This window comes from Acinonyx jubatus, chromosome C2 (genome assembly GCF_027475565.1).
Source record: "Acinonyx jubatus isolate Ajub_Pintada_27869175 chromosome C2, VMU_Ajub_asm_v1.0, whole genome shotgun sequence".
NCBI classification, from domain to species: domain Eukaryota; kingdom Metazoa; phylum Chordata; class Mammalia; order Carnivora; family Felidae; genus Acinonyx; species Acinonyx jubatus.
Window position 1 is genome coordinate 42,997,093 of NC_069384.1, and position 72,089 is coordinate 43,069,181.

At 34.3% G+C, this 72,089-nt stretch overlaps 2 pseudogenes; one reads left to right on the top strand and one right to left on the bottom strand.

The window, feature by feature from the left end:
* Nucleotides 1–16,392: 16,392 nt before the first annotated feature.
* Nucleotides 16,393–16,755, bottom strand: LOC113604747 (60S ribosomal protein L34-like; annotated as a pseudogene).
* Nucleotides 16,756–29,336: 12,581 nt separating this feature from the next.
* Nucleotides 29,337–47,699, top strand: LOC106982815 (eukaryotic initiation factor 4A-I-like; annotated as a pseudogene).
* The last annotated feature ends 24,390 nt before the right edge of the window (nt 47,700–72,089 follow it).

Genomic DNA, 72,089 nt, shown 5'->3' on the forward strand with positions numbered 1-72,089 from the left:
TTACATGTAAGGTTAGGTTGTTTATTTGAGATTCTTCTTGTTTCTTGAGTAGACCTGTATTGTTATAAACTTTTACAACTCTTTTGCTGTATCCCAAAGGTTTTGGACCATTGTGTTTTCATTTTCATTTGTTTTCATGTACTTTTATTTCTTCTTTTATTTTGTAGTTGGTCCATTCATTGTTTAGTAGCATGTTATTTAACCTCCATGTATTTGTGGTCTTTCTAGAATTCTTCTTATCATAGACTTCTAATTTCATAGTGTTATAGTCAGAAAAGATGTCTGATATGACTTCACTCCTTTTAAATTTGTTGAGATTTGTCTTATGGGTTAATATGTGATCTTTTCTGGAGAATATTCCATGTGCTTAAAAAGAATATGTATTCTGTTTTAGGATGGAATGTTCTGAATATATCTATTAAATCTTTTATTCCAGTGTGTCATTCCAAGTTATTGTTCTTTGTTGATTTTCTGTTTGGATGATCTGTCTATTGATGTAAATGGAATTTTAAAGTCCCCTACTATTATTGTATCATTACTGATTATTTCCTATATGTTTGTTATAAATTGTTTTATGTATTTGAGTGTTTCTACATTGGGTGCATAAATATTTACAATTGTCATATCTTTTTATTGGATTGTTCCCTTTAGCATATAATCCTTCTTTGTCTCTTGTTACAGTCTTTATCTTAATGTTTATTTTGTTATAAATATTGCTATTCCAGTTTTCTTTTGACATCCATTTACATGATAAATGTTTCTCCATCTCCTCACTTCCACTTTGTAGGTATCTTTAGATCTAAAATGAGTCCCTTGTGGACAGCATATATATGGGTCTAGGAGAGGCTACTGTCTCTTTAGGGGTGGTGACCTAGTTATCACTTGCCACCTGGATTTTCCAGTCCTAAGTCAGCTGAATATTCAAGCTCTATGCTCCAAGTCCTACTGATTTTAAAAACTCACAGAATTCAGCCCCTCTAGTTTTTAAAGCCAAATATTAATCGAGATTAGTCTTCCCTGTATGAACTCCCTGGTGTAAGGGCCCATTTCTCTGCCCTCTCCTGTGGACAGCCTCTTTCCATCCTTCTGACTTTTCTAACCTTTGAGATGCAGCTTCTTCTCTATATTTAGTTGTGGAGTTTGTTCTGCCAATCTTGAAATCATTCTCCAATTCATCGATTTATATGTGGATGGTACCTATCTGTAAAAGTGGGCTGGAGAGAGATCAAAGTCCTCCTACTCCACCATCTTTCTCCAGACTCAGTATAAATTTTGGTGAGCCCTTGATGCTTATATTTAGGTCCAGTCGTATTATTCCCTCTCAGGTTACATCTGTTTTCTTTTATTGTAGTGTTCTTGCCTGGCTTTGGTATCAAAAAGATAATGCTGACTTCATAAAATAAATTTGGAAATATCCCCTCCTTTTTTTTATTGCCTTTAGTGTGCAAAAAACTTAGATTAGTTTTTCCTTAAATCTTTAGTAGCAAAGCCATCTGGTCCTCACTTTTTCTCTGGGTGTTCTTGTGCTTGTTAAAAACTGCTTCTTTGTTTGCTACAGTCCTGTGCAACTCATGAATACAAGCTCCATTGGTTATTAGATCCAGGTAATTTGGAGTCCTCAGGAAGAAGGCATAAGAGCTGGAGCACCAGACATGTATACAAGCTCTTCCAGGGAGTTATTGGTGTCTTAGCATGAGGTAGATGGAGAAGGTGGCAACATCTACCATTTTTCCCGGTCTCTTTGGAGGATTATAGCTAGTCCCTGAATGTGTTCTAAATTAGAAAACTGGCTCTCAAGCCATAGCTTTGAAAGTATGTAAATGGACTTCTTTCAGAGAAAAACTGAGGACTTTGTCTATTTCCTATATACTGAGCCCTGGGGGTATAGCTACAAGTGCTCACATGCTTGATTGCAACAGCTCTTTGTTTGCTATTGTCATGTGGGTCTCATGGATGCAAGCCTCACTGGCTTTCAGAGTTGTGTGTTTTGGGGGGCACATCCCCTTAAATGGGAGTGTTAAAGATGGGGGCACTACATGTGGGAGCTAGACTGTTTTCTGATCAGGGAGAAGCTAGAAGTTAGGGGTTCTCTCCCAATTGTATGTCAATGTGCCAGAGATGCTGTTTATGGTGGAAGTGTCTCAGCCTTTCCTACCCATTTTGATGTGAGTGTATTCTCACTTGTCCAGTGTGTAGGGGGTGCTCAACTGCTTTCTGGATTTTGTTCAGTGGTAATTTCTTCGTGTATAGCTATACATTTAATATACCTATGCTTGAAGGTGAGTTCAGGAGCCTCTTGTATTGCTATATTGGTCAACCCCTCTAACTGTAATTTTCATTTTTAATGTAAATACAAGTGTCAGAGACTTGTTTTAATCCTACTAAAATAACCAGTACTAGAGTTGATCCTTCTTCATAAGCTACTAGAAAATTGGGCAAAATATAAAACAAAACAAGTGCTTTCAGTCATTGGACCACGGGCAGCAAAAGACTCTGATTCTGAGAGAAGGAAAACCTATGATGAAAGTCCTATGATTTCCCTGACTGATTTCTGAAGTAATTTCCCAGGCGGCATTGTATTTAGGAAATCCATGAAAAGTAAAACAGTCTTGCTGAGTTGAAGTGTCAGAGATTAGAATTCAGGAAGTCTTCTGGACGAAAATTGTAAACAGGCATATGAGTACTATGGAAAAAGGAATTTTACAGAAAATGAGCTCCAGGTATCTGCATAAAAGTATTGTCTTTATTAGTTTGGGCTGCTATAATAAAAATACCATAGATTGAGTGGCTGAAACAATTCATTTCTTTCAGCATTGGAGGCTAGAGAGTTCAAGAGTAAGAGACCAGACTATTTAGTTCCTCATAAGGGTAATCTTCCTGATTTGCAGAAAGATGCCTTCTTGCTGTATGCCCATAAGTTGAAGAGTGAAATTGTCTCTCTCATGTTTCTTCTTATAAGGACACTAATCTCATTCACAAGGACTTTCTTATCATGACCTAATTACCTCCCAAAGGTCCACGTTCCAAATACCATCCCATTGGGAATAAGGCTTCAACATATGAATGGCACCAATACTGTCCATAGCATATATCTTTGAATCTATTGCTTAAATACTAATGCATTCATGCATTGGGTGAAATGTTACATGAGGCCAGACAGCAAATGTCAGGAATGCTATAAGATGAACATTTCCCAAAACACTTGGGAATTCAATAATGGAATTGAACACTTGGGAATTCAATAATGAGTTAGGGCATTTCTTAATAGTAACGCTAATATAGTTATAGAATAAAATCCTAGAATAATTTAGACACATCCTTACAAAGCTTATAGACAAGTCTTAACATGATAAAATTTATTAATAAATAACCAAAATGCCTGACAAAACAAACATCAGCCATCATTAAACAAAACAAAATTCTGTTCCATACAAAATGTAACATTCATACTATTGGTCTACAAAAAAAAATAATAGTAATAATAACACAAAATGAAGAAATTAGAAAATGTGGCTGTCATTTGAGAGAAAAATCAGTCATTGCAGACAGAAATAATAAATATGGTGGATTGAAAGCATGATTTTGAAACCTCTATTATAAGCTTATCAACTTGCTCAAATATTTAAAGACAAAACACAAACAGTATGTGGAAAGAAATAGAATATATAAAAAGGAAGCAAAGAATAATCTAAAGAATAAAAGTATATTATGGGATATCTAAAGGTTACTGAATAAGAATAACAACTGATAAGATCATTTGAAGAAAAATTAGAGAACTTGATGACATGGTGATCAAGCAATAACTATGTAGAAACCCAAAGAGAAAAAAAGCTGGCAAAAGAAATAAAACAAACAAACAATGAATAGTATTTCAGTGAATTGTGAGTCAATATAAACCAGTCAAATATTTATTCTATTTGTTTTGAAGTTGTATAAGCTAAAAAAAACATATTTAAGAAATTGTTTAAAAATTTCCCAGTTTGATAAAAGTTGTAAAAATCTTAAACTCTTAGAAAGAAAATCGCATATAAAATTGTATGCCACCTAATAATTTAGTTCTTGGAAATAGTAAAGAAATAAGTCTCAAAGGCAAATGCCTTTAACAGTAATACCAGGTAAAAAAGAATAATAATAAAATGGCTAACCTTAAACAATGGAAACTAAAATAGGAAATAAAAATTTTAACACCTTAATAAAAAATCAATTTAAAATTTGTTTTTATTTAAATGTTTATTTATTTATTTTTGAAAGGTGGGGCAGAGAGAGAGGGAGAAAGAATCCCAATCTCCACACTTTCAGCATAGAGCACCATTCAGGGCTCGATCTCACAAACCTTGAGATCATGACCTGAGCCAAAATCAAGAACCAGATGCTTAACCCACTGTGCCATCCAGGCACCCCTCAATTAAAATTCTTTATGTAGCATAAATATTTTAAAAATACATTAAACAATATAAAACTTGGGGAGGAATATGGAATATTCAATACCATTAAACATTGCTAAGGAGAGTATAAAATTGTCACTTATCAATAATTGTGAATTGCCTGAGATTTATCATAACTTGGCAGGTAATATTTTAATCCTTTGCTGTTTTCTGTATGCTATCAGAAAACACAAGATTTCTGCATGATACATAAATGACTTTTGGAGTGCCTGGGTGGCTCTGTCAGTTAAGCATCTGACTTTTGATTTTGGCTCAGGTCATGATCTCATGGTTAATGAGATTGAGCCCCACATCAGGCTCTGTACTGACAGCATGGAGACTGCTTGGGATATTCTCTCTCTCTCTCTCTCTCCCTCCCTCCCTCTCTCTTGCACCCTTCCTGCTTGCATGCATGCATGCATGCACACATGCTCTCTCCCTCTCTTTCAAAATAAATAAAATAAACTTAAATAAATAACTTTATTGCTCATGGCACAGTAAGCAGCATAGGCTTCATGTTTGTATGTTTCCCCTGACCACCAGGTCCCACAAAAATAATAGACAGTTTGCACATAGATGGGTCCAGTGGTCACATCCTAACTGAGGAATCACAAACTTCAGAAATTTAATTGTTTTATAATGTGCACTAAACCTGTCTGACCTCTGCCTTTAAGGAAAACATGTTTTCACATTGGATCCTTAATGAATCTGGAGAGAGAGCAAGATCTATCCTTTTAGTCTGTTTTCTCTCCCTTTATATATGTGTGTGCATGTGTATGTGTGTGTGTGTGTGTGTGTGTGTATGGACACAAAAAAATAGTCTGGAACAAAGGCTCTCAGTGTCTTTGCTGGAAAGAAATACAGAAATATGTGAAACTCATAAGGAATTATCTTGACTACCTCTTTAGAAACAAGTCATCAGTTTCTTATAAATCTAAATCTACATTTACCCTGTGACGCAGAAATTCCAATTCTAGGTATCTCTTCAGAAGAAATGAATATGTATATTCATCAAGACTTGAACAAGAATATTATATCAAAAATGTATAAATAACACTGATAACTCAGTAATAATTCAAATGACTCAAAAAATGAGTAAAAGAATTAAAAGCTTGTGAAAGGCCAATAAGCAGATAAAAAGATATTCTAACTTACTAGTCACTAGGGAATTAAAAATTAAAACCACTATGAGTTACTACCAAATATCCAGCAGACTAACTAAAACAAATTTTTGAAAATACTGAAAATGCCAAGTGTTTGTAAGAAGGTAAGCAACTATAATTTTTATGCATTGCTAGTGGGGATATGAAATGATACTATTTCTTTTAGAAATAGTTTGGCAGTTTCTAATAGCATTAACTATACACTTTCCATACCTATGCCCTTGTGTATGTTGTTGTACCACACTCAGGTTGAAGGCAGGAAAAAGAAAAAAAAAGATTAAGACAATCCACACTTGTCTCTTCTTTTTTTTAACTAGGAAAAAAAATCCTCAGAAAGATTATTACATTTTATTATTCAGAACTGTATCACACGGCCCACCCCCATCAATCAGAAGTTTGAAGAACCACTGTTTAACTACTATAGTGATGAGAAAATGAAGTTTGGGAATTGGTGGTGAAGCATCAGAATAGTGAGATTGTGGGGAAAATAGTTTTTTTTGCATCCAAAAGCATAGAGAACATCATTCAAAACTTGTTTCCAGAACATTAAATAGAATTATCACAATTCCTAAGGGAAATCCCTCTGGTTAGATGAAATTTCTATTTATGTACATGCTAGAAAATGTTTGCTACGCATTATTACTTTTTCATCTTTTTCCAGTATAAACGACAATCCAAGTTTCTACTCATGATTATTTTGACAATTTTAATACTGATTTTATTTAAAAGTGGCCATAAACATAACAGTTCTATATTATAGAAGTATAATATATTTCAACTTTAATCATGTTAAATGAACCATGTTAGGGTTTTGAACTATATAAGAGACAAATGAATTATATATAACAAACCCAAATAATGTTCTGAACACCTACCATTATGAACTTTTTATAGAGCATGCAATGTTAAAATCATTTAAAAATGTTTATAATAAGTTTATACAATAATTTATAAAAACATTTACATAGTTTGGATATAAAGCAAAAAAGCCTATTCCTATGAAATTAAAAAAAAATAATTTGACTATGTAGTTTCTAGTCATTCTTCTAATTATAGCATTTGTTTTCATATCCTTAACCCTATCTTAAGGGCTCACAATCTTAAGGAAATAGTATATTCTATTGCTTGTCTTATCCAGTTGGACTGTTTTTCCTACTCAACAGAGAAATAATTTTCTCTTTCAATTTATAGCATGAATATGGAATTACCTGCTTTTCCACCATATACCACATTTTTTCCCTTTTAAACATTCTTATCATATTGTCTCAATTTTATTTTCTTCCTTCTTTACCTATATCAATTCTAGTTAGCTGAATAAATTAATTTCAAAAATTTCTTCCTGTAGAGAACCTTTACCAAGCCAATAATCTGGAATTTGTGCCCCTTTCATGGACCCTGTAGCCCCTGCATTGATCCCCTTCTATTGTTTTATTATGTTACTTATTCTGAACTCTTTCAGCCATTAGACTGTGATGCTTTGTAGGCATACACTCTTTCCTTGTTTCCCCAGCATTTAATGTGGTGCCTAAACTATCATATGAACACAATATTTATTGAAGAAATCGCCATTTTGTTCTATGTCTACAGCTATGAATTTAGTAAGTTCAATCACAATTTCTGGTATTTCAGCTACCATTGTATGCATGTTATTGGTTAAACACCAGACCCAAGATTCTGATTAAAGCTTGGTAAAATCATGATGAAATCTGAGAAGGAATTTTACTATAAGACTAAATATGATTGAAACTACTGGTACTCTCATTACTCCAGAGATTAAAAAGTATGCTGTTCATTTAAATAAATTTGTTAACCACTCACAACTATGTGGATGGAACTAGAGGGTATTATGCTAAGTGAAATTAGTCAGAGAAAGACAAATATCATAGGACTTGACTTATATGAGGACTTTAAGATACAAAACAGATAAACATAAGGAAAGGGAAGCAAAAATAATATAACAACGGGGGGGAGTGACAAAAACATAAGAGACTCTTAAATATGGAGAACAAACAGAGGGTTACGGGAGGGGTTATAGGAGGGGGGATGGGATAAATGGGTAAGGGGCATTAAGGAATCTACTCCTGGAATCATTGTTGCACTATATGCTAACTAACTTGGATATAAATTAAAATAAAAATAAAAATTTTAAAAAAGGATTCTACAGTGAAGTAATATCAAAAAACACAAAAAATAAAAGTTAAATTTGTTAGACTGTTAAATTGGAAATATAAGGAAACAAACATGTATTCCAGCTGATTCTTTTGCAGGGTCTGAAGCACAATAGTAAAGAAAGAACTCTTGAGACTTTGTATAATGCAACTTAGTAAGTTTGTTTGAGTAGCAAGGGGACAGGACCCATAAGCAGAAAGAGCTGCACCTTTTGCTGTATGAAGCTGGTGGTTATAGACTTAGTGCTCTGGGGGGACGGACATGTACAGAGTATTAGATCATAAATGTTTTCTTCGAATTTCTATGTGTAAAATTTTACAAGAGTTCTCTGGTGCTTATCATTCAGTTCAATATTAACTGTCAGTGAGATGTACAGACAGTCATGAGACCCTTTAAGATTGGAGCAACCAGAATAGATATGATCCTTATCAGAACTATGCTGGCTATAGGTCGGCTTTCCAGACTAAAGGTGACCATTTTCCTGCTTCTATCTCTTATCAACTTCATAGGGTTGATAAAGCTGAGCATGTTACTTTACTCAGAAAAAAAAACATTTAGTGGTCTGATGGTTAATTTTCTGTGTTCAACTTGACTGAGCTAAGGAATGCCCAGATTCCTTGTAAAACATCACGTTCTCAGTGTGTCTGTGAGGGTGTTTCCAGAAGAGATTCACATTTGAATCATTAGACTATGTAAAGATCATCCTTAGCTTGTGATTAGCCATTATCTATCTGTTGAGGGCCCAAATATTACAAAAGGGCAGACAAAGGGTGAATTTGGCCTCTTTGCTTGAGCTGGGACATCCATCTTCCCCTGCTCTCAATTATTGGCACCCCTGCTTCTCAGGCTTTTGGTCTCAGCCTGTGATTATTGGCTTTCCTAGTTCTCAGACCTTTGGGATTTGACCAGACCAATACCATTGACTTTCCTGGGCCTTCAGCTTGCAGATGGCAGTTCGTGGGACTTAACCTTCATAATTGTGTGAGCCAACCCCTCATTATATATCTCTATCTGTCATCTCTCTGTCTTCTATAGGTCCTGTTTTTGTGGAGAATTCAAATACAAGTAGATTCCCTTAGTTTTTAGCATAACAATGCCCAAATGTTTCTTACCATCCTTGTCCTTGTTCTCTAGCTTTTCCTAGGTTTCAATTATTTTCCTGCATTAGGTCTTCACATATGCTTTTCCAACCTGCCTAATTGTTTCTAGTCCCAAAGTCAATTTGTAATGTTTTGTTTTAAAATTGTAAATATGTTATACTGCCCTGATTGTTGCTGAATTACATGTATATAATATATAACATTGATTAATACTGATATATAAATATATAATAATCTCAGAGGATATATATATTCTGATCCTTGTTGCATCATGCCATAAATATCACAATTACATCTATTTTTATGGTGAGGAAAATATAGAGGATTCTTTTCCCACCCCAAAAGAGAAGTGCTAAACACATGGTAGAAGACCAAGAAGCCTGGGGCGCCTGGGTGGCTCAGTCGCTGAGTGTCGGACTTCGTTCGGCTCAGGTCATGATCTCATGGTTCGTGAGTCCTGCGTTGGGCTCTCTGCTGACAGCTCAGAGCGTGGAGCCTGCTTCAGATTCTGTGTCGCCCTCTCTCTCTGCCCCTCCCCCCGCTCATGCGCGCACATGCTCTCTCGCGCTCTCTCTCTCTCTCAAAAATAAATAAACATTAAAAAAAATTTAGAACCAAGAAACCCATAACTTGAATGAACTGTCTTATATTCCTCATCCTACATCAGTCTCATTCTTCATGAAATCAAGATAGAAGATCATATTAGTGTAGGAGATGAATATAACATCTACATTTCTTTCAAAAAAAATGACCTTAATTTGAATTTTTTTCTTTTCATTTTCCCTCTTACATTTGCTTACTTTATTTTGTGCTCTTATACTATGTTAAAATATGTTAAATTATGCTCAGTAGAGGAGAAAATATACAAGCCTAATTTTTTTTCAAACCCACTCTTAGAATCAAGCAAAAAAAGATTACTGATAACTGGCTTCAAGTTGAGGTTAAAGAGAGGAAAAAAAGATCACATTTATATATTCTCTCTCTTTACACACACACACACACACACACACACACACTAGTTATGTAAACATATCAGACATACCTCAGAGTTATTGTGGGTTTGCTTCTGGATCACTGTAATTAGGTAAATATTATGATAAAGTGAGTCAAATAATTTATTTTTGGTTTCTCAGTGCTTATAAAAATTATCTTTATGCTATGCTATAGTCTAGTCAGTATATAATAGAATTATATTTACAAAGCAATGTACATACCTTAAGTAAAAATACTTTATGTTGAGGTACCTGGATGGGTCATTTGCTTATGCATCCGAGTCTTGATCTCAGGGTCTGGGGTGAAAAAAAAAAAACTTTATTGCTAAAGAATGCTAACCATCATCTGAGATTTCCACAAATCACATTTTTGCTGGTGGAAGATGTTGTCTTGATGTTGAAGCTTGCTGATTAACCGGAGTGGTAGTTGCTGAAGGTTGTGGTGGCTGTGGCAATTTATTAAATGAGATAATAAAGGGGCACCTGGGTGGCTCAGTTGGTTATATGTCCAACTCTTGATTTCAGCTCAGGTCGTGATTTCACAGTTTGTGAGATCAAACCCTGATTCAGGCTCTGCGCTGAGAGCGTGGAGCCTACTTGGGATTCTCTCTCTCCCTCTCTCTTTCTCTCTGTTCCTCTCCCACTGTTTCTCTCAAAATGAATAAACGTTAAAAAAAATAAAATGAGACAATAAAATTTGTCACATCAATTGACCCTTCCTTTCATGAATGATTACTCTGCAGCGTGTAATGCTGTTTGATAACATTTTGCCCATAGCAGAACTTCTTTGAAAATTGGTGTCAATGCTCTCAAACCCCACCACTGCTTTAACAACTTAAGCTTATGTAATATTGTAAATACTTTGTTGTCATTTCAACAATCTTTATATCATCTTCACCAAGGATAGATTCTCAAGAAACCATTTTCTTTGCTCATCCATAAAGTTCTATCATTAGATTGCAACAATTCAGCCACATCTTTAAAATCTAATTCTAGCTCTCTTGGCTATTTCCTCCATATCTGCAGTCAGAACACACATTTGTAAGTTTGCTGTCTTATATGGGTACTATTTGTGGTACCCCCCCCAAATAACTGCAATAATGATATCAAAGGTCACTGACAACAGATCACCATAAAAAGACAATGAAAAATTGAAATATTGTGATAATTACCAAAATGTGACAGAGACACAGTGAGCAAATGTTAGAAAAGTGGTGCTGATAGACTGGCTTGTCAAATGGTTGCCACATTCTTCAACATGAAAAAAAAAACACCATGGATGTGAAGCAAAACAAAGTGTAATAAAACAAGGTATAACTATACATACAAATATAAGCTTATAAATATACATATGTGCATATATATTCACATATATATATTAGATTATGAATCCACCAGCTATACACCGTTCATGTAGTATCTAGCTTTTATCATTCATTTATCTTACATACCTCTATCAATTTACACTTTGCAAATGGAAACTGGGAGAGAATAAAAAAGATATCACATGAGATTAAAATAGTTGGTTATTTCGGAAAGTAAGGACTAATCGATGGGAAGGAGAACTAAGAAGTTCAAACAATGTTTGGTATAGACATGTCTTTAAGGTCTAAACCGAGCAGAGTAGACATAAAAGAATGAGCCACATGATATGCTTTAAAGCCCATTAGGATGTAGGGTCAAAAAGAATAGTAATGAAGAAATTTGCCTATAACATATATTTTGGCTCTACAAGAGATGAAATTTTTATAGTGATACTTACATGTGCACAGTACTGCAATAACAGAATTACTTTACATTTTGGATACAATCGTTACAAGAGTAGACCAACTACAAGACTATCAACTTTAAAAAAAAAATGAAGACATAACTTAATTCTGAATAGGGAAAATATTTATTTGAGATCTTTATCTTCAAAATGAAATTGAATTGGAGATAGGAATTTAAAATGGAAATAAATGAACTTTTATTTTAGGTTAACAAGTGCAGGTTATAATTTCAATGATACACTGATTTTATATGCTATTTTGAAAATACTAAATTTTAAAAACCTATTTATAGCCTTATTTAATAAAGTTAAAGTCAATATTGTATTATAATTTGTGCACTTCAGAAGTGAATTGTACCTCTTGTTTTACTCTGTTCTATTTTATTTTCCAAATTTTCTTGGCAAATATTTGGGAGCACTAGAAGCCATTCTTCACTTCATATTTGATTTTTGTAGCATGATCATGGAACAGATTATTTTTGCTATAGGCATACTATGACATTATGTATGCATATTATGTCAATTTCCTAATTCCATCCTGCCAAACATCTGCCTTGAACACAGATGTCTCTGTGCTGAGGGACAGAGAATCTTCCTCTTCCCACTGGATATCAGATCCAGTGAGGATAGAATACTTGTTTTGTTCCAGTTTTACTCTCAGAAACTTGAATATCTGGGAAGTAATGGAAACTGGGTTAGTATTTTTTAACTAAACCAATTAGTTAATCAACAGATAATTAGCTACTGAATTCTACATGCCTGTTTATTTTTGTACAAACTGATCTCTTTGACAGATTCCCATTTACAAAGGACTTTGCAGATGTTCTCAAACTGGTCACTGCTTAGCATTTTCATGAAATTTCAAATATTTGCAGTCTCATTTTGAAATTGTTTCTATTATATTACATGAACAAATTCAAAACAAAGGAAGTGTTTAAGAGCTAGATGGAAAACCAACCTATTGTCATGTTGGAGATTGTGGGGATGCAAAGTTAAGTGCCAGAAATGTGCCATTGTGTAAAATAGCGATGCATGTTTGAGAGAGGACTGTTGAGTGGCTGTTTCTTTGGTGAATGTGTTGTGTGCTGTGAGAACTTTTACTTCCATATACAGACACATACTTGGATATTTTGATTCACAAATTCTCTGCTAATGTACAATCTGGTTTTTCTTGTGGCCCATGATTTATATATGTACTATATACAGTAAAACATTGGTTTGAGAGCATAATTCATTCCACAAATATGCTTGTAATCCAAAGCACTTGCATATCAAAGAAAATTTCCCCATAAGAAATGAAGGAAATTCAGATGATTGATTCCACAACCCAAAAATATTCATATAAAAATGATTACAGGACTGTAATATAATACAAAATAAAAAAGAAAATGCAAAATATAAGGAAAAACAAATGAACATGCACTTACTTTGAAAACTTTTGTGGCAGGGCGCCTGGGTGGCTCAGTTGGTTAAGCGTCCAACTTCAGCTCAGGTCACGATCAATCGGTCCATGAGTTCGAGCCCCGCGTCGGGCTCTGGGCTGATGGCTCAGAGCCTGGAGCCTGCTTTCGATTCTGTGTCTCCCTCTCTCTCTGCCCCTTCCCTGTTCATGCTCTGTCTCTGTCTCAAAAATAAATAAACGTTAAAAAAATTTTTTTAAGTTTAAAAAAAAAAAAGAAAACCTTTGTGGCAGGTGTGAGGGAGACGAGAGAGGAGGGTTATTGTGTTGGATGACTTTCACTATCACTAACAGAATCACTGATACTTATTGGTTCAATAGAATCTTTTTCTTTTCCTAAAACTTTAATAAGGAACCTATCCAATGACACTTGCTTCTGCCTCTGTTTGAGGATTTCATGGAAATGGGGCAATGTCTTTAAACAGATTCATCACTCACACTGCTAAAGCCTTATTTGGGTGGTACTTTTCTACAAAATGTTGCACTATTTCCCACATTTTACACATCTCCCTAATATCATTTGAAGTGCAGGATTCCTCCGCCTTTTTCAACTCCTCCTCTGTAGGCTTCTTATAAAATTTTGCAATTTTGGCTACTCGCATACCTCATTTGTACTTCTCCACAATTTCCATCTTAACTTCCACTGTAGTCATCACCTTCCTCTTACAGCCTTTCTTTTCAACCTTTTTCTGCGTGGTATCCATTGTGTAACATGGATGTTGACTACAGTACAGTATTAATAAACTCTTGTATTTAATGTAACTGGGTCTCTATGTCCAGGCAGCCTGAAATAGAATGAAGCAAGGCATTCCTAAGCTTACTCTTGTATGGGAAAACAAAGGACTGTACATAAGTGCTTTGAAGTGACAAAAAACACTAATGCCAGTTATGGGCACCTTCCAACATTCTGAAAAATCACTGATTTCTGCCAAACACCATGACCTGAGACTGAGCATCCAAGCCTAGGCGACAATTACCCACAATCTCACAGAGAGAGCGAGGAGTGAGGAGAGAGAGAGACAGAGACAGAGAGAGAGAGAACCATCGTGACCCATAACCATGTGACATTTGGTGTCACAGTACTACTTTCATTGCAAGACATTGCTTGTTTGTCAAGTTAAAACTCATCAGAAATGTTTGCTCATCTTGTGGAACACTCACAGAACAAGTTACTTGCAATCCAAGGTTTTATGGCATACGTGATATTTACATATATAGTTACACACACACATATTGTATGTCTAATATCTCTCTGTACAATAAATGTGTGTATGTACATGTATATACCTACATAATATACCACTTTGTTTCACAAAGAATTTGCCTCCATCCAGTGTATCCAGACGTATATCTTCTAAAACACAAAATATTAGAGTTCTGTTGGCCACATGTGTAATTGGATCATTGCACCAGTTCAGCAGCATTCCTTACAATGGGCCCAGAGCTACACAGTGGGAGGATTAAACACATAAGATCAGTGCTATTCTACCTAGTATTTGGAATTTAATGGAAGTATCATGGGAGCATTGAGTGATTTTTTGATTTTGTGTACTTATTTAATTTTAAAGAATACATTTTTGAAAAAAGACTACTTACCACAAAATTGAGATGTCTTTTACAAATGTTTGATTATTTTGTTTTTTTCTTTTCAAGATTCTCCAATGAGAAATCATTTCTTTTTAAATGATTTCTACAATTTTAGGTATGCAGCACACGTATATGTATGTGTGTGTGTGTGTGTGTGTGTGTGTATATATATATATTTAAGTTTATTTATTTTGAGAGAGAGACACAGAGAGAGAGCATGGACAGGGGAGAAGCAGAGAGAGGGAGGAAGAGAGAGAGAGTCCCAAGCAGGCTCCACACTGTCAGCACAGAGCCTGATGCAGGGCTTGAATTCAGGAACCACAAGATCATGACCTGGGCCAAACCAAGAGTCGGATGCTTAGCCAATGAAGCCACCCAGGTGCTCCGGTAGTCAGCATATTTTTAACACTGTCACCAACCATAATTCTGCTGAGCACCTTTCCTTGAGATGCTAACATCTTTAGTCACTCAAATATTGCAAAGCTCCATTAAGGAAAAATTATCTCCATAGGGTAGCATTCCCTTGGCATTTGATCTCTAAACAAGTGCCTTCCAATAGATTTTCTATAATGGAGGGATGTTCCATAATCTGAGCACCCAGTGTGGTAGTTACTAGCCACATGTGGCTTTTGTACACTTAAATTTTGGCTAGTGAGGCTAAAAAAACTAATGTTTTAAATTTCATTTCATTTTAATTAGTATAAATTTAAATATACGTAGCTACATGTAGGTACCATATTGGATAGCACAGTCTGTTCCAAATCTTAAATTATTATTATTTTGGAGGCGGGGGTGGGGGGGGGAGACAAGACAGATAACAGAAAGTATGGGTTGATTTAAATCAGGATTTGTTCATTCAATCTATCATTTAACATCAGTATTTATTGTGTGCTCACTATTTTCCAATTGGACTAATTTTCTAATTGGACTAATTACTAATTAGAAGGTTCATGATTGAATAATCATGAAAACATGTCTTATAAGAGAAAGGGTCTAGGGTAGGGACTACTGTTCATTTCCAAACATACACTCAGCATAAATAAAAATACTCATAGGAGAAAAGCAAACAACAAAACTTAGGGCTGTGTGTGTATGTGTGTAAGAAGTGGGTGTATCTGTATACATATGCATGTTTGTATGTTTTGAAGTCATTGATTCAACTTCCTGGAACAGAGACTCCAAGAAGGAGGTATGTATGTAAGAAACTTATCAGGGAATGTCTTGAAATTGGAGAGAGAGAAAAAACTAATTTGAATTGAAATGCAGTTGTGAAACATACCCCAGCTAACCATCCAGAAATCTCTGGAGCCCAGTTATTAGACCTTGGCTGGGATGGGGCAGCATCCACTATTGGATTGGAGCAGTTCCCTAAAGGGGATTCATCAGACAAGCCTCTTGCCAACAGCTGGGAAAAGGAGTATGTAGGCCTTTGGAACATGGAAAAGGGCAGAGGGAGGGGGAGGAGAGGAAGGAGGGGAAGGGGAAGGGATTGGTAGAAAAGCAGTGGGAGAAAGAGTCGCAAACTGAGTTTTGTTTTGCTTTTTTTTGTTTCCAACACCATTTTACTACCTTAACTTTGGGTTACAAAAGAATTTGAGGTAGAAGACAATCATTTCATATTATTTAGTTTTATGGCATTATAAGTTCTTTAGTTGAATGATCACTTTAATGGTTTTGAAATCATAGTCCTTTATTTATTTGTTTATTTCTCAAAAAGCTTCATTTTTTTTTTCTTTAGCTTTCTGACTCTGTGCCTTCAACACTTTTACAGTGATTTTCTCCTCAATAAGGCAAGCAAGCTTGATCCCATCAGTTCACTTAGCATACTACAGGCCCTACTGATGGGTTTTTTTGTTTGTTTGTTTGTTTGTTTGTTTGTTTTAGACAAAACAAAAAAACGTAAGAACTTTAGATCCCACAGCATGAACTCCTCAAAGTCGGTCTGGGCACACACAGCACGTGCGTTTTGGCGCTTTCCCAACCTTCTTAGTATAAAGGTAAACGACTCTATTAACCAGGGGTTGGGCCAGCCTAATTTTGTTAGAGGCTGTATTATAGGACAGGCTACGAGTGTATGTCAAATGCTGGAACATTCTGAAGGCCTATGGACACTGTGCCTGGAAGAGAAAAAAAGGCTTATAGTATTCTTTTAATGCACATTATCTTTTTCACAGAAAATTAATACTTATAAATGCTCCATAATTTTAAAAGACCCATGAAAACCATGAAGTCCACATCATCTGATATGGTGGCTTATTTCAGGCGTGGCCAATTTTCAGGCTTAACTCCCTGGAGCAGGAATCTGGTTTGCCTCTAAATTCTCAGTAGATCTAAAAAGATAGTTTCTAAACAAACAAAAATAATCAAGTGAATCAATTAGTATACAAAACTCTTATATGTGTCTATGTAGAAATTGTCATCCTCTGCAAACATTAGGGGAGTGTTTATATATATATAGTAGAAGTAGATTTCTTTTTCTTTCTTTATATCCCAGTTTCTGCCCCTCTGTCCACCCTTGGTAAAGAACAAAACTAATCATGCCACTCTCTCTAATGTCCTCACTCACCGTGGAAACAAAGTTAATGCTCCTTTGCAATTTGTTAGATCCTTCTTAACCTTCCTGAGGATTTTCCAACATTAGTTACTACGGTTGCTCTTTTTCTTGCTCCTGACATGAAGCTTACCCTCCAAAGACACTAAACTAACTATATGTTATCTTGCTTCTTTATACCTCTATAGATCTGAACATTCATCCTCTTCTGCTTGTAGCGATCTTTCCAAATGCCTCACCTGGTAAATTCTTATCCCTTAAGAAAAAGTACAAATTAATCCCACTGTTAGTTGTTTTTCTACACTCATACAGTTAAGAAGTAATCACTTCTTTTATTATTATTTCCTCATGTTTTTCTACTTCTCATTGACTACTGATCTCTTCTGTGCTCTGCTGGTAAATACATTTGCCAGACTCTCTTGTCACCGAGTTTCTGGGTGTGCTCCAGTTCATTCCAGTGAGATGCACTCAGAAGAGCCTTGGGAAATGGAAGAGAGGCAGAAGCTTTCTTCTTCTTGAAGCTGGGGTGGCTCCTGTGTAACGTTTAGCTGATCTGAGTTGGCAGTAGCCAGATTATATCTTCCACCCTTTGGTTGCTTTGAGGCTCTGGGATACCTAGAGGTCAGCAGTAGGACCTAGACATTTAACCTCTGAGGGACAAGTGCAGTGGCTTGGCTTCAAAATCTATAAACCATTCCCTGGGTTCCACCTTCTCAGCCCTTCTAACAATACCATAATCAACTTGTTCCTGTATTAGGCTCTTTTCTGCTTGAAATAACTACAGTGGGTCTGTTCTCTCAACTCTATCCTGAATAGGGATCAAGAATTTATAGATATCCTTATTGAAAGGATGAATATTGTATATATTTAAATATATCCTTATGTATTTTATACCTAATATTAATATTATATGTAAATATATAAGAAAAAATACAAATGTGAATATATACATTGAGAGAAACATATGAAAGTATTCACCCTTAGTGTCATTCTAAATTGTCACCCTAAAATGCTATTATACATTAATTCTTACCTTAGAAAAGATATATATGTATTTTGATAAGGATTAAAAAAAGTATATAAACCTTTTACATATAAAAATTATTTACATATAAGCATTTTATATGTAAAAACTCTATAGATAAACCTTGATTTTTTTGTGTGTTTTGAATATGGCAAAACTTAGAATTTACTAAATGGAAGGAATAGGTCAACTGTTGAATGATTGTAAAATTAGACTACAATAGTACATATAATAAAACATTAGCAGTTAATTGCTTGACTATTTTGTTGGAAGTTGTGTGTGAAAAAAGATAGTTTTATAATATCCTTATAAATATATATAACTAGAATGTATAATATTATTACATCAAGCAGTGTTTATTTTCATTAAAAAATGAAATTTATTTTGACAATCATAGCGGTCAGAGTTTATGTTCTATATTTTGCTGGTATATTTAAAATAAAACTTGACTGACCGAAATAAAATTTTCACACAAGTCCAGAACACAGCTAAAAGGTAGGGTAAGTGGTGCTGGAAATGTTCTCATCCTAAAAATAAACAAGTAAGATATGATTAATAGTGGTAACAAAATACCATTGGTAACAACCAGGTGTGAGGATTTTGTGCCCTAAACCTCATCTTTTCATTTTTTAAAAAGCAGCGTTTCTATCGGTTGTTTGATAAATGCATATGAAACCTCAGGTACCCTACAGTTTACTTCAATGAGACTTTTACCAAGATATCAGTAATCATTATAAGATTTGTGCATCTATTCAACCTACCATACAGTAGACTGAGTTATTCAGAAACAAACAGCAAGTCATTTCTCTTTGCCTAAATAGAGTATTTCTCATTTTTCAGAATCATATTCCAGCACACGGTAATGCAATCATCATGCTGAGACTGTCAGTAATAACCCTCACTACTCAAGTGGCTTCTCTGAACAGCTGCTCTGACACAATTTAAAATCCCATATTCCTCTGAAGGATAACAAATAATGACTATAGCTATCGAAACATTTGAAATCTTAATGAGATACTGTATGAAGACACTGACATGGTATCAGCAGTGTGTCAACATAGAGCCCATTTCCTTCCATTAGGTCTTTATTGTCTTTGAACCTTTTAGGAAAAAGAACATTGTGTGTTCTCTACATGCAACATTCAAAAACATCTGAAACTTGAGCATGTAGATCTAGAAGTATCCAGCACATTTTCCTATTCAATATATCAATTCTTCATGCCTCAGTGTTTGTTTTATTTTTCTTTTTTAAAATTTTATTTTAGAGTGGGAGTAGAGGAGAAAGGCAGAGGTTGTCGGGGGTGGGGCGGAGAAAGAGAGAGAGAGGGAGGGAGGGAATCTTAAGGAGGCTCCACGCTAAGTGTGGCTCAGTCTTACCACAGTGAGATCACAACCTGAGCCAAAATCAAGAGTCAGACCCTCAACTGACTGAACCACCCAGGTGCCCCATGCTTCAGTATTTCTGACAGAAAACATTGTTATAAAATGATGCAAGTCATGAAAATCTGAATTTAATGAAATTTCATGAAAATCTGAATTTCAAAATTTCATGAATCATGAAAAAGAACTAGGAAATTCTTTTGTAACTAGTTACTATTTCATATGATTATTCAAGTCCCAAACTGTTAGAACAATTCATTTTTGCAAAAAAAAAAAAAAACCCACCAATATATAACTCATAGATTGAATAGCCTGATCAAAACAAACAAAAACAACAACAAAAAAAAGTTAAAATGACAAAGAATATGAATTGATGTACAGGAATCTGTAGTAGAAGATAAATATGATAGAAAACTGTTTTCAGCACTCAATTTAAATCAGTTCTCTATATTGGTTTGATTTAATCTGACCATATCATACTTTTACGAAATAATTATAAAGGAGGAGAAAATTGTTTCAGTGTTAACCAAAGAACCTGGCATCCTCTTCTAACTTAATGTATTGTTGGCAAGATTCATTTTCCGTCAGCTAGATAAAGTTTGCCTCAGGAAAGAGAGAGTCTCTGACTTCTGTCTCTTACCTCTAAAGCCTTCTTTTAGATGCTCATCTGATTTGATCAGGCTCAGACAAGGTAGACTTCTTTGGTTAACCTCAAGTCAACTGATTATAGAGCTTAATTTCATCTGCACGGTTCCTTCACTTTTGCCATGTAACTGAATAGGAGCCCTAGTAATATTCCTAAAATGTGCCATATTTTACTGAGTAGAAGCAAGTTTCAGGTTTGTCTACACTCAAGGGGGAGAGTATTAAACTCAAGGGGGAGTTTATTGGTATTCTGCCTATCTTAACACCTAACAGTATTTATTTGATACCACTGCAAATGTCTTTGTAGTCATTTCACTATTTATTGTTTATCTTTCTTTTTAAGTTTATTTTTATTTATTTTGAGACAGAGACAGAGAGTGAGTGGGGGGGGGCGGGCAGAGAGAGAGAGAGAGACAGAAGCAGAATTCACCCTGTCCGGGCAGAGCCTGATGCAGGGCTTAAACTCATGAACTGTAAGGTCATGACCTGAGCTGAAATCAACAGTTGGATGCTTAACAGACTGAGCCACCCAGGTGCACCTATAGTTCATCTTTTAATATTTCTTCAAGGATCATCTGAAAGGCTAATGAATTCTTGGCAATATTTATTTGTTTCTTTAGTATTTAATAATTTGTATGCCCATAGAATTAATGGTTCATATTTTCCTTTCTTTTTTTCTTTTTTTGAGGAATTTGCAGACATTGCTACAGTCCCTTTCAGAATTTACTGTTGATATTGAAAAATCTTAGGTCAGACTATTGTTTTGTATTTATAGGTAAAATGATATTGTACTTTACTGCCAACTGGATCTTTGATTTGAAATCAATTAGCTTTATTAAAATATTTCTAAACTGATCATTGTTTTTTTCTAAGATCCATTATATCCTTTATATTGGCAATTTTAATACTTTTTCATTAAAGTTTTCTTAAACTTCATTGTTTCACCTCTCTTAATTTTTTTTTTTTTATTTTGTGGCTTATTTTGATTTCTCTCTTTCATGTCCTGTATTCCATCCTTTGTTCTTCCTCAAAGTAATTTTTCTTTTTACTCTAAGATAGTTTATTTTGCTCTTAGGATCCTTTTCAGAGGCCCGCCAGTACATAGTTTATTTCTATAGTTTGATATGTTGTTCCTGAAATTTTGTATACTCTAAAGTCACAAAAGTAAAATGACATACTGATTTATTTTACATTTTTTAAAAACTACGCAACGTTTTTGGCCAGTGTTTACATTTCTCTGTGCGGTAATCCTTAATGCAGTCACCATAGTCTGGAGGCAGATAATAACTCCTGATGTGTTGTCAGAAGGTGAGTAGTAGGCTAACGCCACATCGCTACGCCTACATCACCCACTCACTTTATCTCCTCATGTAGGCATTTTATCATTTCACATCACCACAAGATGAAGGGTGAGTACAGTACAATAAGATATTTTGAAAAAAAATCAGACATAAATTTTATTACAGTATATTGTTATAATTGTTCTATTATTAGTTATTTCTTACCATGGCTTATTTATAAATTAAACTTTATCTTAGGTCTGTATGTAAAGTAAAAATGTATATCTAGGGTTTGGTACTATCTGTCGTTTCAGGCATCCACTTGGGGTGCTGGAGTATATCTCCTGTAAATAAAGCAGAGGGGTGGAGCTCCTCTGGTTAAACAAACAAAAAATCTGATTCAAAATTTTGTCTTTGAATCTTAAGCTGCATCACTTAATTTGGAAGAATTTCCCTCAGTTATAGTAGTGCAACATTGTCAACGATGGGAATCTTCTCTTGACATCTTTCCAAACCATTCCATTTGCCTCCATTAAACAGACTTACCTCACATAATGTAGTGCAGGGATACATAAATTTTTCATTATTATTGCAAATACAGATTGCATTTCATATTACTTACACTTTTTGAGAGATTTCTGAGAAGACAATGAGAAAGACACATGCCCCTTGACATTTTTAAGTTATAGTGCTACTATTGAGTTCCATATAAGATTTTTAAAAATTTTTTTTTCAACGTTTATTTTTTATTTATTTTTGGGACAGAGAGAGACAGAGCATGAATGGGGGAGGGGCAGAGGGAGAGGGAGACACAGAATCAGAAACAGGCTCCAGGCTCTGAGCCATCAGCCCAGAGCCTGACGCGGGGCTTGAACTCACGGATCGCGAGATTGTGACCTGGCTGAAGTCGGACACTTAACCGACTGCACCACCCAGGCGCCCCAAGATTTTTTAAAATTTTAAGGATTTCTATCTTCCTTTACCCCTGCTAACGAAGACCCTATATTTAGTTTTGTTTTGTATTATATTTAGTGATGGTTGTTAGGTAGCTAACTTGGTCATTGCATGTATTGCAAACTAAAGTCTTAATGTTATCCCGTTTTGAATTACAGTTTAGCTAATATTCTAGGTTGTTACTTATTTTTCTTCAGCATTTCTTCAGATATTCCTTACAGCTGGTTAAAAGCAATCTATTTTAATTACATTACAGGTTAAGTTTCTTTCTTTCGCAAATAATGTGATTTTCCTTTTATGTGTTAAAAACTAAACTTGATTCTTTTTTTGTTCCAAAAGTTTTCCCTATGATTGACATAGTCACAGGTATATTTTACATACCCTTTTAAGGCCTACATGTTAATACAGAAAGAAAACTCATTTTTTCTTCAGTTATCAAAAAATTATGTTAATGCTATCTTCAAATATTGCCACTCTGACGTTTCTTCCATTTTTTTCCTTCTGAAACTTATAGGTCTATTTCAGAGTCTCTACATGTCACATTCTTAACATTACATTAACATTCTTAGCATTCTGATCATTCTTAACATTACACCCGTGCGAACATCTTAACATTTTGGTGCATTAGTGGCGAATTCTTCAGTAGTATCTGACAAGTTGCTAAGATTTTCTTCCTTGATGTCTCATCTAGTTTGTACTATCTGTTTCCATTTTAAGAGCAATATAAATGTTGTTTAGTATTTCCAAAATTAAATATTTTTCATAGTCCTAAATTCTTAGTTTTCACTTACTAATACTATTTCCTTTTAATTTTTTTCATATAACTATTGAGCATCAAAAACATGCTGAATGTAATGTCTTCATTAGACCACCTTATCAAGTTATATTTTTAATCTGCATTTAACTTATGTACTAGTTGTCTTGTTACCACGATTTTTTTTTCTTTTCTTGGAATTTGATAGGTTCTATCCTTTGGAAAAGGAGTTTTCTTTTTGAATATATTCATATTTTTCTTTGTTTTGATTTTCTTTCAGTGTCTCCTAACCAACAGTTTGCTAGTGTCTATTCCCTGGCCCATGAGTCCTTGGGGCTTGAGGCTTATGATGAAATTTTGTAGTTGTATGAAATTAATAAAATATTGGGCTTTTGACTGTGTGGGGTACTGGGGAGACAAACTTAAACACAGAGTTTCCATGATCTTTTCTCAGTTCTGAAGCTGTTCATGTTTCTTGTAGCTACAGGTTCAGGAGTACCGTTGCCAGGTAAAATACAGGCTGCCCAATTCAATTTGAATTTAAAGTAAACTGGATACTATTTTTTGTAGAAGTGTGCCCATTTTATTTAGTATTTGTATTTGCTAAATGTGATAGTCCTACTGAAAACGTGGTCCTTCCGTGGTATGGCCAGCCTCATTCGCTGAGATACAGAGCTTGAAAAATAATGCATATGGTCAAGTAGGGAGCCTGACTCTTGTTTTCATATCACATGGTACACATGTCCCTTTAACGTGCCAGAGACAAGTCCTTGGCCATCACTGTATATTTATGGGTCAAGGACCCATGGTTTCAATACTGTATGCATTTTGTCCGTTTCCACTTTTTTCCACCTGGCTATGCCTTTTCCATTATCTATACTTATAATGTTTTATTTTTATTTAAAGCTAAGAAAGGACATTGCAACCTGAATATACTGGGTCATCTTGACCAGAATCTCATCCTTCTTTTAATAATAAGAGTATATTGAAAAGAAGTAAAGCATCACAATATTTTAAAGGGTATCCAGTTATCTAAATAAATATATCCCACAAAATACATTCTGCACATATATTTAAAGGAAGATAACCATACTTCTACAATTAAATCTAAAGCCAATATAATGTATTATTGAAATTCAAGTGTTAGCATTTTCAATGAAATCACAAGCCCAGTAAATATTTGGGAGAACTTGATGTTCGTATTCTGCACTGCATTGTGTATAACACTGAACTTTTATGAAGTATTTTATTATTAGGGATTAACTATAACATTACCTTTTAATGGAATCATAAATCTTTAATTATAGTTCAATATGTTGCTGACTTAAATTGCTTTTGGACTGAAAATTCTATTACAGTATACAGTATGAAGAAGCAATTACTTTTCCCTAAAATAAATATCTAATTTCTAAACAGAAGAGATGCATTTTGCAGTACAAATCTTTTATTTTTTTGGGGTGGTGGGGGTGGACAGTAAGACATCTTTCTTAGCAAAGAGATGTGGCATTATTTACATGTCTTTGCTAAACAAGAGAAAATAAGAATGGGAGGAGATACTTTAAAGATCATTAGTTTAAACCACAAATGGAATCAGGATTTACTTTTATTGCATTCTTAATAATAGTAACACAACAACAACAACAAAACCAATAGTAGCAGCAGGAGCAAATGCTTGCTTGAACATGGTCTATTGAAATAGTATCGAAAAATTGTGTTTAAAATTATCTTTATTTTTTATGTGTGTATTCAATTCAGTTTATATGAAACCTCATATACATGAACATATATTTATTTATGTGATTTAACATATTTAAATAAAAAATACATGCCAGCTAAGCACAAATATGATACCAGACAAATTTAATCAATGTTGTTAATTTAACACAGACTAGAAAATATTGTGTAATAAGATGAAACTTTGTTTTAAATATCATTACATTATATTTCATAGTTTAACATTTTCAAATAATAAACTTCTTTAAGTTTTATTATTATCCTATTCAAAATTGAGAATACTGATACCAGGCTAATAAGAATTTATTAAAATATGGGTGTACCGTGTTTAATAGCATAGTGGCCGTGTCATAGTAAATGCACAAATAATAGCTTTTTTTCTTCCATTTATATTCTAAATAATCAATATGAAAATTTATAGTAAATATATATTTAAGCTGGGATTTATTCTATGTATACAAGACTGATTCAACATCCAAAAGTCAATTAACAGGGTAAAAAAAAAATCACATCATATCAATAGATACAGAAAAAACAATTGACAAAATCCAACACTTATCCATGATATCTCAACAAAGAAGGAATAAAAGAGAACTTCTTTAATTTGATAAGGACTATTTATAAAAACAAACTATAACATCACACTTAATGGTGAAAAACTTAAAGCATTCCCAGTAAGGAACCAGGCAAAGATATCCTCTCTCACTAATCCTATTGAACATTGTACTGGAAATTCTACCTAATGTAAAAAGATAACTAAAGGAAAGAAAGAGTGTACAGATTGGAAAAATAAAACTTTGTTCACAGATAACTTCATCATTTTGTAGAAAATATGAAATACTCCTCAAAAAATATTCCTGGAACCGGTAAGTGATTATAACAAGATTGTTGGACATAATGTTAATATACGTAATTGCTTTTCTATATGTCAGCAATTGGCAAGTGGAATATGAAATTAAAAATGCAATACCATTTACATAACCCCCCAAATGAAATACCTTAAGTATAATTCTAACAAAATATGTACAACGATCTATATGAGGAAAGCCACAAAATTCTGACGAACAAATTTTAAAAATAACTAAATTAATGGAGAACTACTCAATGTTCATTGATCAGAAGGCTCAATTTTGTCAAGTGTGTTTGTTTTATGGCTGTTAGAATCTGTCCCAGAGAATGCTTTATGCATACTTGAAAAGAATATCCTGTTGTTTTTGAATGAAATATTCTGTATATAATAACTGTTAAATCCGTGTCATTCAAAGCTACTGCTTCCATATGGTTTTTCTCTAGGTTCATCTACCCATTGATATAGGTGGGATGTTAAAGTCCTCTACTATTATTGTGTCACCATTTCTCCCTTTATATCTGTTAATATTTGCTTTATATATGTAGGTGCTCTATGTTAGGAACATAATATATAATTGTTATATCTTCTTATTAGATTGATCCCTTTATCATTATCTAATGCCCCTTTTGTCTCTCATTGCAGTATTTGTTTTAAAGTCTGAACATATATGTGTGTTTGTATATATATATATATATGTATATATGCATACACATATACATATACATACATACATACATATATACATACATGGGATATTACTACCACAGCTTATTTTCAATTTCATGTGGATAGAATAACTTTTCCCATCTCTTCACTTCCAGCCAGCATATGTCTTTAGGTCTAAAGTGAATCTCTGGGGCACCTGGGTGGCTCAGTCAGTGAAGCATCAGACTTTGGCCCAGGTCATGATCTCACGATCTGTGAGTTCGAGCCCTGCATTGGGCTCTATGCTGACAGCTGAGAGCCTGGAGCCTGCTTCTGATTCTGTGTCTCCCTTTATCTCTGCCTCTACCCCACTCATGCTCTGTCTCTCTCTTTCTAAAAAACAAAACAAAACAAAAACATTAAAGTCAGTCTCTTGTAGGCAGTATGCAGATGGATCTTGTTTTTTATCCATTTAGTTGTCCTATGTCTTGTCTTGTCTTTTCTCCCTCCCTCCCTCCCTCCCTCCCTCTCTCTCTCTCTCTCTCTCTCTCTCTCTCTCTCTCTCTCTCTCTCTCTTTCTTTCTTTCTTTCTTTCTTTCTTTCTTTCTTTTCTGTTTATTTATTATTGAGAGACAGAGACAGAGCGTGAACAGGGGAGGGGCAGAGAGACAGGGAAACACAGAATCTGAAGCAGGCTCCAGGCTCTGAACTGTCAGCACAGAGCCCAAAACGGGGTCCAACTCACAAACCGTGAGATTGTGACCTGAGCCGAAGTCAGATGCTTAACCAACTGAGCCACCCAGGTGCCCCGTCCTATGTCTTTTCATTAGATTCAGTTGATTTTATTTATAGTAATTATTGAGAGGTGTGTAATTATTGCCACTTTGCAAAATTGTTTCTAGTTTTTGTAGTTCTTTCCCTTTTCTTTTTTTCCTCTTTTTTTTTCTCTTGTGTTTTGATGACTTTCTTGAGTGTTATGCTTGGATTTTCTGTTCTTTATTTTTTGTGCACCTATTAGAGGTTTTTGGTTTGTGCTTACCATAAGTTTTATACATAGCATCTTGTATATAGCAGTCTATATTCAGTTGATGCTTACTTAAGTTTAAACACATTCTAAAAGCACTGCATTTTTAATCCCCCTCCCACATTTTTGTGTATATGAGTCCTATTTTACATCTTTTTATTTTTATATTCTTTAATTATTGTCGACATGATTGACTTTACTACTTATTTTCTTTTAAGGCTTATTCTAGTTTGTTTTATAAGTGTTTGATCTACTTCCTTGACTATATGCTTGCTTTTATCAGTGAAATATTTTCCTTTCGTAATTTTCTTCCAGTTATGGCCGTTTTTTGTTGTTGTTGTTGTTGTTGTTGTTGTTGTTTTTTACACTTAAAGAAGTCCCTTTAACATTTTATAGGGCTGGTTTAGGGGTGATGGAGGTCTTTAACCTTTGGGAAACTTTTTATCTCTCTTTCAACTCTGAATGGTAACTTTGCCAGGTCGTGTATTTTTGGTTTAGTGGGTTTGTTTTGTTTTGTTTTTTTCCTTTCAGCACTTAGACTGTATTTTGCCCCCCACCCCCACTACTGGCCTGTAAAGTTTCTGCTGAAAAATCATCTGATAGCCTCATGAAGTTTCCATTATATATAACACATTGCTTTTTTTCTTGTTGCTTTTAAAACTCATTTTTTATCTTAAACTTTGATATTTTAATTATTGTGTTTCTGGCATGGACCTCCTTGGGTATATCTCATTTTGAGCTCACTGTGCTGCTCTTAAATGTTTGTTCCCTTCCCCAGGTTGGGGAAGTTTTCAGCTATTCAAACAAGTTTTCTGCCGCTTTGTCTTTTTTTCCTTCTAGGATGTCTTAAATGTGAATGTTAGTATGCTGATGTCCTACAGGTCCCTTAATGTATCTTCATTTTTAAATTTTTTTTAATTTTTCTGTTCAGTTGGGTGGCTTTCTATTACCATATCTTCCAGATTGCTGATCCACTTTTCTACATCCTCTAATCTAGTGTTGAGTCCCTCTAGTCTATTTTCATGTTAGCTATTATATTTTTTCAACTCTGATTAGTTCTTTTTAATATTTTTGTTCTCTTTGTTGAAGATCACACTGAGTTTATTCACTCTTCTTTCAAGTTCGGTGAACATTTTTATGACACTTACTTTGAACCCTTTATCAGGTAGTTTGGCTGTTTCTATTTTGTTTACTTCTTTTCCTGAGACTTTTTATTATTCTTTTGTTTGAAACATATTTCTCTGTCTCCTTGTTTTATCTCTCCATGTTTGTTTCTGTGTATTAGGTAGCTCAGCTATGTCTCCTGGTCTTCAAGATTGTGCACTTAGATATAAGGTATACTGTGGGGCCCAGTAGTACAGAATCAGGTGCTCCAGGAGTGCCTTCTGTGTAGGCTTGCATACCCTCCTGCTGTGACTGGGCTGTGACTGCTGCACACGTGTGCAGTATGCCGACATGTGGGTCTGGCCCCAGCCTAGTGGGCTGCAGTGAATGGTTATGACTACTGTGTATACTGGTTGGCAGGGAAGGCCTCCAAGCACAGCTGTCGAGGAGGCCCAGCTGCACCTGCAGTAGGCTTGCTGGTGGGCAGGGCCGGCCCCCAGCCTGACTGGGTGTATTGATGGATTGTGACTTGGTGTGCTGGCTAGAGGCCCGCCTGTGGCTGGTGGGTGGATTATCTCCTAGTACAGCTAATGGAGAGCCTTGGCTGCAACTGTTGACAGGGGTACATGTTGGCAGCATTATAACCCCCTCCCTGAGGCAGAATGTGTTTTGTAGTGGCACTGGTTCTGGCCAGGGCTATCCGCCGAGTGTAGTGGGGTGGTAGTCACTATGGAGGGGATACTGGTCCTGACTGTTGCTGCCCACTGGGTGTGGCAGGAGGTATTCTCTTTGCAAAGGTGTGTTTTCTCATTGGGGTGGATTTTCACAGAAACACTGGGGTGGGCAAGCAGCACTCCCAAGGTAAATGGAAAGTGCCAGTTACGCCGAAGGAGGGCAAGAAAACGGTGCCCAACAAGACTTCCGTTCCTGGAGAAAGCTGCTACAGTTCCCTGTCCCTCCAGTACATCTTAAAATTAGTCAATAAATCTCCTTCACTTATAACCTAGGTCCTTTGAAATTTCGGCCTCTGTGCTGGGTCTCAGATTAAGTGATACAGTGTGCTGGCCCATTAAGAGCAGAATCTGAGTTTCCTGTAAATTTTTGCTTTCCTTGAGTTAAGTCCCATTGATTTTCAAAGACATTATGGGGCTTGTCTTCCAAGTGCAGATCCCCAAGGTAGGGTGTGCCTGATGTAGGGTTTGATTTCCTTGCTCCCCAGGGAGAACCTCCATACCTGTGATATTTCTCCTGCATGTGGGTCACTGCACAGAGGGGTTGGGTTCCAACCATGTCTCTTCCCCACTTCCCCTTCTCAATGTGGCTTTCTCTTTATCTTTAGCTGTGGAAGTGCTGTTCAGCTAGTCTTTAGATCACTTTCAGAGTGAGTTACATTATATATACCTGTAGCCTCAGTATGTCTGTGGGACAAAGTGACCTCAGGATCCTCTGATTCTGCCATCTTCCTTGACCCCTAATGTTATCTCAGTTTTAGTATAATAGTGTCCTTGATTCTTACCAAACATAGTAAATATCCACTGTTTAAAAATAATAATAGTTAAAAATAGCAACTATTCACTGTTTAAAAACAGACGCAATAAGATTAGCAAAATAGTATGAACAGAAACAATTTTGTTAGCTTCACAATAAATACAAACAGGTACTCGTGGATTACACTTGAAATAATAAAAACCAAAAACAGGTACTCATGGATGATACTTGAAATAAGGAAACAAAATAGGATGTATCTGATTCTCATCTATATACAAAAATTCAACAACTAGATCAGGGTGTTTTTTTTTTTTTAATTTAATAAAACCATCAATCAATATAGACTTCACAAAAGAATGAAAAGATGAATGAGACATAACTCATTTCTCATGTGGAAGAATATATACTTTATTGGAGGAGAATGGCACATACTTAAAATATGCAGATAATCAGTAAGGGAGGAAGGCGTTTTCTAAATTGAAACGTGTATTGTGTGAAAAGTCCATTTTACTTTGACATTATAAATTCGGCCTCCATAGCCTTGTAAAGAATATGAAAAGTACTCAAAAAATATTTCTAAATGTTCAATAGCCACCTACAAATAGTAACTTGTATATTTCCCTTTAAAGGTGGATAAAACATAGTTCCAAAGAATTCTTACTGCAAAATAATCTCAAAATTTTAAGTAAAAAAGTACATTCTGCTGAAACTAAAATTATACTGTATGTTAACTAACTGGAAGTTAAATAAAAACTTGAAAAACACATTCTGAAACAATATATATTTTATGAGCTTAAATTGGCTCAAAATTGATGTGTATGTATTTTTGTGTGTGTACACATGCATATATGTGCAAATAATACCTTATTTGTGTGTATATTTCCAGAAACTTAATTGTGGTTATTTCTCATTAGTGTTACTGCTAACTTATATTCTCTGTCTTTTATATTCTCAAATTTTTGGTGGTGATTTTACATACATATAAATTATACACACACACACATATATGGCATATGTACAATATATTATTATACATGTAATGTATATTATGTGAAATATTATATATAAATGTTATATGTATACATATATACATATTCTATTCATAAAATGTATGTTGCATGTATTATATAAATGATTATATAAAATATATAATGAATATATATTATTTTACAATTAGACATTAAGTGGTAGAAATAAAAGGTCTTTTCCAGAAATAGAAGGATAAATATTTTATGATATGTTAAGTATAAATTATTTAGGGGATAGTAGTCAGTCCTTGAAACTGTATAAGTATTTTTAACATTAAGGTGGCCACTGATGCATGTGGAATAAGTCGAAAGCAAGAAGTGAAGAGAAATTAAACACACATAGAATACAATTACAGAAAACAAACTGTCCATTTTCTAAGAAATCATATGTGCGAAATAACAAGAGAAAAGTCTCCATGAAACCTGGTAAATATTTATTAAATATTTTATAAAGCTATCATAGAGTCATACACTCTAACTTGTGTATCACTGTATTTAAAATATGACAGCAAAGCCATTTTTTCAAAAGTGCTGAGAATCTTTGACACATTTACATGCTATGGAGACCTGTGAAAAGTTTGAAATCGTAGTCAGCCAGATGGTTATCTGCGTGATACCAAATTGCCACCTGCTTAATAACAGTTGCATGATTAACTGCACTTTAAAAGTTTTTATCCAAGTATTTGGCAAAACACAGGAACAATCATTATTCTATGTGATATTTTAAAGCATTTCATGATACTATATATCTGACGATAGAGAAAATCTTTGTATTTCATAAAAATAACACTGTTAAGTACATAGCACAAAAGCACAAAATGTACTGGATGGCATAAGTGCTCATGTCATTGTGAGACTTGCACTTTTTATTACTTCTAGAAAATATATTTTAGACCCAATCTTTAGACCTATCTGCTGCCCTGTTTGTTCGATCATAAAAGGAGATCATGAAGGAGATGAATGTTCTCATGAAGGAGAACATTTACATTTAATTTTCCAAGTAACAGAGCTGCTTTGCAATGCTACCTCAGAAATCTGATTGGTAAAACAACTTAGATGGTAATTTGTGCCTTTGTATAGCTCATATAGTAGACTTAATTTACACAAATGTTAGAAAGTTTAATGGATATTTTCTTTATATATCAACACATTTTAACAGCAGTATGGCTATTGTACAACCAGCTATTTAACATTAGCTGCGTTAGTATAGATTATAAGCACAACTCGCATGCTTTATGCAAATAATGAATCAATTACATTCTGATAATAAATTAATAACCTATTTTGCAAGTAAGTTGTGTGTAGGCCATTTATATAGACAATACATAAAAATGGAACTCAGAAAGAGCCAAATTAGTTTTAAAAATTAGTATTTTCATTATGAATATGTATTTTAAAAATGTATAGGTTTTCTACATTTCTTTTACCTTTTATTAAACATCATAGTATTCAAAATGCTGTGCACAGTAATTGCTGAATTTATTTTACTCTTTGGCATGTATTCATTCACGTATTTGTGACCGCTGCATGAATGTTTCTACCCATCAACTTTCTCTTTCAAATTAAACATTTCAATTATCCAGAATGTTTGATCATTAAAACAAGGCACCGCCCGGGCTTTCCTTTTCCTCTATATTTAGTCTCATGAGTAAATTTGGCTTTAGTAAAGTTACAGAAATGAGACTTCCAAAAGCCTTGAATACAAAATGTAAAATATTGCGAAGTATCTCAAATATCAAGATAATGGACTTAGATAAAATAAATGACTTAAAACTGCTTTAAAAATTATGTTATTTCAATACAGACTTGTGATATACTTGCTCACAATTCTTGAAAATTACGAATCTAAAATATTGGCTTTATTGACTCACTACTTTGGTGTAGCAGGATTCTTGCACAGAGAATTGACACCAAGTTTGTTTTGTTTTGTTTTGTTTTTGTTTTTTTTAGAAAGCAACTTTATTTGTGCCAGCACTACTCAGTTGGGTTTGTACCCGAACTGAGCTCGGAACGCCACGTGGCATAGTTTTTATACATATATTTTTTTACTTTTATGTCTCCCATATATGGTAACTACACACACACATACACACACATGTAGTCTGATTAAGTGGTCTCATGTTCCAAGGTAGTGAGGGATGTTGTCACATACGGTATAGTCAGGTTGCCTTTTTTTTTTTTTTCCCCTTAGGAGGGGACGCTATCACACTGGAGCTTTATGAAGCTATGATATCCAAACCTTTCTCTGATTCTTAATCTTGTTGACCCAACCATTAATTCATTTTCTCTTCAAAACAATTTTCTTCCCACATTATTTGTAATTCTCTCTCACAGCCTAGCTAATAGCTTAATAATGACTTTCACTGCATCATGACAACTATGGATACTAAGTAACTCTACTCAAAGTCTAATACTCTCTCGCTCTGTCCCAAGCCTCCCTAGCACATGAAATTTTAAATCAAGTATGTTTGATAACTATGACATATGATGTTTCAGATTGAAAAAACACAAATGTTTCTATTTATCAAAATAGACAATGCATTAAGATATTTAGTGAGAGACACTATAGATGCGTGCTGATTATTGGTATGTCTTCGCAAACATTTTTTTCTTCAAAAGGATTTTTTTTTCAAATATACCTCAAATGTTCAGCCTGTTCAGGTGCTTAGAATTATTTGTACCTAAAGGAAAAATGAAGACACTGATACTACTCTAGAGAGAACACAGAAAGAGAAAAAAGAATATTGTGTGACCATTTTCGTGTGTGTGTGTATACATGCAAACCTATGCATATACAGGTTTATTACATAAACCTGGAAAATCATCTCTATGCCTTTTTTTATTTTTTTAATCTTATTTAAAAAAATTTTTTTTTAATGTTTATTTACTTTTGAGACAGAGAGAGATAGAGCATGAACGGGGGAGGAGCAGAGAGAGAGGGAGACACAGAATCCGAAGCAGGCTCCAGGCTCTGAGCTGTCAGCACAGAGCCCGATGCAGGGCTCGAACTCACAGATCGTGAGATCATGACCTGAGATGAAGTTGGACATGGCTCGAACTCACAGATCATGAGATCATGACCTGAGCTGAAGTTGGACACTTAACCGAGGGAGCCACCCAGGCGCCCCTCTATGCCTTTTTTAAAATCAGATTTTATAAGAGATTTTGTGTCTAATCACTATTGGAGTTTATAATTGCAGAATCCTTTGTCAACTTTTAGAATCTCTATAGTTTTATATTTTTTTTTCACATAAACACATTCTTTCTACACATTAGTCCTTTATTTTGTATAATTTTTGGTTCAATTCCATTTTTGAGACTAGATATTAAAACCTTTCCTGAGTAGTTTTCTGCCCCTAGAGTTGGATTTAGAATGCCACATTTTTCTTTTCTAAACTATAAGTAGAATAATATTTTTATCTTCTAGAAGAGATAACAAAACAAAACAGGGAGCCTGGGTGGCTCAGTTGGTTGAGCGTCTGACTTCAGCTCAGGTCATGATCTCACAGCTCGTGGATTCCAGCCCCACTTCGGGCTCTGTGCTGACCTCTCAAAGCCTAGAGCCTGCTTCCGATTCTGTGTCTCCCTCTCTCTCTGCCCATAACCCTCTCACATTCTGTCTCTGTCTCTCTCAAAAATAAAGAAACATTTAAAAAAAATAGAAGAAAGAAAACAATTGATAAGTTTTAATTTATTATGGTATTTAAAATTAGATACTGAGTATATTTTTAGCTTACTATTTAAGGAAAAACAGATGAGTTACATATAAGTATTACTATCATCCTTAGCAATAAACAAGTCTATATAAATATTCAAGATATATAGAATAAAAACGGTTTGTCTTAAGTGGTACAATTAAATTTGTACTCTGTGATATAATCTGATTAAATGTGTGTTTTAAGTTTTAATAGTTTTATATTTGTTCAATGACAGAAAAATCTCATCCTTCAGGTAAAAGACTTGGGAATAAGCAGGTCACTGAGAATATAACCTGAATCTGAGAGAAAGGACTTGGAAGAAGTAAACAGGAACATGCATTTTGCTTATTCAGATATTAGGAGACTCAACACAAACCTGTTAGTATTCCTAATAAGGACCGAACAATCTTCAGTGTAAACCCAAGTGCAGTTAGGTCTCTGTTCTACTAGATACGTTCATCAATACCTCAATGGTTTGAGTTACCTTTTTTCTTTTTTTCCTTGAATACTGCAAATCTTTTGCTAAGGAAGAATGCCCAGGTGCTGAGAATCTTCAAACTTTGTATATAGCTTGGAAGTTTAGAGTGTTGAGCACAGACTGCATTTTTTTTTATTAGTGTCCACATACCCAGCATTCTTTGTCTGTTGTAGTCAGTAGAGCTTATGTCATTGAACCATGCAGGGAAAATAGAATGCTCTCTCTGAAGATCAAATTAACTCTTAGACACCAACCTAAAAACTAACAGAATATTTTATATATTTCATGTGAAATTTGGTTTTCTTCTAACACGTTTGTATTTCATGCTTCTCCTTGCCATTCACCCTCTACGTAGAGGTAACTCTACGCAATAGGAGAAAATTTAGGTTGCTATAAAGAAAAAAGACTTATAAGAGATCTTGAGAGACTGGACAGTCCAGAGGTGCTTCCTCAAACACGGTCCCTTTTTATTTTAAACCTTATCTGAGTCTAATTGAATGTTCTTCTCTTAACTGGAAGACTCATGAGTGGCACCAAAATATATCTTCTTTCTCTTAGGTTGGATTATTTCAGTGGAGATCCAAGGATAAACATTTTCATATAAGTAATTTATTAAGAGGGTTCTAGTAAAAATCAGGAGAGTTAAGAAATTGTTCGATAGGGGCAAAGTTCAATAAAGACAAAGTACTTTGTAGGAAAATTTTAGTTCATCCTGCAGAGATCTCTTGAAATAGTGTAAGTAGCAATTCATAGTGGCTCTAACAAGATAGAGAGGAGCTGGCTTACTCATCTGGTAAAACAGGTAAAATGTGATCAGGCAGCTTTCAGGGCAAGTCCTTTTGTATGTTTGTTTTTGTTCTCTCTTTTTTTAAATGTTTATTTATTTTGAGAAGAGGGAGTATAAATGGGAGGGGGAAAAGAGAAAGGAAGAGAGAGAATCTTAGAAATCTTGCCAAGTTTCACACTTGGCATAGAGCCCAATATGGGGCTTGATCCTACAAACTGTGAGATCATGACCTAAGCCAAAACCAAGAGTTGGACACTTAACCCACTGAGCCCTCCAGGCACCCCAAGGGCAGGACCTCTGATAAGAAGATTCAATTGCTATTCAGAGTAGAAGCACATCAGTAGCCCATGTACATGCAAGCGATAAGGAATAAGAAAAAAATATGCACAGACAAGCGTGGGCTTCAATACTACAAAAGAAGAGGTATAATCTCACTACTGAATTGCATGAACTTTGTTTTAGCTGAAAAAAATGTCAGTATAAAAATTAAACTACAATAAATTTCACCCTTTAGGTGTACTTTTTGATGATTTTTGGCAGTTGTATATATTCATTATCTCATCAATCATGATACAGAGCAATTCCAACCAACTAAAATATATTCTTGGGCTCCTTTGCATTTCATGCCTACTCTGGCTTTCCTTCCTCACTGCTAGGAAACACTGATCTCTTCTTTGTCCCTATAGTTTTGCCTTTTCTGTAATTTCTTATAAATGATATAATGCTTACATGTTTGTGTTTGACTTTTTTGACATAGCATGATTTTTGAAATTCATCCATTTTCCAATGTTCAAGTCTGTTTGTTTTTACTGCTGAGTAGTATTCTCTGAAATTGGGTTGTCACAATTTGTTTACTGACAAGTTTGTGATGGGTGTATCATTGAGCATTTTGATCAGAAATCTCTGAGAGTTCTATTTGCTCCACATCCTTGCCAACACAAGGCATCATCAAGCATTTTGATTTTAACAGTCTAGTAATTTGGTGGTGTTATTATGGTTTGAATTTGAATTTTCTGAGTGACTAATGTTGAGCACATTTCCATATGCCTATGGGCCATTCATCAATCTTCTTTTGTAAATGATCTATTCAATTGCCCATTTTTTTTTTTTGTAGGAAGCGGTTTTGTTCGTTTGTTTGTTTGTTTTGTTTTGTCCATAGAAGTCTTCAATGTTAAGCACCATTTATTAGAAAGACTATCTTTTTTTCCATTTTTTCCATTTTTCCATTCCCCATGATTTTTCCGTTTAACTAACTTGGCACTGTGTAAAAAAAATAAACCCACCCTGTAAATCTGTGATTATTTTTTCACTCTCTATTCTTTTTTATTGATCTATATATTGATCATTACCACTATGCACACTATATGTGGTGAATCTTTCAATGGCAGATGCATTCTGTTTTGAGGTATTTAAAAATAATTAATTTGGTTAGAATTTGTTCAAATTCAAATTTGTCAAATATGTCATTTTTTTTCTTTTTCTAACAATTATTGATAGATAGGATGTTGTAATCTCCAGGAATAGATTTCAAGAGAATTTATGTTTCAAGCCCAGTAATTTACACTCAGTTCTTTCTTACACATTGATTGTTCGATTGTTTTCAGGTCCTCTATTTTCTCCTTCAATTCCCCTTGCCTTTGAATCCTTAAGCATAGTTGTAAAAAGTACTTTTAAATCTATGTCTGCAAAATCCAACATGTTCATCATTTCTGAGTTTGTGTCTTTTGATTGGTTTTTCTCCTCTTTTTAAATTCACTAATTTGCTATTTTGTACTGAATATTGCTGTGTTATGCTATTAATGTGTAGATTTTGTTGTCTTAAAACAAGGTGACATTTTATTCTGGTAGAATCTGCAAATGAGCTTGATTTATTTGAGCTTCTTCCTAGATTGTGCCAAGATAAGTCTGTGATTATTTCTTTTAGGACTATGTAAATCTTATTCTTAATGTATTGTCTTTCTGGGAGCTTACCAAATGCCTGGGGTGTAAAATGAGATCTCTCCACTCTAGCTTATAAGAATTTGAACATCTAGCAGCTATATTCAAACCCAAACAATTGTTCAGCTCATATCTCTGCAATAGCTCCTCTTTGGTAGTTTTCTTTTCTTGTTTCTTTTCTTTTCTTTTCTTTTCTTTTCTTTTCTTTTCTTTTCTTTTCTTTTCCTTTTCATTTGTTTTGTTTTGTTTATTTTTAAAAAAAAGTAAAAAAAAATTTTTTTACTTTGGTTGTGGAGTGGTTAGCCTTGCAAAATCTCCTCTCGTAACTTCTCAGCTTAATATTTATCTAGAAAGTCAAGCAACTCCTGTGCATATTCCTGAAGGCCCTTCATTGTACAATATCTTCTTCAGTTTTTGGCCCATAAAGCCAGCATCCTCAATAACATAACATTGATCTCTGTGGTTCCAGCTCAATGTAATTTTCGGCTTTATTTGGACTTGCTGTACTCCAGAAAGTATCTCCAGGCATAAAACTGAGGTTATAGAGCCATCTGACAGTTTTTCCTTCTTTTCATGATAACAGCATCACTTTGCCTATCATGCAGTATTTGAAAAGTTATTATAGTTATCTATTAGGAGACGTGAATTGCTAACAGTTTTGCCATTTTAATCAAATATGGAAATCCCCATTCTTCTTTTTCTGAGTTATTTTTTAGTTGCAGTATAGCTAACACACAATGTTATGTTTGTGTCAAATGTACAACATAGTGATTTGACAAGTCTGTATATGTTAGGCTCACAAGTGTAGCTATGATCTGTCACCATATGATGCTATCACAATACCATTGGCAATAGTCTCTATGCTGATTTATTCATTCCCTAACTGAAAGCTTGTATCTTCCACTCCCCATCATCCATTCTGCCCATCCCTCCCACTTTCCCCTCTGGAAACCATCAGTTTTTCTTTGTATTTATGGATCTGTTCCTGTTTTTGTTTATTTTATTTTTTAAGATTCCACATATAAATGAAATTGTATTTATCTTGGTGTGACTTATTTCACTTAGCATAATACCCTCTATGTCCATCCATGTTGTTGCAAATAACAAGATCTCATTACTTTTATGGCTAAGTAATATTCCATTATAGATATTTATATTCCTATTCAGATTTATAAATATTTATGTATATACACACATGCCCCACATCTTCTTTATCCATTTATTTATTTATTGAATGTCCCTAAATTTTTAAAGTGAGTTTTTCAACAAATTGTTTTGATTAACTAGACGGGTTTTCATAGTTTTTGAGCAATATTTTTTAATACATATAAACATCCTTGGAAAACTTCCTTCATAATTAGTGACAATTTTCCACATGAAAAAAGAATAGTGTATTTTTATCAACAGGGGAAAAAAGAATAGTATATTTTTATTGGGTCATCCTAATAATGTAATTAGGATTTATGGTATAAAGTCATTACTTAAAAAGAAGTAAAACTTTTAGAATAATGTCTATGTTATTTGTCATTAATGTAATGTTCTAAAGGTCACAACATTAAGTGCATGTGTGAAAATTAGTGCTGTGTACTTGGTTAGTTATGTCTTGAGGTGAAATAATCATAAATAGCTCAACTTTACAAAATAGGATACTGAGTATATCCATTGATGGTAAGAAATAGTGAGTAGTGACCCAATCTGATATATACCATATTTCTTTTACTTGCAACATCTTTCAGAAAAAAGTTAAAAAATCAACCCACCAGGGCGCCTGAGTGGCCCAGTCGTGTAAGCGTCTGACTCTTGGTTTCAGCTCAGGTCATGATCTCAAGGTTCCCGGGCTCAAGCCCCCCACTGGGCTCTGTGCTGTTAGCCAATTCCTTAACATTTCTTCCTCTCCTTCACCCTCTCTTCTCACTTTCTCTATATACACACATCCTATTGGTTCTGTTTTGCTGGATAATCCTAATACAAAGGCTGTATTCATTTTCCTTAACTAAATGCATATGTTCATGTCTCACCTCCTTTGCTAGTAGTTCTTATATATTGTTATAATTCCAGTTATTTTATTTGCATATGATTTCTGTCACAAATTAGGGTATAAAATTCTCTACAACTGAGACAGTGTATAATACCACTTTTATATCTGTGTCTACTACATTTTTCTTTTTTAATTATTGAGATAGTTTACTCATTTTTTTTAATGTTTATTTATTTTTGAGAGAGAGACAGAGCAGAGAGGGGGAGGGCCAGAGAGAAAGAGAGACACAGAATCTGAAACAGGCTCCAGGCTCTGAGCTGCCAGTACAGAGCCCGACACAGGGCTTGAACTCACAAACTGTGAGATCATGACCTGAGCTGGAGTTGGACACTTAAGCAACTGAGCCACCCAGGTGCCCCTCTAGTCCATTTTTCAACTACACAGGTAGAATGCCAATATATATTTTAAAAATTAATCCTATTGCTTTATATTATGCTACTGACTCTTGTGAATAAATATGAAGCATTTGATATATTATTAAACCTCAAAAAGTATGTATCTTTGTGTGTGTGTGTGTGTGTGTGTGTGTGTGTGTGTGTTGTGTGTTGGAAAAGAAAAATGGAATGATATCATTATTAGTTGCTTCTAATGACTCTCAAAGGAACCAAAAACTAAATGAAATATTTGTCCTATATCTGCTCATGAGTGTTCTTAAAAGAAATATTACAGTTTTGTTTATCATGACTAGTATCATGTCATAATATTTTAGATTGTTTTCAATTTAATTTAAAGAGAATAAGGCCATATCTATTTTAAGTATACTGTTGCTTTTGTCCCCAAAGTGAATATAGTTAGATTTACTTTTACTGCCACTTTATTTTTAATGAGAATATTTCAGTGACAACAACAGTAAAATACTCTGATTGTTTTCAAATTAGAGATATAAACTCTGCTCCATAATTTACTTTTGCCTCTCTACTTCATGGAATATTTGTTATTTCTAAGAACTGCAGTTTCCTATAAATGATATAAATAAGGTAAATGATGATCTTCACCTTTCCTTAAATTTCTAAGAGGCAAAGACTAACTGAAAGTTTCTATTCACCTATTTTTTTTTTCATGGGAATTATTTAAGAGACAGAAGTTTTTCTTTTATTATTGGCTGATAAGCAAACAAATTGAAGCAAATCAAATCAATTTATAAACCTGTAGGAGGATAAAATATAGACATAAATCCACTGAACACACATGTAACTAATACACCCTCTGCACATATTCTGAATGATTTCAGCGAACGCTACTCATCTGTCCATAGGCACATATAATGAATGCCAATGCAATCATCTGGAGGCTTAGCCATCCTTCTCTTCTTCTTCTTCTTCTTTTGTCTCTAGGCTCTCCAACTTTTATGTTTTTCATTCACTCCACTAAGCTTCTCTTGAGCTTTCTAGGTTTGACAAAGTTGTCCTCTGGCATGTTTTTGCCAGCTGTCATGGCTCATGTGCAATTTAAGCCTCTGTTGCACACTATTGTAAATCCAGGTAATGAAAGCCACAAACTTCTCACAAGCATTATAAAGCTGACATCTGTCAAGATAAATATTGTGCAGTCAGCAAAGAGAGGGGATGGCTTAGATGGCTTAAACAGGTAACCTTGATACTTCATTTGAGAAGGCTTTAGATGCACCTTCAAAGTATCGTGGTTTGCGTTAAGTTGTTATGTAACATCTGCAGATCACTTTCATGCTCTTAATAAGTAATAGTTTATGTTTTTAAAAACATCTGTGTTTTGGAGAAAACGGATGAATTATTTCCCAAGCCCATTATTTAAAAACATGGTATGATTTTCTGTGTTTTATTTACTTATTTACTATTTTATTGTAATATTAATACCTGTTGTTTAAATAAAATATATACATGTGTTAAAGTACACATATGAAGAATATCACAATTACTTTTATTGTCACAAACCTTTCAATGTTGTTTAGCAATACTTTATATTCCTTTAATATTCTTTTATTTTTGCAATGAACACTGTATGAAAATTTGCATCTTAATATAGCTCAGTAAATCTTATGTCATAAACATTGTCATGTTAATCATGTTTATCTAAATTATAGCATGAAGTTACCCTGTAGCTTTCTGGCTTTTAATGACAGAAGATTTTACAGAGTGCTTTAATTATAACTATTATAACAACTATACAAATAAGTTCTAACATTGACCATTTCTTATAGGTCAGACTATTTCCTATGTGATATATATTCTCTCATTTAATTCTTTCTAAAAATTTTTTTTTTAAATTCATTAATTCATTTTGAGAGAGAGAGAGAACACACACAAGGGGAGAGGAGCAGGGAGTGAGGGAGAGAGTGAGAATCCCAAGCAGGCTCTGTGTTGAAGTCCAATGTGGGGGCTCAAACTCAAGAATTACAAGGTCATGACATGAGCCAGTTGGCTACTGATCTGACTGAGCCACCTAGGCCCCAATCTCATTTAATTCTAACAATAATCTACTACTCATACTATTATATAAATATAAGTTAAAGTAATACACAAATAATTATGTAAATATAATACAATAACCATTATATTATTATGTTCTCTCTCTCTTATAGACAATAAAGCCAAAGATTAGAGAAGTAAAACAAAATGGTTGAGACAATACAGCCAGTGAGAACAAGAGCTGGCACTCGAGCACATTCTTGTAAGCATCTTTAGAATTAGTTCTTGTAATATCTTATCATGTACAACACTATGTGACAGGAAAATGAAGATTTAGTTTTAGTTACAACTCACAAGTTAGAGGATTATTCTTTTACCCCATCTTATTTCTTTAGTATATTCAGAGAACACCGTAGAAACAGAACAACACGGATCACTATGGAAAAAAAAAAAATAGAGCTGACTATATAAGGAAAAAAGAATCTTCATCCATTCCCTTTGAGCACAGGAAAAAAAAAAAAAAACTAAAAACAAATGCTTTGTGTCAAGGTATAAAAAAAAAAAAAAAACAAGAAATGAGAATGCTGTAAGAATTACATTCTCTCTTGTCAGACAGTGAAACACCAAACAAGAATAGACCAGAAAAAATGTTATTGACATAGACATGCTTTTTATCATTATTTTTTAAGGAATGAAATACTGAAAATGGATTTGGAACCCATAAAATCCTTTAGAATTTTTCCATATAAGTATGTATATAATGATTGAGACCCATAGTATATATGTGTGAATCTTTTTATATACGTACGTGTGTGTGTGTGTGTGTGTGTGTGTGTGTGTGTGTGTGTATTTCAACAGTAGGTAAACTAATGCAAGGTCTAATTATTCTGTTAATTTTGTATTTTTGAGATTGGAAATAAGAGAAAGATCCTGTCATTAGAATCTAAATTGTAGTAGACTCATCTGTGAAGATATCTATCATTTTGTGAGAAAGAATAAGGAAGAATGTGATGAAATCAGAGTGAGCAACTGGGGGTTGAGGGGAGGAGAAAAAGCCAATATAGTATGCTTTTGCTCTTCTCTGTAAGAAAGGTAAATAAGATTAACATGTATATATATTTTTAATTTCTAAAGAGAGCAAGAATGAAATATGAACTACTCAATTTTACATAAAACTTAGAAAAAGGGAATTAACAGGGAGAAGTAAATACATTTATATGATTTTGACTTTGAACCGTATTTCTTTTACACTTCCAAAAATGAAATTCATCCACCTGTAGGGAAATACCTTAAAAAGTAGGAAAAATAAATGCAAAATTAGGCACAAACATTAGAAAATAAGTCCAACTCTATATTAAATAGGTAACACATCCATGTCTTATACAACGTTATTTATAATTATAACTCAATAAAACTGGAAAAAACACCAAAAAAACCCCACAGACATAAGACATAAATAATATTTCAAGTAATTTTAACACAGTTCTTTATATAGATTTATACACACACACACATACATGTATAAACAGAAAGAACTATAAATACACTTTCGGTACATTTTCAATCAAAAATGAACAATAGGTTTATTGTTAGTAATGTTGACAATGTAATTGTAAGCTACATTAAAGTACATTCTTGGGGCCCCTGGTTGGCTCAGTCAGTTGAGTGTCTGAATTTGTGGCTCAGGTCATGATCTCACAGTTCACTAGTTCGAGCCCTGCTTCAGGCCCTGCGCTGACAGCTCAGAGCCTGGAGCCTCCTTCAGATTCTGTGTCTCCCTTTCTCTCTGTCCCTCCTCTGATCAATTACTTTCTCTCTCTTTCTCTGTCTCTCAAAAATAAACACTTTTTTAAAAAGTACATTCTTTCAAACTACACCAAATGTATTATAAATGAATTTACAATTATTCCCTAATATATGTTTTAAAAAAATGTAAATATATTGAATTTATTTGGAAACAGTTTTTACAGCATAAAAGCATTAAATAAAATAGTTTTATAGCATAAAAGTACTAAATAAAATAGGTAAAAATCTTTTTGTTAAATTTGAGTAAGAAATACAAATGTAACTTGTAATTTAAAATATATATATTCTCTAGGTTTTTGCTACTGAAATAATCTAGAAGCAGTGACCTCCCAAGAGTAATGTGTATACGTAACAACCAGACTTTGATTCTAAAAACTATTCTCCAATATAATGAAGAGGTGAGACTTGAAGAAATAGCTCTTTCCAAGTCTGAGAACAGGGAAAAGAGAGAAAATGAAAAATGTACACAAGAAACTGATCAAATATTAATGTGTTTATATCAAAAGGATACAGAAATGGGTTGGCAATTTGTGTGGAAAATTATATATGTGTGTGTGTGTGTGTGTGTGTGTGTGTGTGTGTGTGTATGTATATATATAAATTTTTTTTCAATGCTATACATCTCAAAATCTTGATTAGTTTTTCCCATATGAAAAATATGATATCCACTTTAAGTTTGGTATATACACTTAGTGGATCTTTCCATTCTGTTTATTTTTAAACTTTTTGTATCATTTTGTTTTAAAATCCTATTGTGCAAAAATATATGGCATTAGAGAGGAGACGGTAAGATTTAAGAAGAAAGATAGTATCTTTTAAGCAGTAGGCTTAAACCATTCATATGCATACCGATTTTTGATGAGTTTGAATATATTCCATATTTGGTTTTATGTGGTCTTACTTGTCATTATTCACTTATTTTATACACTCCATTTTCCACTTGGTGATTTTAGTTTGCTTCATTTTGTTTACGTATTTAAAACTACGTATTTTACTCTCAAATTTTCTGATTACTTTTATGTACATATTTGACAGGTAACATTAAATTTAAATTTTCTAATAAAAGTTGAAGTTTAATAAGATCAGTTTTACTCTCTGCAAGGACATTAATACCTATTTAATTTTATCTTCTTTTCTTCTTATCCTCTTTCCCCATAAATAAACACACACACACACACACACACACACACACACACACATATCATAGGACAAACCTTATTATTTTCATCTAGGTTGTAGTTTAATTTGTTAACCAAAACACATTTTAAAACACTGATTATTTAGATATATTGCAGACATATTTTTGGTAGCAAATTCTTGAATAGTATTGTTCAAATGCCAGTAAGCTCATTAAATAATTTATAGAAATATAGCATATCAAGAATGGAATATTTTGTTGTCATTAATATTGATATGATTTGTCCATATCAGCATATATTTAAAATGCTCAAAATTTATTGTAAAGTGAAAAAATTAATTTATATGAGGACAGTTATTTTAGATACCATTTTATTCAACTTCTATCAATAGTTATGTCTAGAGAGATACCCAAATAAATAGGTAGATATATACATACATAAACAACTTGTCATTTCTGAAAATAGGCACCATTATTTTATAAACACATTTGCCTTTATTGAGAGGAACTGGTACAATGTGTTACATATACATTTGTAATGCTAAAATTTTGCCATGTTTATGTATTATGTAAAAAAAAAACCCTATTCAAAATGTCTACTACAACATGACAGTTTTTAAAAAGTTCTTACAAGTCAATGATTACATGTTACATGGGCATCTGGGAAAAGTTAGTAAAAAAAATTAATTCATTGATGAAGAAAAACACATGTCCCTACAGTAAGGAGAGTTGAATCTTCACAATCAGTGAAATAAGATTTGCCTACAATCTTGTCATCTACAATATTAGCAAAGCGCTTTAAAATAAACAATTGATGGAGAATGTGAGAAAAATGTTACTGAGGTGAAAATTGGTATTTAATGGCAATACATATATCAACCTTCAGCTGATATGAGACAGTGTAATTAATTATTCGGATAGCATTCCAAGTAAGAGTATGTTTAACAATACTCTGCCCTCTAAGGAACATTTCTTCTGTTTTTATTTTCCTTAAATTCAATAAAAAGAGAATTAAGAATGATGTTGATTTGAGTTTCTAAGGTTCACGCCTGCGAATCAGGATTCTCAATCCAGAGACAATGGCCCCAATGTGATAGAACCCCAAAGGCTTCATTGAGAGTAACTGGAATGAGACAGTTGATAGCTTTGATGACATGAACCTCTCTGATTCCCTTTCCCGTGTCGTATGCCTATGGCTTTGAGAAGCCTTCTGCCATCCAGCAGTGAGCCCTTCTTTCTTGTATCAATGGTTAATGTGATCACTGAAGCCCAATCTGAGACTGGGAAAACAGTCACTTTTGCCATATCAATTCTGTGACAGATTGAATTGGAACTAAAGGCTACACAGGCCTTGGTCCTGGCACCCAGCAGAGAGTTGGATCAGCAGATACAGAGATAGTCATGGAATTAGGAAATTACGTGGGTGCCTCCTGCCATGCCTGCATTGAGGGGACCAATGTGTGTGCTGAGGTGCAAAAGTTGCAGATGGAAGTTCCCCATATCATCATACCCCAGGTCATGTGTTTGATATGCTTAACTGGATATACCTGTATCCCAAATACATCAAGATGTTTGTACTGGAGGAAGCTGATAAAATGTTAAGCCATGGATTTGAGGACCAGATCTATGACATATTCCAAAAGCTCAGCACTTTTGGAATGGTGGTTTTGCTGTCGGCTACAATGCCTTCCAATGTGCTTGAGGTGACCAAGAAGTTCATGAGGGAACCCATTTGGATTCTGGTCAAGAAAGAGGAGTTGATCCTGGAAGATATCCACCAGTTTTACGTCAAGATGGAACAAGAGGAATGGAATCAGATGCACTGTGTGACTTGTGTGAAACCCCGACGATCATACAGGCAGTCATATCCATCAACACCTGAAGGAAGGTTGATTGGCTCACTGAGAAGACTCACACTTGAGACTTTACCATGTCCTCCAACATGGAGATATGGACCAAAAGGAATGAGATGTTATCATGAGAGAGTTCAGCTCTGGCTCTAGCAGAGTATTTATTACCACTGACCTGCTGGCCAGAGGCATTGATGTGCAGCAGGTTTCTTTAGTCCTCAATTACGACCTTCCCACCAAAAGGGAAAACCGTACCTACAGAATCAATTGTGATCGACCATTTGGCTGTAAGGGTGTGGCTATTAACATGGTGACAGAAGAAGACAAGAGAATTTCTCAAGACAATGAGAACTCTACAACACCTCCATTGATGTATACCCCCCAATGTCGCTGAAACCATCATCTGAGATGCTTCCTGCTACCCAGCTGTACCTGGAGTTCAGTCCTTGGGCAGGATAAGGGGGGAGGGGCACTGAAGAGGAGCAGGAGAGGGGAGGGAAGGGAGCCAAGGGATGGACATCTTGTCATTTTTTTTTAATAAATGTCACTTTTTGAGGCCAAAAATAGACTTCTGTTGATTTTATTTTATTATATAGGCTATACTTTTCAATATAAAAAGCAAATTTATACTTTTTTTTATAAATTGAAAGAGAACAGCATGTTTGGCATCATAAAACAGAGCTATGGTTGAAGTATATCTATTGTAGACATTACAAGTAATCTCAGAATAACCTCGTGGTTTCTTTCCCCATTTTCATGGGTGTGTGTTTGCAAAATCTAGTTTAAAAAGAAACCCATATGGGGCGCCTGGGTGGCTCAGTTGGTTAAGTAGCCGACTTCGGCTCGGGTCATGATCTCGCAGTCCGTGAGTTCAAGCCCCGCGTCGGGCTCTGTGCTGACAGCTCAGAGCCTGGAGCCTGTTTCAGATTCTGTGTCTCCCTCTCTCTCTGACCCTCCCCTGTTCATGCTCTGTCTCTCTCTCTCTCAAAAATAAATAAACGTTAAAAAAAAAAAATTCAAAAAGAAACCCATAGCAGTTTTCATTTGCCCAGAATGAGGGATGAAGATTACAATTTACAGTCACTTTCTATTTTTTTATTGACATATAGCTGACATACAGTATCCTATTAGTTTATATCAATAGTACATCATAGTAATTCAATATTTTTATACATGATGAAATGATCTCCATAAGTCTAGTTATCATCTGTCACCACACAAAGTTACTACACTATCATCAACTGTATGATATATTATATCCCCATGATTTATTTATTTTAAAACTGGAAGTCTGTACCTCTTAATCCTCTTTACCTATTTTGCCCATCCTCTAAACTTTGGTAACAGTTTCCTGTATCTAGGAGTCTGTTTCTGTTTGGTTTTATTTTTAGATTCCATATATAAATGAAATCAGACGGTATTTGTCTTTCTCTGACTTATTTCACTTCACATAATGCTCTCTAGGTCTATCCATGTTGTCTCAAGAGGCACAATCTCATCTATTTTTATGGCTGACTAATATTCTGTAACACACACGCCACATCTTCCTTATCCATTGGTCTATTGATGGACATTTAGGTTGCTTCCATATCTTAACTGTTGTAAATAAGGTTTCCATTGAACATAGGGATACAAATACCTTTATGAACTGGTGTTTTCATTTCCTTTGTATAAATGTCCATAAGCAGAATTGCGGGTGGTTTTAATTTTCTGAGGAGCTTTCATACTTTTTTTCACAGTAGCTGAACAAATTTGCATTGCTACAAAGATATTATGAGAGTTTTCTCCACATACTTGCCAGCACTTGTTCCTTTTTGTCTTTTTGATAATCCGGGAGGAGAGAGGTGGTATCTCATTGCATTTTTGATTTGCATTCCCCTAATTATTAGTGTTTTTGGGCATCTTTTCATGTGTTTGTTGGCCATCTTGCATGTCTTCTTTGCTAAAGTATTCAATTCCTCTCTCCATTTTTTAATCACGTTGTTTGTTTGTTTTTATATTAACTTGTGTTAAGTTCTATATGTATTTTGGATCCACCCTTTATTGGATGTATGATTTGCAAATATCTTCTCCCATTCAGTAGGTGCCTTTTCATTATGTTGATAGTTTCCTTCTCTGTGCCAAAGCTTTTTAGTTTGATGCAATCCCATTTTTTTTTAATTTTAACTTTTGTTACCCTTGCCTGAGTAGGTCCAAAAAGCATTGTTCACACAAATGTCAAAAAATTTACAACCTGTGTTTTTTTACTACGAGTTTTATGGTTTCAGGTCTTACATTCAAGTCTTTAATCCATTTTGAATTTATTTTTTAATATGTTAAAAGATAGTGGTCCAGTTTCATTCTTTTGCACATAGCTATCTAGTTTTCCCAGTAGCATTTATACAAGACTGTCTTTACCCCATTAAATATTCTTGCCTTCTTTCTTACAGATTAATTGGCTACTTATGTGTGGAGTTATTTCTGGGCTTTGTATTCTATTCCATTGGTCTTTGTGACTGTTTTGTGCCAGTCCCACACTGCTCTGATTACTATAGCTTTGTAGTATAGTTTGAAATCAGATAGCATGATACATATACCTTTGTTCCCCCCCCCCACCCCCCAAGAAAAAATTATTGCTATTTGGGATCTTTTCTGGTTCCAAACACATTTTAAGATTCTTCTTCTTAGTTCTGTGACAAATACCATTAGTACTTTGATGGGCATTTCATTGAATCTGTAGAATGCTTTCAGTAGTATAGACATTTTAATAATATTATTTCTTCCACTGCATGAGCATGGTGCACCTTTCCATTTATTTGTGTAATTAGTAACTCTCATCAAGATCATCTAGTTTTCAGCATACATGCATACGTCATCTTATTGCATTTTTCTTTATTGTGTATTATGAATATTGCATTTAGTACAACTAAAGATTTGTGGCAACCCTGAGTTAAACACATCTCTTGGTGCCATTTTTCCAACAGCATTTGTGTAATTTGTGTCTCTGTGTCACATTTTGGTAAGTCTCACAATATTTCATTTAAAAAAAATTTTTTTTAATGTTTTACTTCTACTTTTGAGAGAGAGAGAGAGAGAGGAAGGAGGGAGGGAGACACAGAATCTGAAGCAGGCCCCAGGCTCTTAGCTGTCAGCACAGAGCCAGATGTGGGGCTTGAACCCACTAACCATGAGATCATGACCCGAGCTGAAGTAGGAGGCCCAAACAACTGAGCCACCCAGGCACCCCTCACAATATTTCATTTTTTAATTATTATTTTACTTGTTATAGTGGCCTATGATCAGTAATTACTACTCCCTGAAAGGTAAAGTGATGGTCAGCATTTTTTAGCAATACTTTTACTTAAGATATGTATATATATATATATATTTAGTCATAATGCTATTGCACACATAATAGGCTAAAGAGTCATGTAAACATAACTTTTTCATGCAGTGGGAAACCAAACAGTGTATTTGATTCACTTTATTGCAACATTTACTTTATCACAGTGGTCTGGAACCGAATGCTCAATGTCTCTGAGGTACATCTGTACAGGTCTTTCACCTCCTTACTTAAATTTATTCCTAGGTATTTAATTCTTTTGATGCAAATGAAAATGAAATTGTTTTCATAATTTTTCTTTCTGATACCCTGTTATTGGTATATAGAAATGCAACCAATTTCTGCATCTTAATTTTGTATTCTGCAGCTTTAATGAATTCAGTTATTAGTTCTAATAGTTTTTTGATAGAATTTATGTATATGTATGTATGTGTGTACATACATATACAATGTTATCTCCAAATAGTGACAGTTTAATTTCTTCCTTTATAATTTGGATGCCTTTATTTATTTATTTATTTATTTATTTATTTATCTATCTTGTCTGTTTCCTGTGGCTAGGACTTCCTGTCTTATGTTGAATAAAAAGTGGCAAGACTGGACATCCTTGTCTTCTTCATGATCTTAAAGGAAAAGCTTTCAACTGTTCCCCATTAAATTGATGCTATCTGTGGGTTTTTCTTTTATGGCCTTTATTATTTTGAGGTATGTTCCTTCTATGCCAACTTTATTGATGGTTTTTATCATAAATGCATGTTGAATCTTGTCAAATGCTTTTTCTGCACCTTCTGAGACGATCATTGGATTTCATCATCCAGTCTGTTGTTGATTCCTTCTAGTGCATTTTTTATTTCAGTTATTACATTCTTCAGTTCTGATAGTTTTTTTTTTTAGATATTTTCTAACTTTATTTTCTAACTCTGCTAAAGTTCTCACTGTGCTCTTCCATCTTCTAGCCATCTTTATGATCATCACTTTGATCTCTTTATCAGGTAAATTATCTATTTCCTTTTGTTAGGGTTTTATTTTTCTGTCTTGTTCTTTCATTTGAAACATATTCCTTAATCTCCTCATTTTACTTGACCTTCTTTGTTAGTCTGTATGAAATAATCACAATAACTACCTCTCCTGGTCTTGGAGGAGTGACCTTGTGTAGCACCCACCTCTGTGTAGACTGCATTTGCCAGGCAGCTTTGGGAGACCAGCTGGAAGTAGAACAGGCATGAGTGGGGTGTTCTAGATGACAGTGTCCCAAAGCATGGCTTGCTGAAGAAGCCTTGGCATGTTTAGTGGAGTTGGGAGTAAGTACAGCTAGAGGAGGTGTGGTCTTGGGTACTTCATATCACAGCCTCCTTGGTGAAATAGCTAGAGTGGTTGTAGTCAAAGGATCCTAGGGTGCACCATGCTGAGGCCACCCTGGTGGGATAGTCGGAACTGGAGTGGGTATGGCCAGGTGGATCCAATGTTGTGCTGCACAGGGGCTCACTTGGTGGCAGGAATGGAGCAGGTGTGGCTTGGGGACATCCTAAGGCATGCTGCAACACAGTCGCCTTGGAAGAGTGGCTGGATTGTGTATAACCAGAGGTGGTCCTTGAGCACACTGCACCAGGACCACCTTTGTGGGACAGATGAATTGAGCACAAGCTGGAGAGGTCTTGAGGGTGTCACACTAGAACTGTCTCGGTGGGACAGCTGGAGCAGGCACAGGCCAGCAAGGACCCTGTGCCAGGGTCACACTGGCAGGATGGCTCCAACTGGTGTGGACTGGGAGCCCAGGACTTGCTGGCACAGTCCTAAGAGGCTGCCTAGAGCACCTGAACCCTGTTCCTGTCTCCACTGTCAAGGTGAAAAGGAAACAAAAAAATGTGCTTGCTGGAGCCTCTGACCCTGGAGAGCTTCTGCTGTTCCCTGCCTGTTTGGCAGACACTCTAGGCTTAGTAAAATGATTTCCTTTACTAATGGTCTAGTTGCCCTTTAAATCACTTTTCCCCCCTCTGCTTGAATGTGAGCAAGTCTGAGCACAGGCGCCTCAGGGCTATCCCCTCCCTACTGCAGGCCATAGCATGGGGGAGTGGGTTGCCAACACTACCTGTCTTCATGTCTCCTATGTTATGTGTATCCTGTTGTTGGTTGTTCAAAAGTTGTTCAGTCAGCCTCAGTTCTTCAGGAGAAATTCCTTTATATGTGGGTTTAGACTTGGTGTATCTATGGAGGGATTAAGTTCAGGGTTTTCTTATGCTACCATCTTGGACAACCTTTTTCCCACAGTCACTTTCTATTGACACTTTCATTGGGCATTAAGCAAAAAAAAAAAACTTATTCTAAACTTAATCACAAAGTAGAGAACTTCATTTATGCTTTGACAATAGTTAGGCTAAATATGTCTCTGTCCTCCCCTGTACATTTAGATTAAGAAATAATACACATCTTTGTAAATATATATGTTCTCCATTTATTACAAGACATTTACACAAGCTGTGAATCATTATGCTTCCAGTCATTATATATTATGGAAAATAAAGTACCTAATTATCACCAATAGATATTTAAGATATATAATATTTTAAATGCATGTTTTTCAACAATTTGAAAAGTACATTTATTTAGTTATTTAACATTGTTCCATTAAGGGGTCTGGAAAGTTTCAGTTACAAACATTAAGAAAATATTAAAGACTGATAATTATAATAATTACTTTAAAATAAACCTAACTGGCACACTGTCATCATAGTATTTCTTTGCTAAAGTCATTTAGCTAAGTGTAGAAATGGCAAAAATAAGCCTTAGATTTCTTTGTTTATTCAAAATTCTCTAGATGTTTGCAAGAAGGACCATTATTGTTATAGTCCTGGGTTTTAGTTAAAGTCATACCATTTTGATGTATGTGTATATTATTATATTATACAACTTTTAATCTCCATTTGCTTTCAAAGAAAAGAAAATATTAATATCTACCTTATATTTTTAACTTTAAGAAGACTAGCTGAGATTAAGAAGAGATTATATATGTTATGAAATAACCATATGAATTTCAATTATTATTTGCTACACAATAGTGTATTTTCCTTATTTTTTTCCTTTCATTCTGCCTCTGATATTCTCCTGTTACCCTAAATTTCACCCACCTAAAAAGTCAATTTATCTTTGTATGAATGCTGGGATTTCTGTATATTTCTTTTGTTTAGACATTAGTAAAGAACGCCTGATGTTAATTATTAGAAGGAAAGAAAATAATTTTTTCCACTATGTGCATGTAAACCAAAAGAAAACAAAAAGTCTGTGGCAAGGATTTATTGAATTCATTTATTTCTAGTTGTTGTTGTTGTTATTGTTGTGTGCTTTACTCCTACTGAAACACCCCTCCCATTTAATAAATGGTAACTGCTTCATAAATACAGTATTGATTGCAAACAAATAGACCTTTATGAGCTTTGTTTATAGTCCAAATTTCTGTGCATAGCTACATAAATCACCATTAAAAAGCACAAACTACTGTTAACACTATTGAGCACTTGTGTGTCATAAGTTTTTCTAAGCATTTTATACTGGTAGTGAGTAGTGACGTCAAGATTTAAATACAAGCATTTTGGTTCAGAACCAATTCTTAACCACCACACAATGCTGCCCTCTAACATTAATTAACTCAGTGAATATAAATTTGCTGAGTTATGCTATTCTGTTAAGATATATTTTCTAATGGATGAGTTTTGATCTACCTTTTTAAAGAAAACAAAAACAAGAAAGGTGAATCTAGGTTTGTGAGTCATCTTTGGGGTTTGTGAGGATAATTTTTACAAAGGTACAGGGAAGACATATACATTTATTTGAAGACAAGATGAGTATTCATGATACACTCTGTTTCTCTCTCTCAAAAAAAAACATAAAAAACTATTTATTTTTATTTATTTTGAGATAAAGAGAGAGAAAGAGAGAAGGAGAGAAAGTGAGTGCAAGGGAGGGGCAGAGAGAGAGGGAGACAGAATCCAAAGCAGGCTCCAGTCTCTGAGCTATCAGCACAAAGACCGAGTTGGGGCTCAAACTCATGAACTGTGAGCTTATGACCCAAGCCAAAGTGAAGAATTGAATCGTTAACTAACTGAGCCACTCAGGTGCCCCAAGCTTCTAACTCTTGATTTCAGCTCAGGTCATGATCTCAGTTTGTGAGATCAAGCCCCACTTTGGACTCTGCACTGACAGCACAGAGTCTGCTGGGGATTCTCTCTCTCTCTTCCTCCTCTCTCTCTCAAAATAAATAAACAAACTTACAGAAAAATCTTATGTTGGTGTCCCAGGATGGTAGAAGAATAAGACATAAATAAGTAAATAAGTAAATGAATGAATCAATTTATTCATTCATCTGTTCATTCATTTATTACAAAATAATACACTTTCAAGAAAACCAAGTTTATTGCTTGTTATATAACAATTCCAAGGTGAGCTAGCTGCCCATGTCAATGAGAAAGCTGTGTGTACTAAACCCCTTATTCAGGGATCTAAGTTCCTTCTATGGTATGGGCTCCACCATTCTATAGATTCTTCTTACTATCCATGGGCCAGCTTCCAGGAGGGAGAAAGAAAGTACATGAAAAATAACCACCGGCTCTGTTAAGAGCCCTGCACTGAAAGTAGTTTCGAGCATTTCTACTCACCTTGAACTAAACAGAATTAATACATATCTTTCACTATGTGCCTAAGTCTACAGCTATGATTCTATTATGATAAAAGAAAACAGGTGGTACAGTGATTTTTTGTTGAAATCTGACATTCTGGTAAAAAAAAAAAAAAGCTGAGTAATACATTAAAATCACTTTAATGTAAACCAATTCTGACCCTGCATAGACCAAATTTGATTCATTTTCTGCCTTTCCTCCCTCACCAAATCTTTATACCTGAAGATAGTGTTTTAGTGACAGTATTTAAGTTTGTAACTCACCAAATTCAAGAGACAAATTAAACTACTTTTTATCACAAAATGGCTGATTGAGGGAAGTAACATTTAAAAGTAATAACAAGTAATAAAAGATGTAACATTCTATTTTAAGTATCATCACTGATCTCATTTAAACCATGCAGGCAACAAAGCTATTTCACAAAGGACCAATGAAACCTGTGTTTTCTACTTGCTTTACTTTCCTTCAGAGATATAGCATAATATGCTAAACCCAAAAGCAGAACTCAGAAAGAAGTGGTCAAAATAATCGCAATTCTGTAAAATGTCTTTAATCAGGCATACCAAAGCCTTTGGTTTATCTCTTATTTTAGCAACAGCGACAGTGTGCAATTCCAGACTTACTCAGATGGACCTTGCCCTGCATATACGCCAACTCAATCTTGTACCATATCTTGTTCTGATATTTGCCGCACAGCAAAATTGGAAGCACAGGAATGTAAATGGGAGAAAAGTGAAAGGGAGCAAGGACAAGCTGGTGGATGAATGCTCCAGCTTCAGCCCTTGAGAGACACAATACTGGGAAGACTCCTGTATGTGTTTAAGGGACCCCACAACAGCAACTCTGGTACATCCTTATGTTGGCTCCTCTTGTCTCACTCTCCCTCAGCCATTTGTGCTTCTTAGAATCACTTCCTGGATAAACTATTTGAACACAATTCTTTCTCTAAGGCTCTGCTTTTGAAAAAACCCAAGTCTCAGTGTTCATCATTTATTTACTGAGAGTCAACTGTATTTTTAAAAGCTTCTCCTTCCCTTGGAAAAGGTATTTATATTTAATAAAATGAAAGATACATTATCTACATCTATCTATCTCTCCATATCATTTATTTATATATATCCACACACACATTTGTCATCATCTTTATTGTGGCAGTGGTGAATTATTAGGCATTTGATTTATAAGAACTTATGAGAATTTTCATTTTTATCCCATAACAATAGATGACTATGGGAGTTTTTCTAATGAATTATTTTGCTTTTGGTTTCTTTTTTTTTTTTTTTTTTTGAGAGAGAGAGAGAGAGAAAAAGTGGTAAAAAAAAAAAAAGACTAAAAAGATATCTGCCCATTTTAATCATCTTCTATTTCTAGAGTCATTTCTACCTGTGTGCCAGAATCCACAGCAATAACAAATGTAATAATAAGAGAAAAACATCATGCTAAAAATGGGAGTTAAGGTGAGAGATTAAAGAACAAAATCAATATATCAAATATTGAAAGTTGATATTCCTGGTAGACACTAAACCCCTATAAAGATGAACAGTGTGTGGTGACAAATCTAATTAACACATATGGAAACACATCCTATTCATTTCAGTGCTGTTGTGATATCCAAGGTGAGAATGTTGTCAAAAGGGAGTTGTTTTCAAGTTTGTATTTCTCTATTAGATTTTTTGCAGAACACAACATGAATTTTCGCAAAAAATAGATCAGCTTCCCTTTCAATTCATATTCCTGGAGTGTCTTAGCAGGAATGGTGTCTGTTTTCATAGCAAGACCAATTTCTACTTTATGAATCACTTGTCTACGTTGTGAACCCTGCTAAACTGTGAAAGAAGAATTACTTGTGGACAGAAAATGTTGAACTGTAAATTATTTTGCTTTCCGTTTACCTAAATTCAGAGTTCCAAATCCTTAGTTTTACATTATTGCACTATTCCTGTCTCTATTTTGACAAATGATACAAACTATAACTGTGTTACAGTAACACTAAATTAGCAGCTGTGGACAAATACAAATGTGTGCACACACACATACACTCAAATATTTGTAAATCAGTAGTCACTGGCTTTGCTTTATCTTAGAAGCATTAGGTAGTATAACAAAATAATGAAAACATCTATACTCTTGAAAAAACTAAAAAATGTTTAGAAGCAGGCAAATTAACTAGGACATCTACCAAATTCTTAAATGCTCATGCTTTTGCACCAATATTGCACTTAGCTGTCTTTATAGTCTAAATCTAAAATTATCCTACAATGGTATACTTTCTACAAAATCCTGTAATCCATCAACAGTCCTAAAACTGCATATTGCATTAACAATTACTATTCAATATTTTAAATGTTCGTTTCAGTACCATACTTTCAAGCAAGCATATGAGTGAGAGGAGTAACAGCTTTACATTCAGGCTGAATGTGAACGCGTTTGCTAAATGGACTTTCTGAGGCAGGTGTTCCTGAACAAGGAATATCTTTCAGAGACTTTCAGCTGCTCTCAGCACTGGGGATATATTACAATGTAAGCAATAGCTCTTTTCTTTCTCGTTCCCTCTAAATATGGAAACAACTTCCTTCTTCTTAGCTTCCATTGCTTGAATAGATGAAACAGAAAAAGACAATTGCCTTCAAGCCATTTCACTTCTGTCTCTGCTCTGTGAATCTTAACTAGCACTTGTTACTATCAGTTTTATTTTTACTTAATTTTTTTTTTCATTTTAGCCAGTCTAGTAGGGGTGGCATTGCAGTTTTAATCTGCATGTTTCTAGTGACTCATTTTGGCATCATGTCACGTGTTTACTTGCCAACTGCAAAATTTTTGATAGTGTTCATACAAAATGTTGGCTCATTTTTCTATTTGTTTTCTTATGGCTTACTTCTGAAATTTCTTTATATATTTTGAGTATAAGTAATTTTTTAAATATATAATTTCAAATATATTCTGATGTTCAGCTTGATTTTATTCTCAATGTTATCAAAGAGCAAAAAGTTTAGGCATACACAAAGTTCAATTTCTACATTTTTTTCTTTTGTATCTAAGAACCTGTTACCTAACATAAGTTTATAATTTTATTCCCCTAAGCTTTCAATAAAAGTTTTGTAGTTTTACATTCCATGTTATATATGCAATCTTGTTTTGCATATGATTATGCAAAAATATGTCATTGTTTCAGCGCCATTTCATTATAAGACTACTCTTTTCTCTTTTCAAGTTGAAGTACATTTGAAGTTTTTTTTTTCCTTCCCCTCCCCCTTCATGGGTGATGGGCATTGGGGAGCGCATTTGTTGGGATGAGCACTGGGTGTTGTATGTAAGTGATGAATCACCGGGTTCTATTCCTGGAGCCAATACTGCAGTGTATGTTGGCTAACTTGTGTTTAAATAAATAAACTTAAAATTTTTTAAAAAGTCTAAAATGGGAAGCCTAGACATTTATCCTCATGAGGCTGCAATGCAGGTCTTCATTACCCCAGCTTAAGTAATGTCAAAAAAGGCCAACTAAGAAACCAAGACTTATCACCATCCGGAGATAACAAGATCTTTCCTCCCACCATGCTGCAGTGTCATGGGAAACATGTAGGTAGCCTAGATATCTACCCCAAATGTGCAGAAAACTTTCCCTGCTGGGGTGATATCAGAGGAGGTCTAGTGGATAGTTATAACTTCCAGAATTACCTGATAACAAATAACAAGTAAGTCTAACCACAGTGACATTAGGCACCACGTAAAGAATTGAGACTTCTACCCCAGCCAAGCAATTATGAGGGGCCCCCACCTCGGTGTCATGTAATGACACCTGACAAGAATGAATTAGTCTTCCCTCCCCTTCCAGAGTAAAGTCAAAGAAAGCTAGTTAAAATGAAGATTTAAAGAACGTCATAATATAAAAATGTCCAACTTTCCATAGAAAACCACTTTTCGTACCAATAGTCAGGAAAATCTCAAACTAAACTTAAAAATTTTAAAAGACAATCCATTAACGCCAACACCAAGAGGGCAGAGATGCCAGAATTATCCAATAGGTATTTAAAATCAGTCATACTGAAAATGTCTCAGTGTGCAATTAAGAACATGGTTGAAACAAATTTTAAAAAAGGGGGAGAATGGTCTGGGCCAAAAAAAAAAAAAAGTTCCAAATAGAAATATAAATAAAAGGCAATCAAATGAAAACTTTATAACTGAAATATACCATATCCAAAATAAAAAGCTTTGTGGACGGGCATAATATCAGATAGAAAGAAGGAAAAACATCAGTAAAAATGAAACAAAATTACACACTATGAACAAGGGAGATAAAATGGACTTTAATAAAAGAACAGAGCAGAGACTCATGGAGACATAAGAAAAGATTTAATACTTATGTTATCAGAGTTCCAGAAGCAGAGGGGAAAGAGGTTGCGACTGCAAAAGTACTTGCATATAATGACTAAGAACTTCAAAATTTTGTCAAAAGACATTAAACTACAAATTCAAGAAGCTAAAAGAACTACAGTTTAAACACAAAGTAATCTACGACAAAATGCATCATAATTAACTACTTAACTAATGACAAAAAAAAATTATGACAGCAGCCAGAGAAAAATGCCACCACATCTATAGCAGAAATGCTATTTGATTGACACATTTCTTTTTCACCAGAAACCATGGAGGCCAGAGGCAGCAGCACAATACTTTTGAGATGCTAAAAGAAAGGAATTGTCAATCCAGAATCTTATATCTAGTGAAAATACACTCTGGGAATGAAGGGAAGTCAATAAATTCTCAGATGAAGGAAAATATGATCAGCATATTTGCCCTAAAAACATTCTTTTATGTAAGAAATGGCTTAAGAAAGTTCTTAGCGGGGGGCACCTGGGTGGCTCAGTTGGTTAAGCATCTAACTCTTGATTTTAGCTCAGGTCTTAAACTCAGTATTGTGAGTTCAAGCCCTGCACTGAACTTGATACTGGGTGTGAAGTCTACTTAAAAAAAAAAAAAAGAGAATCGGAGAAGAAGAAAAAATTCTTAGGTAGTAAGGAAACAATAAGAGAAGTGATGTTGAGACATAAGAATAAAAGAACATAAACATGGTAAGCAAAAATTAGAGACTATTACATTTTCCTTTTCCTTTTGAAGTTTGTACATTATAGTTGACATTTAAAGCAAAAATATATTACTGACTAATGCGGTTCTAAATATTTGTGGAGAAACTATTTGATTATTATAAACTGGAAAGGGTAAAGGAATATAAAGGGAGGGAAAGTTTTTTGTGTGTGTGAAGTACAATTGAAAAACAATGTTATATTAGTTTCACATGTACAAAATAGTGATTCAACAAATCTGTTATTTTATGCTCATCACAAGTGTAGCTACCATGTGTTAACATTCAATGCTTTAACACCATTGACTATGTTCTCTATGCTCTGCCTTTTATCCTCATGACTTATTTATTCCAAACTGGAAGCTGGTATCTCCAACTCTCCTTCACCGAGTTTGCCTATCTTCCTACCCCCTCCCCTCTGGCAACTATCAGTTCTCTGTATTTATGGGTCTGATTCTGCTTTTTTGTTGGTTAGTTTTGTTTTTTATATTCCACAGACAAGTTAAATAATATGATATTTGTCTTTCTCTGTCTTATTTCACTTAACATAATACCCTCTAGTTTCATCCATGTTGTTGGAAATGGTAAGGTCTCATCCTTTTCTACAGATGAATGATATTCCATAGTATAATTATTTGTGTATACACACGCACACATACATATATATATACACTACATGTTTATCCATCCATCTGTTAATGAACACTTGGTCTGTGTCCATATCTTGGCTGTTGTAAATATTGCAATAAAACATAGGGGTGCACATATATTTTTGAATTAATGTTTTTATTTTCTTTGGGTAAATACCTAGTAGTGGAATTACTGGATATATGCTATTTTTATTTCTGTTTTTTAGAGAACCCTCCATGCTATTCTCCATGGTGGCTGTATCAATATATATACTTAACAGCACTGTACAAGGATATTTTTTTCCCATATCCTCCCCAATACTTTCTCTCTCTCTCTCTCTGTCTTTCTTTCTTTTCTTTTCTTGCTTTTCTTTTCTGTCTCTCTCTTTCGCTCTCCTTCCTTCCTTCCTTCCTTCAGCCATCTGACAAACATGAGGTGATATATCACCGTGGTTTTGATTTGCATTTCCTTGATTATTAGGGACATTGGGTATCTGTCAGCCATCTATATGTCTTCTTTGGAATATGTGTATTCAGGTCCTCTGCCCACTTTTTAACTGGATTTTTTTTTTTTTACGTTAAGTTGTATAAGTTCTTTATGTATTTTGGATATGTATCCCTTATCAGATATAGCCTTTGCAATTATTTTCTCCCAGTCAGTAGGTTTGTTTGTTTGTTGTTTGTTGTTTTTGTGGAAAAGGTTTTCATTTTGGTATAGTTCCAATAGTTTATATTTGCTTTTGTTTTCCTTAACAAAGGAGACATATCTAGAAACATGTTACTGAAGGCAGTGTCATAGAAATTACTGCCTATGTTTTATTCCACAAGTTTTATGGTTTCAGGTTTCACATTAAGATTCTTTAATCCATTTTTATTTTATTTTTGTGGATAGCATTAAAGGATGTTCAAGTTTCATTCTTTTGCTTATAGCTGTCAAGTTTTACCAGCTACATTTATCAAAGAGACTTGTTTTTCCTATTGTACATTCTTACCTCCTTTGTCATAGATTAATTGACCATATATGTGTGTGTGAGTTTATTTCTGGGGTCTCAATTCTGTTCTACTGATCTTTGTGTCATGTTTTTTGAAGGTACCATACTGTTTTAATTACTATAGTTTTGCAATATAACTTGAAATCTGGAATGGTGATAGATCCAGCTTTGTTGCATTTATTGGCTATTTGGGGGTTTTTTTGATTCCACAAAAATTTTGGAATTTTTCTGTTTTAGTTCTTAGAAAAATGATGTTGGTATTTTGATAGATTTTGCATTGAATTTGTGGATTGCTTTGGGTAGCATAAGCATTGTAAAAATATTAATTCTTCTAATTAATAAGAACAGGATATATTTCCATTTGTGTCATCTTTAATTTCTTCATCAGTGTATTATGGTTTTCAGAGTACAGGTCTTTTACCTGCTTACTTAAGTTCATCCCCAGGTATTTTATTCTTTCTGGTGTCATTATAAATGCAATTGTTTTCTTAATTTGTCTTTCTGCTACTTTGTTATCAGTATATAGAAATGCACCCAATTTTTGTGTATTAATTTTATATCCTTTGGGAAGGTAAGGATTATATTCCACTTGAACCCCATTTTCTAAATATCATGAACTTCAGAAGATATATATAAGCTGTGAGATATGTAATGTTAGACTGTTGAATGGGGATTTAGACTACTTTGCAATTTATACTAATTTGCAAATACCAAATCAAACAACAACAACAACAACAATGACACATAAAATAAGTTATCCTGAACACTTTGTAATGGTTAATTTTATGTGTCAACTTGCCTGGGCCAAGATACCTAGATATTTAAGCAAATGTTATTCTGGATGTTTCTGTGAAAGTTTTTGTTTTGTTTTGTTTTTAATTGGTTAATATTTAAATCAGTGGACTTTGAATAAGACAGATTACCTTGCATTATGTGGGTCGGCCTTATCCAATCAATTTCAAGCCTTAATAGAACAAGGACTGACCTCCTCCTAGCCAGAAGTAATTCTGCTAGCTGACTGCTTTTGTGCTGGAACTGTAATTCTTCACTGAGTCTCCAGCCTATCCTATCAGCCTTTATAACTTGCCAAGCCTCCATAATAGCTGAGCTTATTTATTAAAATAAATATCTATACATATAATATATACACATGTGTATACACATATGTATTTATATCTACATCTATCTATACATACACAGAAACACACACACACATCCTTTTATTTCTGTTTCTCTGGAAAGCCTAACACACTATTCAAATTTTATTCCTAAAAGTCCTAAAGTGTTCAAGTATACATTTGGATTTGTATACTATTCCTTTCAGTTATATCAGGTTTGCATTGTGTATGTTGTAGCTTTGTTGTTTGGTGAATACACATTTAGAAATGCTATCGTCTTGGTTGATTGACCCTTTTATCATTATAAAGTGATATGTATTAATGCGTTTTACCCACTTAATACTTGATCTCCTTCGTACCTAATACTTAATCTCAGAGAAGTCAGAATATCCAAAGGATCCATTTTTGTGGCACCTACTCCTAGACACTGTACCCAAGGCTATAAAACAAACCCCCAAGTTTAAAATACAGGCATACTTCAGAGATACTGGGAGCAGATACCAGACCACCACAATCTAGCAAATATCACAATAAGGAGAGTCAGGGGTGCCTGGGTGGCTCAGTTGGTTGAGCATCCAACTCTTGATTTCCACTGAGGTCATGATCCCAATGTTGTGAGTTTGAGCCCTGCATCAGACTCTGTGTTGAACATGGAGCCTGCTTGGATCCTTTTTCTCTCCCTCTGTCTTGCTCCCATACTCACTCACTCTTTCTCTCTCTAAAATTAAAAATAAATGTTAAATAATGAGAGCCAAATCATTTTTTTTTGGTTTTCCAAGGCATATGAAAGTTATGTTTACATCATATTGTAGTCTATTAAGTGTATAATAGCCTTATGTCGGAAAAACCAATGTGCATACCTTAATTGAAAAAGGCTTTATTGCTAAAAAATGCTAACCATGCATGTCTTGACTCATTGTTGATGGCTGCTGACTGATCAGAGTGGTGAATGCTGAAGGTTGGGGTGCCTGTAGCAATTTCCTCAAGACAAAAATGAACTTTTCTGCATCAATTTATTCTTCTTTTTGTTGATAATTTCTCTGTGGCATATGATGATAGCTTTTTAACCACTGTGGTATTGATAGTATTTTACCACTGTAGAACCTCTTTCAACATTGGAATCAGTGCTCTCCAACCTGTCTGCTATTTTAAGTTTATGTAATATTTGATGCTCTTTGCTGTTATTTCAAAAATCTACACAGCATGTTTACCAGGAGTAGATTCCATCTCAAGAAACCACTTTCTTTGCTCATCCATAAGGAGCAATTCCTCATCCATTCAATGGCAATTCAGCCATATCTTCAGGCTCCACTTATTTTTTTTTATTTTAAGTTTATTTTTTGATAGAGATAGAGAGCAAGTGAGGGAGGGGAAGAGACAGAGGGGGAGACTGAGAATCCCACACTGCCTCTGTGCTGCCAGTGAAGAGCTTGATACAGGGTTTGAACCTACAAACTGTGAGATCATGACTGAGCTGAAACCAAGAGTTGGATGCTTAACCTACTGAAGCATCAGGGCACCCCTTCAGGTTCCACTTCTAATTCTAGTTTTCTTGCTGTTTCACCACATCTGCAGTTTCTTCCTCCACTGAAGTCTTGAACCCCTCAAAATCATCCAGAAGAGTTGGAATCAACTCCTTCAAAACTCCTGTTGATAATATCTTGACTTTTTCCCATGAATCACAAATGTCTTTCATGACACTTAGAATGGTAAATCCTCTCCGGAAGTTTTTCAATTTATTTTGCCCAGGTTCATCAGAGAAATCGCAATATGTGGCAGCTATAATCTTACAAAATCTATTTCTTAAATAATGAAACTTTCAAGTCAAAATTACTCCTTGATCCATGTGACTATAGAATAGATGTTGTGTTGGCAAGCATAAAAACAACACTCATTTCATCATACATCTCCATTGGAGTTCTTGGGTAACCAGGTACATTGTCGATGAGTGGTGATATTTGAAAGGCATCTTTCTTTCTGAGCGGCAGGTCTGAACAGTGAGCTTGAAATATTCAGTAAACCATGTTGTAAACAGATGCTCTCTCATCCAGACTTTGTCATTCCATTTACAGAGCATAAGCAGGGTAGGTTTAGCATAATTCTTAAGAGTCCTGGGATTTTTCAGAATGGTAAATGGGCACTGGCTTCAACTTAAAGTCCCCAGCTGCATTAGTTCCTAACAAGAGAGTCAGTCTGTCCTTTGAAACTTTGATGCCAAGTATTGACTTCTCCTCTCTAGCTATGAAAAGTCCTAACAGGCATCTTCTTCCAATCTAAGACTGTTTTGTGTACGTTGAAAATCCACTGTTGAGTGTAGCTGCCTTCATGAATTATCTTAGCTAGATCTTCTGGACACTTCGCTGCAGCTTCTACATCAGCACTTGTTTGTTGCTCCAGCTTGTACTTTTATATTATGGACACAGCCTTTCTTAAACTTTGTGAATTAACCTCTACTAGCTTCAAACTTTTCTTCTGACACTGCCTCACTTCTTTTCAGCCTTCTTAGAATTGAAGAGAGTTTGGATCTTGTTCTGGAGTAGGCTTTGGTTTAAGGAAATGCTGTAGCTGGTTTGATCTATTCCAACTGGTAAAACTTTCTCAGCAATAAAGCTGTTTCATTTTCTTATCATTCACATGTTCAATGCAAAGCCCTTTTAATTTTCTCTAAGAATTTTTCCTTTGCATTCACTGCTTCGCTGAGTGTTTAGCATAAGAAGTCTATCTCAGCTTTCAACATACCTTTGTCACTAAGCTTAATTATTTCTAGTTTTTGACTTAAAGTGAAAGACATGTGACTCTTCATCTTGCTTAAAAACTTATAGACCATTGTAGGGTTATTAATTGGCCTAATTTGAATATGTTGTGTCTTAGGGAGTGGGAAGGCCTGAGGAGAAAAGGAGAGAGGTATGTGATTTCCTCTTATCTTCTTCATAGCATACAGACCATTCATTTCTAGTCTCCATAGTAAGAGATAAAGGGTTTGTTTTTGTTTTCTTTTCCTGGTAATGCTTCTTTTTGTATTGACTATGCAATTATGCAGTTCTGAGATTCAGGCTGTCAGGCATCAGATATGGGATAAAAAAAAAAAAGACAAATGAAACAAAACAAAAAACCTAAAATAGGGAAATCACCACTGTATTGGTTGTGTTTTGAATTTTGGTTTTTCTTCAAAGTTTCCTGAAATTATTTACTTTTCAGTGTCTGTAGATAGTTGCTTACATATTCTTCTCCGTGTTTTGCTGTTGTAATCATTGGGAAAGTTTGGGTGGAATGTGCTTACCTATCTTAGGTGGATCTGGATGTCTGTACTCTAACTTTTACATTAACAAATTGTCTCATTTCAATACAAACACATAGTAGTAGCTATAGCTATATATCCTCATGTCACATTTGCATGGGGCTACCCATAGTTAAGATGAAACCTATATTTAAAGTGAAAAAGAAAAAAAAATAACAGCAGGAGCTATTTCCTTTCTCTAATTATATTTCTGAAAAACCCTTATTTTAGTACTATTAATATTTTAGTCAATAATAATATTAGCATTCTGGATTCATATTTATTAACTAGTGTGGTAGTTAACATGAAAAATTGAACATTATTAATCTCTTTTCTTTTTTCGTGTCTATTGATGCTTGGCAGCCGGCTTTTAGTTTTATTTCCTGTTCTTTACTAAGCACTGTATTGAGAATAATTAATTTTTGATTCAGGCAATATTTATTTCTCTGAGACATTCAAACCTTGTTTACTTTGTTAAAATAGTAAAGTAAAAATGCAGTGTTTTAGCCTATGAATAAGCAATCAGTCACAAAATGCCTTTCTAATTAAATTCAGTATTTCTCCTGACTCTCAAGTTATTGCACATCAAGTTAAATCAGTAGAAGAGAACACCTAATGAATCCATAGATAGATACGTGTCCATTTAGCTGCTTGTTTGGTCACTAATGTAACCTACTTCTCAACACATTTTAGTATTGTCAGAATTATTAAATCTCACTTGAAGTTATTGGTTTTGAAAGTAATGGATTTTGAGTATAAATTCTTGCTGTGAATGTTTTATGTACTTTTTGAGATTTAGGGACAAATTATTTAATATATGTAATTTGCATATGGGCCTTATTAATCAAAAAGGAAAGAAATATTTTATTACTAACCTTATTACTGATAACCTGCAAAATATTTATTTACTTGTTCAACTTTAGAATCCACATACAACAATTTCAAGATTGTTAACCGACTACCCTGTTAAAAGCATATATATATATATATATATATATATAGTTAATATATATAGTTAATATATATATCTAGTTTATATATATATATATATATATATTAACTAGATAACAAGGTTGATGATGAGCTCTCTTTTTGTCTTCAGCCTTGCAGTATGAAATAAAAATAGTCTGTTTCAAAATTACTTAGGTTAGTTATCTGCTGCACCTCCATTATGCTATGCAATATGCATTTGCAATATGCTATTGCAATAATGTTAAATTAATTTGTGATATCATGCATTTTGACTGTTTTTTTCCCTACACATATCCTGGTTAATTTTTTTTATTAGCATACATTAAAATTCACCCTTTATAGTGTAGACTTCTATGGGTTTTAAAAAAGACATGGAGCCATACATGGACTACCACAATCATTTTAAGATCTATCCCGTTAGACTGAAATGTCCATATTGTCTGTAGGTAGCACATACCTTTGACTAATACCACCCTTAGCAAATGCTGAGATATATTTCATCCCTGTAGTTTTACCTTTGCCATATTTCATAAAAGTTAAATCATACAATATATAAGCTTTTGGATCTGGCTACTTTGACTTAGTAAAAGGCATTTTAGATGCAACATATGTTGTTTTGTGAAACAGTAGCATGTTTCATTGCATTGCTGAGAAGTATTCCATTCTGTGTAGGTACCATGGTGTGTAAGTTTACTAGTTGATGGATACCTGGATCATTTCCAGTTTGGAGTGACCATCGATAAGTTCTGCTCTAAACATTTATATTAAGATTTTCATGTGAATATGTTTTTATTAATCTTGGGTAACATTGTGTTAGGGGAATTACTAGGTTACATGGTATCTGTATGCTTAACTTTTTTTTAAATGCCTTTTAGGAGTTGAATTGTATCCCTAAAATGATAAATTGAAACCCTAACTCTCAGTACCTCAGAATGTAATTATACATGAAAATAAGTTTGTTTTAGAGTTAATCAAGTTAAAATGGGGTTATTAGGGTAGACACCAACCCAACGAATGTATTATAATAAAGAGTAGAAATTTGGACAGAGATACACAAGAAAAATGCCATGTGAAGAAGAAAGCAGAGATTGGAGTGATAGATCTATAATCCAAATAATGCCATGGATTGTGTGCAATCACCAGAACCTTGGAGAGAGGCATGGAATAGATTCTCCTCAGAGCCCTCAAAAGGAACCAACCCTTACAGTAATTGGATTACTGACTTTTAACCTCCAGAACTGTAAGAATAAATTTATGTTGTCTTGAACCATGAAGTTGGTAGTACGTTGTTATAGCAGGTTAGAAAATCAATATACTACCAAACTATTTTCCAAAAGAGTATACCAATTTGTAGTCATATGAGAAATATATTACAATTTCAGTTACTCTCCATCACCAACAGCACTTAGTATTGCCTTTTATTATTCTAGTAGGTATACAGATGTATCTCACAGTGTATTTAATTTGAATTTACCAAATAATTGATCATCTCTTCATATGATTATTTACCACCTGCATACTTTTTGAAGTATCTGTCTGAATTTCCTGCACATTTTCATAAAGATTTTTCAAACAGTTTTAGGGACACCTGAGTGGCTCAGTCAGTTAAGCACCTGGCTCTTGATTGTGGCTCAGGCCACCATTGCACAGTTCATGAGTTCAATCCCCACAGTGGGCTCTGTACTCACAGTACTGAGCCTGATTGGGATTCTCTCTCTCCCTATCTCTCTGTTCCTCCCCATCTTGTGCCCTATCTCTCTCTCATAAAATAAATAAATAAACTTAAAAAAATTTTTAAAGAAAAAAAGAATTAAATTAAAAAAGTAGATTTACTGAAAAATCAAAGATGGTAATACAGTTTTTATACATTCTCTGCCTAATTTCCCCTATTATTAATACCTTAAATTAGTATGTTATTTCTATTGTAATTAATGATGCAATATTGATTCATGATTATTACCTAGATTCCACCCCCCTATTCAGATTACCTTAATTTTTACCTATTGTTTGTTTGTTTGTTTGTTTGTTTGTTTTTTATGTTCTAGGATCCCATCTAGGATTACTGCATTATATTTAGTAGTTATATCTGCTTAAGCTCCTCTTGTTTGCAAAAGTTTCTCAGGCTTTCCTTATTTCTGATGACCTTGATAGTTATAAAAAGTGTATCTCTGGTATCTTATAGAATGTCCCAAAATTGGAAATTGTACAATGTTTTTCTCATATTGAAATTGAGGTTGTAGATTTTTGTGAGGAAGAACACATAGGTGAATGTGTCATTTTCTCACAACATATCAAGGGTACATTCTATTAATATGGCTTATCATGGTTGAGGTTCACCTTGGTCACCTAACTGAGGCTGTGTTGGTTAAATATTTCCACTGCAAACTAGTCTTCCCTTCTCTTCTATACTAGACAAATAGTCCCAGCTTTGACCACTGAGAGCTGCTTCAGTTGGCTCCTGTGTCCCTTTGATATATCTCTGTCATTGCATTTGTGTGTGTTTTTAGCACTTTCTTACACTCTGGAATTACACAACTTTCCAGATTCATCTTGTATATTTCTCCCCCATTCTTAGAACAAGGAATTTATCCCAGGATCTCATTTCTTTTTACTGAAGGTTGTTTTTACTCATATCATAATAAATCAGAAGCTGATCGCTAGTTGTCCTTGTTGCTATTGTAGTGTCATTTCATCTAGGGTCAGTTGAGAGAGAAAGGAAGTATATATGTGTATACTAACCTTTGTGGATGCATCTATCCATGTTTCTATGTGTAACCATCTGTATCTATATTAAGCTAAATATGAGTTCATTTCTTATGTTTCTAATTCTAATCCTTTATCACATGGATCATTAAAGACTTTCCACCCCCCCCCCGCTTTGTTTGTCTGTTAACTACCACTCCAACAGTAAGTAAACTAGCTCCCACTATTGCCTTTAGATTTACTTATTCAATTCCAGTATATATGTATAGCAGTTTCAGAATTTTTAACCTGTACCCTACAGGAAGCAAATTTGTCAGCCAGAGTACAGTGCTTATGTGCAATTCCTTTTGTATTCAGTTTTATAGACCCTGCTTATTTCCAAAGATTTTTAGGTTAGAGCATTTTCTCCCAGCCCCATCAGAGGTTTTTTTTTCATACATTTGTAACGCAGGTAGATTCCTTAGACATAGCATGCTTTTTTTCATGCGATCCTCTGACCTCCTAAATGACATTTGTTGTTGTTGTATTGGCATACATAATGGTTCACTCACTGTGCTGCAAAACTGTATGAATTTTGACAAAAGCACAGTGTGATGTATCTATTGTTACATTATTATGTAGAATAGTTTCATAACCCAGAAACAAAAACAAAAACAAAAAAAACTATGCTTTGCCTAGTCATTCCTCCTCCTGAACCACTGGAACTCACTAATATTCTCATTGTGCCTGTAGTTCTGCCTTTTCTGGATTGTATATAATTGAAATAATAAAATGTCTAGCTCCATTAGACTGCTATCTTAAATTTAGTAATATACATTTAAGATCCGTCCATATCTTTTCATGGCTTGATAGATCATATCTTTCCATCACTGAATAACAATCCATTGTACATATACCATATACCTTTTTTTTTTAATTCATACAGGGGTATCTTAGTTGCTTCCAGTTTGGGCAGTTATGAATCAAGTCGCTCTAAATATTGATGTGCATATTTTTGTGTATACATGTTTTTAAATCAGTTGAGTAAACACCTAGGATTATGATACCTCCTAGGATTGTATTATAAGACTATTATTTTAGCTTTGTAAGAAACTTCTAGTTGTCAAAAGTGGCTGTACCCTTTGTATTCCCCTCAGCAATTAATAAGAATTCTTGTAGATATGTATCCCCACCAATAATTGGTATTACTAGCTTTTTAGAGTTTCAGGCCTTCTAATAGGTATGCTGTGGTATGTCATTGTGATTTCTATTTTTTTAATGTGTTACTAGTGTTACATTTTGAGAATTCTCTATATATACTGGATATGTTTTTCAGAAATATGATCTACATTTTTTTTCTCCAAGTCTACACCACTTTTTTAAAAGTTCTTAGCTCTGTCTTTACCAAAGAAAATTTGTTTATTTCCTATTTATCGTATAGTTGTTTTCTCTTAATGGTTATTTTTTGGTGTTGTATATAAAACCAAACTATTTGCCCAATTCAAAATTAGGCAGAGTTTATACTATGTGTTCTTTCAGAAGCAGTGTAGTTTTAGATTTTTAGATTTTATAACAGATTGATTGTCTATTTTAAGTACATTCCATGACATGTGATATAAAGATCAAGATTCATTGATTTCTCCAATGAATACCTGTTCCACTGTCTTTTATCCAGTGAGTTGCTTAGCACATTTATCAAAAACCAGTTAACTATATTTGTGTTGATCTATTTTCTATTATGTAATAGATATGTAATCAAAACAGAATGGTAGTGGCACAAAATAAACACCCTTATATTATTTCACTAATACCACACTGTTTAGATTATTATAACAATTATAAGTCTGAAAAGTTGGAAGTATGAATCCTCAAAATTTGTTATTTTCCAAAAGTTTTAGGGAGTCTTATCCCTCGCATTACATATAAATTTTATGTTAATCTGTCAATATATGCCAAGAAGATCTGCTGAGGTATTGTTGAGATTGCTATGAATGAATCAATTTAAGTAGAAGTGACATCTTAAGAATATTGAGTCTTCTAGTACGTAAACATAATTTGTCTCTCCATTTGTTTAGGAATTCTAAATTTCTTTCAAGGGAATTTTAGT